Below are 60,948 nucleotides of genomic sequence, written 5' to 3' on the forward strand. Positions count from 1 at the left end.
TAAGATTAGCAGAAGTCGGGGGGAGGGGGGAAGAGAATGAAGGATGCCGGTTCTGATGAACAGTGCCCATGGAAGTATCTGTAAAAAAAAAATTAAAAAAAAAAGATGCAATAGAAACCATCTATTAGGCAGTGGCTGGAAAAGAATCTCAGTTATACGAATTAATATTCCAAGGATGGGCAGATTGAATATTTGTGCAGGAAAAGTAGCTGTATAAATGAAAAGCAAGTTGAATTACGAAAAGCTAGGGATTAGTGTCAATCCGAGAAGAGATATCTGGTCTTCACTATTAGGTTCAGAGGTAAGGAGAGAAGAAGTAATTCTGTGTGTGTGTGAGAGAGAGAGAGAGAGAGAGAAAGAGCACTCTCTACTATTACACGCAGCGAACGACCTGAGAGAAAGCTGGCGGTGATCTTCCAGTGAACTGAAGATAGACTACAAAATGGCATTTGTTGGGCAGCCACTCTATGACGACCCTATCAATTATCTTGGAAATATCAAGTGGATTTGGAGAAGCCCGTGGATGATCTTTGTAGAGGGCTTTTACATTTCTTTACAAAGTGCTGATGATGTGAGAAGGCAGGCATTTGGATAACTGATGAAAGTTTCAGAAAACAAAATATAGAAAGAAAAAGAAATTCATTAATAAATGTTAAATAACAACGGTTAGGTCCTTTCAAAATGTTCCTAATTAATTACGATAAATAATTCCAAATTATTTAAAATGTGTATTTTCCTCCCATAGCCGTCTCTTATAAATTTCCATGTCTACTAAATGGCAATTAGGCATTCTATGAAATAAAAATAGAACTGGACTATTTTTAGCACAAAAACATGTGGAAGAAGACTCTGGGAAGGGCGAAGATTGCAGTTCCGTCCGTTAAGGTCTTATCATAGAAAAAAAAAAAAAAAAAAGATGATGAAAGTTACCTAGAAGCGACAGTCTTTGTATTATTAGATTACCATGGACTGTCTTTTTTTTTTTTTTTTCAGTAAGAAGGACTCTTAAAACATTCTGAGGAAGGCTTATAAAGCAGCTTTGTCATCGGATATATCTCGAAAGTTGAACAGTTCTTATGGTTCCGATCGCTGCATGTTGTTTTGCATGCAGTCTCTTCAAATAGGATTCTTCTGAAAGGGGATGGAAACTGGGTGATTTTTTTTTTTTTTTTTCCCAACACAAACCTCATAGTTATTCGGAGTTCTGTTCGTATTTCCATCCGTGTTTACGAAGGGCTTTCTTTCGTTTTATAACCATAATTGGACCTTCTTTTAAAATCGCAAAAGGCTTCGTCAAAAATTCCATCCCGATGTGCATAGCAATTTCATTCATGATGGATCACCTTACCCAAAACTGTCGACTACGACTCTTTAACGACATCGCTGTGCTGTGACATCATCCTATGGCATTTATAGGAATAGATATTGGCAGCTCCCAGAAAGTGCGAGACTTCTTGGGAAAGTACCAATTTACTGCGCACTTCATCATTCATTTTCTTTCATAGAAGACCCCCCAACTTCTCCGTCCTCCAATAAAGAAGCTCGTTTCCAAATGTCTTTTGATTGCAACACCGAGCGCACTGTTTTTGTCACCGACTCACTTTCACTCCGCCGAAGTCACATATTTCCCCCCCTTCAATTTATTAACTTGCCAGTCTGCTGACAAGATCGCCATCTTTCCTTATCCATTGTCTACGTTTCCTTTTTTTCCCCTTGGCTGCACTCCGCTATTAGTCGTGATAGTTTTTCCTTTTCCTGCACGCAAGAACACGAGACGCCACGAACGATCAAAATACCACTTACCTCCCCCCTTCAAAATACCCCCCTTCACACACACGGTTGTTCTTCCATGTTGCATTACTTTCTGTTGCATTATTTCGTCTTTATCTTTCCTCTGCTTCCCTATCCCCTTCTCTCTCTCTCGCATGTGTTAAATTTTGCCTCATCCGGGGGAACTATGTGTAAGTATGGGTGGGGGGAGAAGAATAAATGTGCAGTAGCTGGAACGACACAAGCAGTTTCCAATTTTATGTAGATATACAAATTGAAATAGGGAGGAAATATTATCTCGAGGAGGGTGAATTCCCTGCTTATCTCCTGCCATTCCTATTGAATAATACTCTCTCTCTCCATTTCCAAATCGCATGCAAACATTCCTTCAGTCATTGCAGGAAGATAAATGCGACTGAAGATATTCCTATTATTGGAATAGTCGATTCAATGAGATTTTTTCGTCTTGCAATTAATAATCATAAAAAGTGGTTAATTTTTTGTCAGAAAAGAGTGTAAAAAAATCGATAACTATATACGTATAATTAAGAATTAAGACTATATAATTATGAAAATGGAATCCATCTCTGTGCGTTTATTATTATTTTTTTTTTGTTAATTTTTGTGTTTCTTAATAAGATTTTTCTGTGATTCTACTTTTTGCTATAGTTAAAATAAAGCCTTGACTAATTTGGACTCTCCCATTGCAATCAGATGTTAGGGTCGCAGAATGATCTACAATAAAAATGCTAGAAAGATAAAATACTAATTCGTGTTAGAGCATTAAAATAACACCGAATACAACCAAGTGAACGAAGCAGCTATAGCGAATTCAAGATACAGTTAGCATGACGTCATTAGCTATCACGCGCAAATTACATTCTCCTGCTCTTCCGTGGAAATGATCACTTGAACATTTTATGATTTACCGTGTTCTTATGCCAAATCCCACTGAAACACTGATTGAACTGTTGCTCTATACTTCACCTCCCACTAGATGAGACGTCATGCTCTGTTGGATGCCTAGCGAACGTCATAGCAAACATACCTTTCAAGGACGGCCTTGATTTCTAAAGAGAGATAAATTGTCTGAATAGTACAAATCATGTAATAAGCCAGCATGTAAAGAGAAGTATTGCTGAAATAATGATCTTTTCAAGTTGAGAGTCTCGTGGTGCCCTTGAAAGGAACGACCATGTCCCTTTATTCGGAAAGATTTGGTTTCGAATTCCACCTGAGACAACAGAAATATTCATAAGGAATTTTCTACTTAAGATTAGAGACGAAGACAGTCTGTAGGTCTTACGAACGTGGTAGGTTTTCCTCCCGAACTTAGGATCATCTTCCTTTCCTTCAAAATAGACAAATCAGCCAAAGAACATATGCACGTCATCAGTGGCGCACCCAGGATTTAATCTTGGATGGGGGGGTCGAGTACTGAAGATTTAATCTTGAGGGGGGGACGAGTTGAGTAGACGATTTGAGAATACACACTACGCATTACATACCTATGAGCATCTGCAGTGATCGCCAGTACATGATACCCGTGATCTCTGGTCCGGCTCGGGCAAAGTATCGCCCAAGCACTACCTCATTCGCCTTGCGTTCACAACGGCCGTGATTCCCGAGAGCCAGAGGGTATTCCCACCTTATGTGACCGCTAATTCATAAGTAGTATAGAAATAGATGTCACGACACAAACATAAATAAAATTAAAAAAAAAAAAAAAAGAATTTTAATTAGGAAAAGATTTTTGGAAATTTTTCTAGTCTTTTTTTCCTTTTTCTCTTTTTTTTTTTGGGGGGGGGGGGGAACAGTATTATGAAATGGAAGTGTAAGTCCACTTGTTTCGTTTTTTTCTCTCCAGTGTAAGAGTGTAATATTTTTCGAGTTTCTTGGTTTTATTTAATATTTATCTACTAATATTCTAATGTTGCTCATTACTGCGTCTTTGTAATATTTCTATCTTTTTTTTTTTTTTTAATTTCTTTTGACTTGTCTTGTATATTTTCCTTCGTTAACTTTATTATTCTTTATCCTTATCCGTTACCTTTCTATGTAGTCAGTTAATCTTAATTCCTTTTCTCTACTTTCAGTATATTAAACTTATACTTGAGATTTCTAGAAATTTATTTGATTATTCCAGAGACTGCGCCACTAAAAATCTCTAATTGGCATAAGAAATTAATTATACTTCCAGTAAAGCACCTCTATACAGTTAATTACAGTCGTGGCTAACTCGTAACTTAAATTTCGTACCAAGGTTTAATTTCTTTCCCGCGTGCAGTTGCTAAAAAGATCAGACGGCATTTCATATAAATAAAACAAACATATTTATTCACACTATGACAATAATACAACGTATACACTTAAATGATGTTACTATCATTTTCTCTCAAGGCTAAGCATCAAAATTAAAACATCACACAGAGCAACTTTCAGGCATGTTATAAGCATCAAAGACGTAAATCATCAAACAATTAATTCTGTATATCAAATAACTATCAGCCCATTTACAATCTAGGAATTATCATGCTTTGACAAATAAAAATCTCCAATTCTAACTTTCACAAAAATGAATGTAATACTCACTTAGCAATCAACCTTTCACACCATTACAATTCTAAATTCTATAATTTTCTTATCAGCTCTTTTAAACCATTTCAATGTAATACAACGTAAATTTAAACTTTCATTAACATCTTTTCAATTATTCTAAAAGCAGATTTACTTCATACGAATTAGTTTTCAATCTATTACATCTTTCAATCCTATGAATTCAGTCTATCCGAAACAGTCCTTCACATCATAAATTAAGAGAAAGTTTTCGACAAAAAAAATTCAACTCACATTAATTCTTTCATAAGCACAATTGCACCTTAATCGTACTTCTCTTCGGGCTTATTCTGGATCCCCTTCTTTTGTTACGGCTTGCTCTATTGCTTCAGACACATCATGGACACCGTGTTCTCCTCTGGAATTACTTACAGGGCTGGAGCGCGATCTCTCGGCTTAGTAGGCACTCGGACGTAGGGTCATCTTGGTCCTTGGCCGCTCTCCAAGGTTTCGCCTTCGATTACCCTCCATGACTTCATCCGGGATCGTACGTAGTCCATGGATCGACTCCCCTCTTTTCTCGTGGCGTCACATCTCTCCAAGTCGATCCACCTTAGTCCATTCCTGACCTTTTTATTTCGCCTCTCTGGACCATGCGTGAAGTTTCTTAGACCCCTAATATTTCCGCGCAAACTTTGAACTAAGGTCTGAGATCCCCATACCTATCATGTACTAACTTCTTTCCTTCTAGAAAGTTCTGACTTCTATCTCCCTGAAGTGTAGTTTAATCCCTTTTTCAGCATAGCATAACAGCTTCTGATGTATACCGCCCCCCCCCTCTGCTATCGACCTTGACGGCAGTGTCGGACTGCTTTGGTTACAATGCGTTTCCATTCTACCCTATACCAAGTGATACATCAAATATATTTCCTAATTCTAAGGTAATTTCCCCTAAACATCTATTTTTAGATACTTGTTTACTTTATTTTAGCATGTTTAATTCATCTGGGTCTCTACAGATGGGCATTTTGTATTACTTATGTAGGTAATTCTAACTTACTTCTAATCTCTGAGGGATTCTCTTTGAAATACACACTCATATATCTTTTATCTACAGAATCATGTAAATTTTTCTGGGCTAATTTTATATGGCCTGATATTATTGTTTACATCTGTTATATACAATTTTACAATTCTTTCAATTTCGGATGTGACTCCTGTAAAATCGATGCAATTAAACATTGTAAGAATTATGATGTTGCATCGAATTTTACAACAGGATTTTGCAATAACTGAAATGCACAGGATGGAAAAAGGAACAAGAAACGAAATCATCGTCACAATCATTAAAAATTAAAATAAAGAGAGAGAGAGAGATTTCATAATAGCATTCTTGTATAGTGACGTAATGGAATGTTCTATCAGTAGAATTTAGAGCAATCTTTGACTAATGCACTGTAGATAAACTGAAATTCCTCGACAAAATTTTGGAAAGATTCCAAATGCGAAATATCAATGAAATTGATTCACCTAAATTAACTAGAATTTAGAAATTACTGGCCTATGGAATGAAAAGAATGGAAAGAATCTATTACGTAGCGTAAATGTAATACACAAGAGCTACAAAAGGTACAAACCATAATATTTGGTTTTCCTTTTAAAAAAGTAACGATGTTAATAATAAAAATTAACCTAAGACTTAAAGTTTGCCCCTCTGTATTAATATTTACATTTGATATATATATATATATATATATATAGAAAGTTTTTTACCTTGGGTGTAAAATACGTTAAAGATACCAAGAAATTTTATATTTCGACCTTTATTGAGGTCTCATCAGTGGGGGCCACACCCGGGAAAGATACCAATGTTGAAATGCAGAAGTATCTCTCTCTCTCTCTCTCCCGGGTCTGGCTCCCACTGAAGAGACCTCAATAAAAGTCGAAACCGGTCCGGGTAGTGGCCCTTCCTATTATGCATTGCATTATACACGCCTGAAAGGGGGTGTGCTTTGCAATATGGGATACATACTAAGGCAAGCGATATGAAGTCAGTAGCCTCTATATACAAGTAGCTCAGACGTGAATATATTTCACGCGCAAAACTTTCTTTTGCTTACTTGGGGAAAAGGATTAAAACCAAGTATAAAATTCCCTGGTATCTTTAACACACACACACACACACATATATATATATATATATATATATATACTAAGGGGCTCTTCCCCCCCCCGGCACCTATGGTGCCCAACCCCCGCTTTCCGAGCTGGTAGGCTGGTTCTCCTTGAATTTTTGCTAGATAGACCTGGATTAGAACTCCGTTTAATATAAGAAGAAAAGTTATGAGGGCTTTCAACAGACGGCGAGTTTGTAAGACTCATATGGAATTGACAGGGTTTTTCCTACCAGAAAGTCTCGTTGTTCATCTTGCAGGGAAATCAGCCAAAACACACGAAATTAAGATACAGCAGACAACTTTAGTTGCTTTAGCCATAATTTCAACTAAATTAAGACCAAAACTACTAGACCTTTTTGTTTTCTTTAAAAAAAAAAAAAAAAAAGTGTATAATTGAATAAAATAAAAGAAATCCTCCCCGGCGGGGAATCGAACCCCGGTCTCCCGCGTGACAGGCGGGGATACTAACCACTATACTACCGAGGAATTTTCTTTTGACTTTTAATTATGGCTGTTGTTTCCAGTCTATTGCAAGCCAGAGGCAGGCAAAAACGTCTTCCAATTTTCTTCAGTGCACATCCAAAACATAAATTATATCAACCTGAAATCACATAAAAAAAAAACAAAAAAAATGTCACTTTCTGAAATGAGATGATCACTATGGTTAGACAGAAGGTCTTGCCCTCATTTGCTTCTGTCTAGTCTCCGATTAGAATCAAGTTCGAAATAGCTCTCAAGCCAGTGAAACCTAAATGCACTAATAAAACGGAATATTTGGGTTCGTGGACTGAGTCCAAGTGCAAACCAAGGCAACCGCCCATGCTGAAGGTTTTGTTCTCATAAGCACCCAGGAAAGTTTTAATCTGGCTATAGAATTATACAGGGATTATACAGGCTGATCATCTTCATAACAAACAAATCTCTGTCTAAATAACGAAAACAATAAAACACGATTAACAATTACAGACCGAAAAACCGCACTCAGGCCTCATATTAAAAATCTGCCCATCTATTGCTTCATAGATGGATGAAATGACTTTTCACAGATTCTAATTTCGTTTAGATAAGCTATATAATAATACTACTACAAAAAGTCAAAACGACGTATAGGGAAATAAATTAAAACACTATGTTTATTTTTGAAGTAAAACTTTAATTTCACATTCTAAAATGTTATGTTTCTTGCTTTTCTCTTAGCAAAATCGTCGATGACATTTGTGAAGTCGATTTCATAGTAATGTAGGTAATTGTTAATCAATTTGATTTAGAAAACTCCTCTCACAACTAGCAACACTTACAGCAATTGTGAGGAAAATTCGCAGTAGTATTACAATATTTGGAACTGAGTTCTGGAGACTGTATTTTAGAATTAACTACAAAAGTTCAAAAAGGTTCAAAGTGCCGCCAGGGGCGGACTCCTGCCCTCCTCCCCCTGCTAGCTACGCCTCTGATACTAATAAGAGATATTAGCAGACGGTGATTTTGCGGAACTGTAAGATGCGTTTCTAGAGCAAGGATTACCAAGACTTCTACTTAAGTTAGCAACTGGAATTGAATCCCGTTTAGAACAAGAGGAATTTTCTTTTTTTGGGGGGGGGGGGTTACAGATAAATTAGATTTTTTCTGGCTGTTCATCCCACAAAACAGGCAAACAGCTGTTAGAACGAGAAATAAGATCGGAACCCAAATGACGAAGGGAGGGATATTTTAATTCAAGTTCGTAGCTGCGATGGATATTTGGTATATTTGGCACAACAGAGCAATTCTAGACACGAATGCAGAGTTCTAAGAGCAGGAGGGAGGGAGGGAGGGTCGGCTTATATGTAATGTCTGCGTATAATAATAACCTAGTCCTAAATGTGTATTGACCTGCTGACAGTTCTCAATGTCACAGAAAGGAGAAAGTGCTAATGACAGTCGCCAGATGTCGCGCGTCACTGCTATTTACAGATGTTAAGCAGGGGTTAAGAAGGTACAAAAACCAAGGTTATAGTTACCGTGCGTGTGTTCTGGGGAAACTGACTCACACCCGACACCTCCGTAACCTCGCACTTCTTAAAAACCCCAGAGACGCTGTTTAATACCGGGTCCACGCCGCCGGCGGTAGACAGCAACGTAACAACAGTAACAACAGAATGTGTGCTGCGGGAGCGCGCCTCATGACGCCCATGCACTTGACAAACAGGTTTTCGAGATTCGGTGGTGGTGATGGTGGCGATTCACTCAAACAAATCTACCCCACCTTTGGCTTTCCCGTCGGCTGCTGCCGCCTTCCGATCACGGGACGATAGCATCTGGAGCATCACACAAAGTGGAGTGTGCTTGAAGGTCAATGTGACCTTCGTCCCGTCAGTGGGAAGTTAATGGACACACACACCGAATGCCTTCCACCTCCAAGAGGAGGAAAAATGGCCCACGGTGTTGATGAAATGTGTGTGTGGATGTGTCCGACACTAAGAGGTTCAATATCCTCTGACATCCCCACACTTCTTGTACAAACCTTCGGATGCTTTATCGTTGCTTCGGTAGTCATCACAGTGAGTCAGCTTACAGAATCCAGTTTCGAAACCTTATTAGGGCTATCACATAAAACTCCAGCCAACACTTCGTAGACTGTTGTATTATTGCGCATTCGTTGAAAGCTGCATAGCTATTTTGTTGTAGCAGTTTTTAGAGTGAACGTTTTGAAACAATGTATGGAATACGTACGTGGGAAAAAAAAAAAAAAATGACGGGAAGACCAAAGTGGTTTTTAACTAAATGCATCATTTAATGTTCTACGAAGACCATAAGTTGTCTTTTCCTCCCTCTATGAAATGTTAAGTCGGGTTTCAAGTTCCTAACAAAAGGAACGTTTTTAAATGTTCAGAATATTAGATTCACACTCCCGGAAGAGTCTGTAATACATTCCCAGGACTAAATCAGCTGCGTTTCTTGATGTGTACATTGGCACTCATAAAATTTCTGGAAGTGGTCGTATTTATATCAAGGATGAAGATGAGTTCAAATCATACAAATGTAAACTATTCGAATTGCTAAATAGCAATATGGTTTGGAGCAGCGTAGACATGTTAAACTGCGATTAACTGATAGAGTTAGAATGAAAGATAATAATTACAAATCAACATTTTTATTCAGAGAGAGAGAGAGAGAGAGAGAGAGAGAGATCGATGATTCAATAGTTAATTAGATTAGATTGGTAACAAGGCAGCGAAGGTGCGAAATATTCAGTGTTTATTTTGTCAGCTGCATGTGGGCAAAGGATAGTTTTTCTGTTTTATAGGAGTCGAAAACAAAAATTCATCTGAGTTTCCTGAGAGAAATCTGCCACCATTGCTTGAGATTTATTAACTCATCGTAAAGTTTAGGAGCTGCTCCTGTACAAGGAAGTTAAAACGTATAATTCACCGATTAAAGGTCATTTTCGTGTGCTTTATTTCCTCTATAAATTTTCTTTATTTCTCTAGAGAGAGAGCACCAATACAACGAATCATGACATCATTTTGCAAATGGCTGTTTAAAACCAGTTTCTAACTGTTTCGGACCAATTAAAATGCCTTACACTATTATAAAGTAAACAAAAATAAAATAAAATAAATAAACAAGGATGACGTCAGCATCTAGAAAAATTTTACTACGAAATCCCTTTCTCACTGATCCTCGCCCATTGGAGCTTGGTGGATAAACGAATTTTTGCTATAATTTCGTTCACGAGTTCAAATCTAAGTATCTATGCAAGGAACTAGTGCACTCTCTATATTTTCCCAGAAGTCTTTATGATTTGTAAGATAATCAGATTTTGTTTGGTTTGGTTTGAATTGTTGCTGAGGAAACAAAGCAACCACTAAAGCTACAAAGTTAGGGTATTGTGTCTATTAATTATGAGTGTTCTTTTATCCTCCTTGTCTGTTTTGACGGATGAAAAATCTTGCCACCACCACCACCGTATACCCCTGGCTAACTCACATGAACAATAATAAAAACCTTGCAACGTTCTAAGGATTCGAACACAGATTACTGAGCTCAGTTGCTATCGATGATGCCCTTGGCATCATCGATAGCAATTGAGGCTTAGTTCGTATTCTGATTCTGTCTGACGCTATTCATAGAAAAATTCTTGTATTAAAGAAGAAAAAAAGTCTTTCTGTTCCTTCTCATTTTATGTAGTTTGTTTGCTTCCACCAACAAACAAATTTCAACTCAAAATTCTCCACATATTCTCCAGATTTCTTTAACTGAACTATTGAAGAAGTTGAAGAAGAAGAAGAAGAGGAAAATCCTCTCTAAACTTAGCACCTTTTGGTCCTCATTTCTCCATTCAATGCAACATCCCGTTTCTTTGTCATCAAGATTTGAGTAAGTTGAAAACTGGAGACAGACAGCCTCAAGACAGGGTGGTAAAATGGTGTAGTTTAGAATAATATAATTAAAAAAATAGCTTTTTTTTTTCGTGTGCCACAAAGTATAACCCTAACGCTGGATATCGTCACAATAGTAAGACGAGATTAGATCAAACACATGACAAAGGCTGAACAGATAAAGAAATGCCGAAACTGCCATAGTCGCGGAGATATATGTCACGGTTATTACACTCCACACCTATATTTCTATGGCCATGTTGTGGATTTATTCAGTGATATTGCAATAAGCGCAGTGGTTATTTGACTGCATATTCATGATAAGACAAATATACTGTTAATATTAATTTAGAAACAAAACTAATGTTTCCATGGAAACATAACATCCAACACGAAAATACCTGAAGAAAAATTTTCTTAACTTTCTTGTTTCTTTATGTTTAGAAATAAGTTTATCTTAATCCAGTTCTGTCAAAAATACGATGGACATTTAACAGAATAATAATAAAAAAAATCAAACAATGAAGCACAAAAAGTAATTTTTGTGCTGTTTTAAAAGTGGATATTCTGCATGCTAAAAATATCCTTGAACTCATAACAATTTCATCTAAGTATCCTAATAATTATCAACATTAAATGACGTTCTCGTAAAAATAAAATAAAAATAGACATCCTGTGGCATAACATGCAAGCTGATAGAAGTGTCTGACGGATTTAATAACCATTATGTTCCAACGATTTGCGTTTCCTTTTACTGACCTTACGTAAATATTTGCACCTCCCATCTGTCAACATGCTGATAAACTATCGCATTCGGATAAGCAACAGAAGCTATGAGTTTGGACTAAGAACTGACGGATAATAGAACACCCACGAATCAAAACTTGCCTTTAACATCCGCCTTTCATGTTGTCTCACTCATCAAAACTGCATTAAAAAAAAAAAAAGTTTTTGTGGTTAATTTATGTAGCCAAAACGAGAGGGTTACAACGACGCATTTTTAGCATCCTGTTGCCAATGATTAACTTCACAACAAGAGGGTCAGAGCTTTGAGGCGTTTCTGGATTTAACCTCCTTCTGATAATATTTATCTATTTAGGATTCATCTGTTTCAGGTGATTCACTTTATCTGCGCTTGTCTCAGTGTACACAATGGCAGCTGCCATACGCATCGAAAAAAAAAAAAAAACTAAGAATAACATGGGGAAGAAGGAAGATTTCTATCTAAAGATATAATGCTTACTCTATACTTTCTTTCCCGAACTTTTAAAGAATATAATTCTTTAAAAGTCCAGGATAAAACAACTTATCTATTCTGTTTTCTCTCCAAATGTAGAGAATAAATCCTTCCTATCTGTAAGATTTAGTGATTTTTGTTGCCTGAGATAGTTCGTTAAAATGACTCATAAAAAAAAAAAAACGCCAGAGGTAAAAACATACAACTCTGTATTATGGAAGCAACCAACGTAGGCACACCTTCCACTTCTTGTAAATGATCTGCACCTCCTTTATTTTTCCAAAAAACTACGGTTCCAGGTATCCATAGGGTCGTTAATGTGTCAAATGTGTCCTTGAGCTATTGTTGCAGCACTCGACCAGCCATTATAAATTGAATGCGAACCTCCATAGTTGATATACTAAAATCTGTTAACATAAGGGAATATTTAGTATACCAAACTATTTAACGAATCCAAAGGTTGGTTAGTTATGGACAATCACAGCAAAATACTTCGATAAGCTTGTCGTGAGCTAATGAAACGGAGCATTGTGTTCCGAAAAGTAAAAGAATGTCCGGTGGCCCGAGGTCATAGTGAACTAAGCTGGGCGTATTTGCTTAGTGGTTTGGTTGAATTTTACTGCGCTAAATCGCCATGTACAACCATCAAATTATTCATCTTTTAAGAACAAAACCAAGTAACTGATTCATCCCAATCCAGCTGCCCACGGTTCACAGCTACAATTTCTTTAATCTTCCACAGAGATGCCACTCATCTTGAATTAAATTAAAATTGGGATAAATTTAGTTTCCAATTGTTTTGTGCGATGTCAAGTGTCCTCCTGCCGACGAGTCCTTGGAAATGTTTGCGTGATGATGATAATAATAATAATAAATACGGAGAATTAAGGTCATGAGGAAGTTTGTTAATCACATTTATTTTTAATCCTTTAATATAACTTCATTATTAAATTGCATTATACGTGAGAAGCAAGAATATCAGTTAAAGTGAAACTGCCGCGCAGACTGTCCAGCTATCTCACAATTTTATTGGCTATCGGACCACTTTTTATGACAGACGTTTGGTCACCGAATTCGCAGCAAACCTTTTTTTTTTTTTTTTTTTTTTTTTTGTACAACGTGCAAGCCGTTTCAACAAAATCCTATTACGCCACCTTACACGTGACATTAATAAACAATGACGTGATGTATCACCATTGTACAGCACTCGTAGACAACAATAGAGTGAGCTCTTCCGATTTGTACACTTTAATACCCGCAGCTACAAATCCCTTCTTTCATCTTCATGCCACCTTTTCCTATTTATCGGAACTTATTGAAAGTATATCCCTAAGGGGAGAAAGAGAGAGAGAGAGAGCGATAGAATAGATTGAACATAAACATCGTCTATGCGTATTTATCTTCTCAGTCAGCCATTGTGATAACTTGTATTGTTTTCATGTTTGACAACTCTAAAAGCAGAATGACAGCCGATAACATAACTCATTGTAAGAGATGCGTCACAATACAAACACACCATTGTTAGACACTGAAAATATTACATGGTGTATCCTAGCAAGTTACCCATAACTATAAACTTTGCAATAATCTTTGTTTGTGGGACATTCTACCTTTTGCATAATCTTCTCCAAAGCATTTACTGATCTTTTTTTTTTCTGGGTGACTCACTACATAAGAAACACATGACGGCAATTTTAGCAAGTGGTCGGCAGTAAACAAAGTGTGCCCTGTTGTAACCATTAACAGTCAAGGACAACTACATCACGTTCAAACCATAACCGTTAAACAGAACACTCGAACCTAATCTTACCTGTTATGGTAAGGACTGCAATCTGTCGATGAAGGAAAAATCACTCTGATGGTTCTTAAAATACGAATGGGATGGTCTTAAAGTTTCCATTATATCGATATGCAAAAGAACAACAATTCTTACGTGCTAACTTACTCATTACATCGCGCGAATGCTGACAGCAAACCGAACAATGCAGTTTTTAGTGTTGAGAGCATTAACAATACCGATGTCATGCAGTTTAGTGACGTCTACATAAACAGGCGTATTAAACCTATTTGTATTAAAAAATGTATTTGTTTAGAGAAAAGGTTATACAAATATATAGTAGATAAAGAAAATAAAAAAGCACTTCACAATATGAATAGTGTTTAGAAGGGTGAGTATATTTACATCATCTTTGACTACGTTTGCAATGCCAATAGAGGGCGTGGTCATGTTAGCAATCATACTGTGTGTGTGAGAGAGACCCAAATCACTGGAAAGGTCCATTTAAAGAGCGTATCTGAATGGTGTGGACCACCCGCGGGTAAGTGCTACCTATCCATCATATCAAGTTGCTTTCTCTTTCGGGCCCGGAGGTGCCATAGTAACGCAGCTGCACAGCGGATGTCTGTAGTTAGCCGTTCTTAGAAGGAACGTGTGTCTATAGCAAGCGCACTTTTTGTAGCAATTGCCGAAATCCTCGCGGCTGTATTACGATCAGGATGCGGCCTAACTACCGGAGGCGATAATGACAGTTCGCGAGCAGCGGTCCTGTGTGACATCAGTGGTCGATTACTAGGAAATACCGCTGGATCTCGTGACCGAGTAAACTGCCCTGGAAACTGAAGTCTGTAGGGCACGGGACTCACTCCTTCAATGGCTACAGTTGGACAAGCCGTAGGAGAATGCATTTGCTTTGCTGGGTTTTATGCATTGGTCTGTTTGAGTTCCAACGAATGCCTGGCCACGAAATGAAAAGGGAAGATGAAGATTATTATCATTATTTTTTTTTATTGTTGTTGTTTATTTCTACTTTACATCTGATTGGTTGCCTAATCATGAATTTTTTTTTTATTTCTATTTCTACCCGATTTTGGGTAAATCGGTCTTCTGTGTTAATAGATTTATTCTATTATTATTATCAACTTTGATTCAATTTAGCTTTTTATATTTTAGTCTTATTATTTCGTCCATTAAAATATTGAACAGTAGCGGACTTAATGAATCACCCTGTCTAATCGGTTTTCTTTTTCATTTCAATTTCTTTTGTTTCATTCTTACAGTACGTTATTACACATTTATTATCTGCATATAAATACAGATAATAAACGTGTAAATAGGCTTTACCATCTTGTGTTTTTATTTTTATTTGTCACTATTATATTGAAAACATCTCGTCAATTTTGTGCTATCCACTGCTTTTTGTAGATCTATAAAACACTTAAAAACTGGAATGTAACATTTTATTAATTTTTATTGGTTGTTTCACTGGAAATATTACGACTGTGCAAGAGCTTACAAATCGAAAACTTTGTCATTTAATATCAGAGATTCATTTATAATTTCTCGAATAAGTTGTGCACAGATTTTCAAGGTGATTGGTAATACGTTAATCCCTCTGTAATTATTTGGATATATTTTATCCGTCCCCTTTTATATAAAAATAGTAATATTTTTTCTCCATTGATCTGGTATTTTTTTAAACATACATTTGTAATAGTTTATTTAACTGAAATATTATTTCTCGTAATATTCTAACAATAAAAATAAAATAAAATTTCTGTAAGTAGTTTTCGGCATTGAGACCACATATTAATATAAAGAGTTTATTAAAAAAATAAATAAACAATTAAAAAACCCGACAAGTTTCGTGCGTCGTAAGACTTACATTATCAGGGGTAATGGTACATAAAAGTTTTACACAACAAAAGCTTATATTGATTGTAAAAGACGTCGAAAAAAGAAGGGAGCACAAATCAGGTTTAGCATTCCACGGAGCTACTACTGGCCATCAAGTACTCTGGCAATTCAAACATGCCATACATTGATAATAATTGTTTCACAAGAAAATTTAAAGAAGCGGCACAAATGCTTAGGGTCCCTACACAGTGCAATAAAAATCAAGGCTTGATTTTACATCAAGTGTGGTCTGCCTTCATCAAAAATTTAACTGCCACGGATATAGCACACGCGAAACACAGAACGTGACAACTAGCAATGTTCCAGCACGCATAAATAACAAATATATCATTTATATTCTGGTTTCTCAATTATTTAACAGTTGTGAAGTTATTAAAAACATCTAATATGAGTAATTAATTGTCAATAAGCTTTTGTTGTGTAAAACGTTTATGTACCATTACCCCTGAGGATGTAAGTCTTATGACGCACGAAACTTGTCGGGTTTTTTAATTATTTTTTTTTTTAGTAAACTCTTTATATTAATATGTGGTCTCAATACTGAAAACTACCCATGGAACTGCTTAACCATAGAAAACTACGTTTAAAAAAAAAAATTTCAATCAATAATGAAATGACTCCAGGCTTAACAAATTCATGAGATCTCGTGAGACATTACAGCTAAGTCTGTTGTCGAAGTTCAAAGCATCTTAAGTAAGAAACGTCGTTTGTCTCATCCAAATAAAATATCATAAAGATTCATCATTATTTTATAGCGGAATAAACCAACAAGGTTTGCCACTTTAAAACTTTTTGAAATTATTAAGACCCTTACTAACTCTCATAACCTTCGCCATGAGTTGCCTTGGTATTGCACTACCGAAAACAAACAAATATTTTTATGGAATATACAGGGTGTTCGGGATAAATTTGACATATTTATAATTAATTATATTTTTTCGTAAGTTACATGTATTAACACACACTTCTCTTCATTTAAAAGTTTGGACCCTTCTTCATTCATATACAAAATGTCAGAAAGGATGGATAGCTGGAACCCACCTGAATCATGGAAGAGAATAACTTGTATCATGATGATTCGTGCCCGCCATCAAAATAAGGATATTACGACTGCTGCCCAATGCTCCCTGAATACAGTAAAAACAATCAGGCACGAACTAGAGACTTGCAATGGTGACTACGAGGATGTAGCAAGAAGAAAGATCCCTAGCAGACGATCTGATTGCGATCGTACAGCAGAATTCCTCGCAAATCTGCAGGAACAGGTGTTGAAGAACCCTGGCATTGGAATTCGGGCTTTGTTCGTGGAGTTGCTAACTGTAGTCAAGCCCTGGATAACAAGGGTAGCCAATGGTAGGCCGTATGTATGGCAGCAGGATTCGGCCCCTTGCCACACCTCTGGGAAAAGTCAAAAATGGTTGTCTGAAAATTTCTACGACTTCACCAGTCCAAATGTTTGGCCTCCAAACTCCCCAGACCTTAACCCCATGGATTATTTTGTATGGGGCGCAGTTGAAAAAGACACCAATCGCACTTCCAGTAATACAAAAGCCCAGTTAATGGATAAAATTAAAACAGTTTTTGCGGCCCTTCCCAGGGAGACTGTAGCATCAGCTTGTTCGAGGTTCCGAAGCAGAATTGAAGCTGTGATCGATGCTAATGGTGGTTATTTTGAGTAAATCTTGTTGATAGTATTGTAATTAACTCTGCCTGTAATGTTTTTTTGTCAATTCATTAAATTTAATAGATACAAAGAAGATTTTCTTTTTCCTTACGAAACTGTCAAATTTATCCCGAACACCCTGTATAAATATTCGTATTCCGGTGCACCGGAATGTGCATATATATATGCTTTTTATTTTTCCCTTTAACTTGGGTTTTTCCTTCTTTATTGGACTGTAAGCTCACGTAAACGATGAGGATATCGGACAAAATGGGAATAACAGATAACATCCCGAGGAATTAGATAATCTCGACTAAATAAACGCCCAATGTTGATGTAGTTGTGACGTCATCGAAAACTCACGTGGTGATATCACTAATGATGTCACGTTGCCCATAGCGTAAGATTTCGAAATGTGGTCATCCATGAAAGATACCAATCTCATTTATTTTATTTTCCTCATTGGACTACTTTGAATTTATTTCTTTTGATTCCGGCGATGTTTTGCATTATAAACATTGGTTTATGATTGTGTATCTGAAATTAGTTTTCAGTTTTCTTACATCATAAAAGATTAACCCATCCGAATTTAAACTTAGTACATAATGGCTTTTCATTCTCTTTTTGTACTGAAACTCTTCCGCAGTCTACCCGCGGAGATAATCTATTTTCGTCGTAAACGATCTCGAATAGGGTCATATACTCAATAGGGAGCAATATACTGTACTGCCTGCTATACGAAAGTATACAAGCATATCCTTTTTTTTTTTCCATTAAACTTTTGAACGCCTTCTCTTCCTCCTCACCCATCCCAGTGCATGGACCAATAGAAAAAAAAAAAAAAAGTCACTACATTATAATTTTATCCCAGGATTTCAAACTTCGAAATAAAATTCAGTTGCCGTAATTCAAAAATATAAAGTGCAACATGCAAGGTTATTTATTTGTATATAGCACCGTGGGTGGAGTAAGGGATAGTCTGGAAATCCTGTTCTGAAGACACAACACGAAATTTTTTTCAAGCCACTTCAATCCTCCAATAAGCAAAGTAGCGATCTCCCAACGGGTAAGGAAATTCATCTACCACTTCCATTCACAAATAGTAATGTTCACAGCAGAATTCTAACTCCCCTACCCTATGCAGAGACACCACCACGTGGCCAACCAGTCTGGCTTGCTTGCTATTCCTTTATTTTGTCGAGAAATAGTTTTTTTGCGATATGATGGCGAGCTCAGCCCACGTGATTGCTGGAAATATTGGGTAGAAGTGGCTAGTATTTTAAACTCGGCAATTATAGCCGAATTTTTCATTTCTTTTTTTTTTTTTTTTTCCTTCAAATCCTTCCTTCAATCTTAACCTGATTTTTTTTTTTTTTTTTAATTGAGGGAAAGGGGAGGAGTAGCGGTAAAGGATTATGAGATCTGGGGATAAAAGACAGAGCGAAAGAACAGTCGTATTCCTTTAGGCCAAAGCAGAATGAATGGAATCATTGTGATGAAGAAATCAATCTCCGGTGTTACACTTCTTCGGTTCGTTTTTGTCGCACTTCTTGTCGTACACACGAACATCATCTGAATCTGAATAAAATTGTTGGATCGCAGTTTCACTGGAGAACGAATTTGCAACACAGAACTCTAATGAATATCAAAAAAAAAAAAAAAAAGTAAATGTAAATTACTGCTTTCTTTTTTCTTGTTTTGATTCTAATTTCAGTATAAGTGGTGTCAGCAAACGTCCCTTGTGAATCTATCAAATCCAATTGTACAAGTTATTTATTTATTTATTTATTTATTATTATTTTTTTACAGACTGGACATGTTTCAAAGAATCATCTTTTTCTTTCTTCCATTTACTAAGCAAAACTGTGCCACATAAAGGGAAGATGATGACGAAAAGGCAGAAAACTAATATTAACTCATAAGTGTCAATCCATTCCAGTAATCAACAATTATATGAGACTGTAAGATGTTCTTTTCATTGTCATTAATAACCAGAATAGCGCATCAAAGTGTCAATATCTTTCTAAACTCCTATACGAAATGAAAACATCGATCTACTTCTTATTCAAGAATCACATATCGAATCTGAAGACCAAGTTAAATCTAGAGCAACAATCCCTGGTTACGATATTCTTGGAATAACTTATAGTTATTGCTACGGCAACATAACATATGTCGAAATGATATTGAGAATGCTGTGCTGATGACCTCTTCTACTGATGACGAAATCCATAAGATCGCTGTTAGAATAGCGGATATCGTGATTGTGAATGTGTATAAACCGCCTGCAACCCCTTAGCCAAATGATGTTTTACAGATTACCCCCATGTAAAGGTGTATTCTGGAGACTTCAACAGTTACCATACTTCTTGGAAATATGACTGGAATGATCAAAATGGAGAAACATTAGCCGAATTGGCTGATCTACATCGTCTCCGTCTGGTTTTTGATGCCAAGGGAAAAGGCACTTTTAGATCAAGAGCTTGGAATAAGAAATATAACCTTGATTTGACATTTGTCTCCACCGATAGCAAAAATCAATCTTTACAAGTCTCCAGACGTATTCTCGATGTTTTTCCAAATAGTCAACACCATCCCATCTTAATGGAATTAAGCATCCAAATTCCAGTGATAACATCATTTACTAGACCAAGATGGAATTTCCAAAAATCTGGCTGGGAAAATTTTACTGCGGACTTAGAATGCACGTCTTAGAAGAATTCCCCCAACCCACAAAAATTACACACGGCTCATTGGAGTAGTCATAGCAGTGGCAAAAAGATACATCCCTCGAAGTTATCGAAACGAATATGTGCCCGGATGGACTAACGAAAGCGAATCCCTGTATTGGAAATTCCTTGAGAGTAAGGATCCTGAGATAGGAGAAGAACTACTTGACAGTCTCAATGCTGCTCCTAGGGGAAAGTGGATCCAATTAACTGAGAACATTGATTTTAAACACTCTAGCAGAAAAGCCTGGTCGCTACTCAAGAAGCTCAGCCCAAGCCCCTTTGTACCAAAGAAATCTTCACCCTGTCGACCCAAATCAGATAGCTGCTCGTATCGTTTCGCTTTCTAGAATCCCTATAGATAAAGAGCATACTAGAGAGATAAAACGTGAATTAAAGGCTATGAAGGCTGAGACTCAAAAGAATCGACTACAATTCTCCTTTCCTTTTTCTTGTGATCTTTGGCCCTTCAAAACATCAAAACAGCGAAGGCTCCTGGATTCGATAATATTCATAACGAATTCCTGATACATTGTGGACCTTGTGCTAGACTGTGATTGTCCAAATTCTTTAGCGACATACTTGAAAGTGGTTGCGTCCCCAGGGAATTTAAAAGAACAAAAATCATCGCTATATTAAAACCTGGTAAGCCAGCAGACAGAATTGAAAGCTATCATTCCATAGCCCTTTTAAGTGCAACCTACAAACTGCTGGAGAGACTGATTCTGAATAGGATCAGTGGGAAAATTTTGGAATGCATTTCAATAGAACAAGCGGGGTTCAGAAGAGATCGTAGCTGCAGAGATCAGGTTTAACAACTTACATTGCAGCAGGATTTCAAAGGTGTCTGAAGACTACCGCAGTCTTTTCTGACTTGACAACGGCCTACGATACTGTCTGGAGGGAGGGACTTATGTACAAATTCTTTAAGGTCATCCCATGTAAAATGCTGGGGCACATCGTAAACAAATTATTATGTGATCGATATTTCGAGGTAGTAAATGGGGGCGGTATCAGTAAACAGAGAGTGCTTAAAAATGGGTTACCACAGGGCTCGGTGCTTGCACCACTGCTTTTTTAGTCTTTGCATTGCAGACATCCGTGAAACACTTAGTAGGAAGTTTGCTTATGCAGATGATTTAGCTTTGGTGATCAGTGACAAATCTATAGAAAGAGCTGAAGAAATATTGATGAATGATATGTCGGTCTTATGGCAGTTCTATAAAAAATAGAGATTAACACCAAATCCTGGTAAAACTGAATGTTCCTGTTTTCATCTTAATAACAGACTTGCAAATCAGAAACCAGAGATATATGTTGTTGGGACATTAATCTCGTTTAATCCGACACCTAAATACTTGGGGATAACCTTGGATAGAACTCTGTCATATAAACAACATATGATCAATATCGCTGCTAAAGTACGTACTAGAAATAATATAGTCCGGAAGCTCTGCGGTACTACATGAGGCTCAAGCGCCACAACCCTACGGTACACCGCTTTGGGACTGGTTTTCAGTACAGCAGAGTATGGTGCCCCTGTCTGGCTTAATAGCCACCACGTCAACAAATTAGATGTTTAACTTAATCTCACTATGCACTCAATAACGGGCTGTATTAGAAGCACACTCTTACAATGGCTCTCCATGCTGAGCCATATTTCTCCTCCAGAATTGCGACGACAGGAAGCTCTGCTTCGTGAATATAAAAGAATTTTAAATAACCAAACCTCCCAATAAAATGAATTTATTCCAGATGCTTTATCTGATAGATTAAAATCCAGAAGACCTGCCATTACCGCCTGTAATCTTCTCCGTCAGAATGTCAGCTTGATGAATAAGCGGGATGCATTGTGGACTCAAGCAATATCACCTGAAGTCCGTAGCTACATAAATATTCTTCAAAAGCCATCTGGATTTGACCTGCCCAGGAATATATGGAAAACTGCTAATAGGATCCGTACAGGTCATGGTGTATGCGGAGACTTACTATCAAAGTGGGGAAAGATACCGAATCCGGTATCTGTATATGCCCTTGTGGAGTCGAGACCCAAACCATCCGTCATATAGTTCACGAATGCGAGCTAACGGCATATCCAGGTGAACTAAAGGACATATTTGACCTATCTCCAGAGGCGATCAATTCGATTAAAAATCTAATTGTAAAAACATGATTGAATTTTTGTTTGATGCTGTCATATATTTAATGCCTGTATTTTATTTGTTTGTACATGTTTTATTTTATATTATAATTTATATATTTGTATCTTATCCATATTTATAAGTATTTTATTCCCTTTTTTACCATGTGTATATGCCATTCGATAAATAAATAAATAATAACCAGAATATACACAATAAGTTACTCAGCTGCTCTCGAAGAGAAATAAAATAAATTTAAAAACTTCATGTTGGGAAATTTGTAAAAACAGGATAAAAACGCGAATGACGTAACTTGAATAACCGTGATAGCTATATAGGAGTGACACGAGTGATAAGCACTTTTACAAGCGCATTCCACTAACGCAATCAATCCACGAGTGAATTAATCACGTGGGTATTGTTCGCAACACGGAAGAAAACAAGAATGGATTATAAACTAGAACAATCAATTTTTTCACAACGAAATCTGCAAAAATAAAAAAATAATAAAAAAATGCAAACTACATCATACATTTCTATTCAGCAAAATATTCAACTGCTTTTTTTTAAAAACAAAGAAACTTCATTGTTGAAAATGTGAAAAAGCAACAATCTCACAATTATTATTTTAATAGGCGTTTGTTCTTCAAGACAAATATTACAAATTATATCACATTGTGTTATGTAATATTATTTTTTTGTTTATTACGTTTACATTAATTGTTGGAGCAGTAGAGCATTACTTTTCTTTACAAACCTTTATTTTATTTTTTTTTTATTTTATTTTTATTATTATTTTTTTATGTACAATATTTTCATACGAATTATGACCTACTGACGAATGAAGAAAACTTTTTCATGATAACATAATCTACAAAACAGGACGCAAAACAGGAAGATGAGTGAACGGGGAGATATATTACAGAAGTAATATATCTCCCCGTTCAAAAGCAAATATTACCTTGAAAATCATCCGAGGAAACTTCTCCAACTTACACGTGACTGTACAATAGTATTCACAAGAAAAAGAAAAAAAAAAAGATATATTATCTATAACTTATATTTGTCTCTCTATCAGCTCTATTTATTTAGGTTTTTTTAGCAGCTGTACTTTACTTCGAACTCCTAATCTTCAAATTACGATAACTTGTATGGTGTGTGGCAAAATCGCCTTAGAAAGGCAAAGGGTAATATCACATAAGTTCGTTGAGGCGGATGGAATAACAGTGAAAACCGATATGCCCAGAGAGTTTGGTTACTTACAGTAGTGGCTTTACTGACGAAATACAAAGCAGCAGCTAAGTTGGCAGTATTATTAGATCCCATTATGCAATTGAACTAATAGAAGTTGTATTTCATAACGAATCTTTCCAACGCTCTCACGATTATAATTTACGTCTTGGGTCTTTCTCTCTCTCTCTCTCTCTCTCTCTCACACACACACACACACACACACACACACACACACACACACACACACACACACACACACACACACACACACACACACAGAGAAGGAAGAAAAGGGAAACGGGACGCCATTCAACCAAACACTTGAAATGGACAATCATCATCATCCGAGCCCCTCATTTAGTGACCGGATTACTTTGAGTCGTGGATTTTTGTCAGCAGCTTCGCTCTCTGTCTGGGTTACTGTTGTACAATCACCGAGTTCATAGCGATACGTCGAAGTATTTTTATGGCGTTTCGGATCCATTACTACGTTATGGTCTATTTCCATAGACTGCAACACGCTATCGAAATGATATTTATGCAAATCGGATGCAGATTGAAGTCTCGCCTGCCATATAAACCAACTGCTCATGGGGTGATAATTCCAGATAAGCTGTCGTAAGAAGACTTTTTTATGTGTCGGCGGAAAGAGAGTAGGGGAGCAGTAAAGCACCCTTTTCCAGCCCATCTGCTAACATCTGCAACCGGGATCATTCGAGCCATCTGTCTTTTTTTTTTTTGTTATGTTTTGTTCACTTTTTTTTTTTTGTCATTTTTCCTTGTAAAGGAACGCTCTGCTTTACACCCTCTCAGTTGTCATGGTAACCCCCTCCACCTCCCCCAAAAACTCCCGTCTACCGTATATAATACTTAGCAAGAGGTAGCGGGAAGTCACCGTATTGTTCACCCAACTTCCCTCGCCATAGGCAGCCTTTTAACCGACGTACGGAGCAGACCTCTAGAGCCCCTCGCTCAGTGACGTGCGCACAAGATACAAGGGCGCGCAAGTCGCGTGCAATTAGGCGGACCTCACTTCTTCAGACGGGGAGAAACACGGGAACAGCTGTAGTAGTGCGAGCGTCAAAAAAAGTTAACTTGTGCGTGTGTGGTGTGTTTGTTGCAGTCCGCGAAGTTTAGTTTCCGTCGGCAGCGTCGTCATGCCGTATCTCGGCGCCTTAGTGATGTGACGGAACCATGGTCATCGGATGTGACGGAGTTCATGTAACGGTCAGTGTTCGCAGTTGATACGATACGAACGGGAAATCGAGTGAGTTAGCGGGGAGTCGAACCGCTAATCAGTGTGTCGGTCACCCACGGCAACCATCGTATGAAGCCAGAAAAAATCACCGGAGTGTGCAGCACCCCTGGGGTTTCGGGGATACGTGCAAGTTTCATCATTGTCCCGTTTCCAAGGCACCAGACATTCGTCCGAGAAGATAGCTTTACTGTTTCGTGTTGTCGTTTCTGATTCGTCATCGCTGCCGTAAATTCCCCATCATGTCGACTGATAAGCGAACCTGTACGGATGAAATATCAGTGAATCTCCAAGAAAAGTAAGCAATTTGTGCGAGATAATGAAAGTAATGCAATTAATGTGCGCGAGGCAGGTGAGGTCAACTGTTGTGTTTGCCTCCGAGTGAAAACGGTATAGTCGGAGGTGCAGTCTCGTGTTTGGAAGCGTGTGTGTGTATTTGAAAAGTGCCATGGGAGGAACAATGGGGAAAGGAAGTTCTTTTCTGGACAACCTGCCCCCTAACCAACCGCTACACGTCGTCATGCTCGGCTTGGACTCCGCAGGGAAGACGACGGCTCTGTACAGGCTCAAGTTCGATCAGTACATCAACACGGTGCCGACGATCGGCTTTAACTGCGAAAAAATTCGAGGGACGACGGGCAAAGTGAAAGGGGTTTGTTTTCTGATATGGGACGTCGGTGGCCAAGATAAGCTACGGCCGCTCTGGCGGTCGTACACTCGTTGTACAGACGGTATTGTGTTCGTGTTGGACAGCGTGGACGGCGAACGCATGGAGGAGGCCCGCATGGAGCTGCTGCGAACGGCCCGTAGCCCGGAGAATGCAGGTGTGCCCATTCTAGTTCTAGCTAACAAACAAGACCTCCCGGGGGCCAAGGACCCGAACGAGATTGAGCGGCTTCTGGCGTTGCACGAGCTGGGGCCGAGTCACCTGTGGCACGTTCAACCGGCTTGCGCGATAATCGGAGACGGACTAAGTGAAGGCCTCGAGGCTCTCTACGAGATGATCTTAAAGCGGAGAAGGTTAGCCAAGCAGGCGAAAAAGAAAACCAGGTAGTTGTAAAAGGTTCACTATGTACAGTGTTTGTATTATAGACAAATTCAGCTCAATTGTAGAAATAAACCCGCTATTGAACAACAACTTGATGTCTTCTTCGTTCCTTATTTGTGTTTCGAAAACATGGAAATTATCGAAGCAGTTCATTTCCAAACAATACAGTATTCATAAACAACAGTAACGAGTTGCTATTTGTTGTTTTTCGATATTTTAATTTCGATTTAACTTTAAATTAATATTAATAACCATTCAGTCGGTATCAGAAGTATCAGTTAAAAATCTTGTTTTCAATTACGATTTTCAATATCATGATTTAACATTTTTTGTGATGTGACAATGTAGACGATAGAGGGCGTTATTAAGGAAACATTTATAGTTTGTGTACAAACAGTTGCATTTAAATTGTATTAAGGACGCTGTTAAAGACCGTAAAGATATTTCTCCCTGTCTTTCAAAAATACGTTTTCGATCTTATATTCAACTTTTTTATAATTGTATATTTTTTATATTATAACTATAAAAGTTTATAACACGTTTAAGAATATTTGCTTACACTGTTTATAGCATTTCTATAGCAGGAAAAACTCCTCAGAACTGAAGACTTTTAAGTATGAACTTCGAACAGTCAATTTCTAACTGGAAAAGGGAAGTCGAATGCAGAGATAGAAAGAAATTGATGCTATTAAGAAATAACTAATGATACGAGTTTTGTCATTATCAGCAAGTTTTTAGTGATTTTTCCCTTTCACTGGCTTCATAAACCAGTAGTTCGCTATCTACTTTTACCTTCCAGGCAACAATTTCAAGATCCGTGATGCAAAGCTTTCTCACAAAGGGGGGGGGGGGGCTTCAAGGTTCTGTACTCTATCAGCAAATGCATCCATCGATTTCTTCGGAAGAGAAAAGCAAATAAAAAGTCTTATTGGACTTTTTATTTACTTTTCTGACTATTTATTGACTACAAAAATGTGTTTAGTTCATCGTGACCATTATTTAAAAAGAAGAAAGATTACTTTTCGTTTTAAATAATTGTCAAATTCATTGAGGATATCTGGAACTATTCCAAGTTTTATTTTCCAAGTAATTTCACTAGAGTTATGTTAAGAAAGCATCTTAAAATTACATTTCATATTGCATCTTACGAGAATATCGAAGTCAACGAAGAACGTGTTGTTGTATTGGATTTTTTTTTTTTTTTTACAATATTGTTTAACAGTGGTGAACGGTTTATCGCCAGAATTTTCTCTCATGAGTATATATAATGCAGTTTCGGATACATTGAGAGAGATGCCGTACAATCCTTGACTCTTCTTCTCACAGCCGTGTCGTATTCAGTGGCACGCTAAAAGGCACCTTTGCCTCTTCCCCCCCCCTCCTTCCCCTAGTGTAATTAAATTAAAATAGTTGTAGTCTGGTACTGTGTGGTCCGGGACCCACTAATTGGCATGCCCTCTCCCTTATCTCATGACCTCTCGCTGCAACTTGACTCTTAAGCTGACTTACCAGACACAATTGTATAATTTTCGGCAATTTATTCCCACGTTATGTCTATCGTTTCTTCCTCTTTGTCTTCTTTTTTGCACTTCTTGTGGATTCCATTGAGAAAGAAGAAGAAGAAGGAATTTGTTGTAAATAATCCTTATTTGATTTCTCCCTTTATTTCTTACTACGTGTGCATCCTTGTATAGTGTTCCTTATACGGTATTATATCTGTCAAATACCTATTTGTCCTCTCCCCTCCCCCCCCCTGTTAAATAGCAAACAGAAACGGTTATAATGACCAGTTTATATGAATACAAATTCTTGAGAAGACGTAAAACTTGGCCTTTGAATGCAGAATTTTCAACTCCTATTTGGGAGACTTTTAAAATGAAGAAGTCTTCTATTTTGTAGCAGATTTCCTCAAGTTTAGAATTTTGCAAATAAATGACGTAATAATTTCTTTATGATTCATTAATATATTCTTGATAGCCGAAAGGATTTCGCACGTTTTCATTTTATTATTTTTTACATCCTGTTTTATATATAATAAAATAATAATAATATATTAAAACAGATCTGCTTGTCCTTGTATCCACGACTCACTTATTTGATTCTTTTCAGTTATTTATATAAGACAGCGGAGACTTTGAATGTTTCTTTTATGGCTAAAATACTTCTGGATTTTGAAAATTTAAATTCCGGTATGTAATCACAGCTGCTTAAACGAACTGTAATGTAACCGATAAAATGAGTATCTTCACCCCCTCCATACCATTCTGATCATCGAAACTGTAACTTTGCATGCCATACATAAATGTGGTATCCGATCTCACCACAGTTTCGTATTTCCTTTTCCGTGTAATGTTAGCACACTTACAAAACTAGGTAGGAGCTGCGATAGTACTCCAGTTTCACTTTGCTCTAGGCTCCTTTAGAAAACATGAGATCAACTTCAAGATAAGAATCGCCTCTATTAAAAAATAGTCATGTAAGACATTGACTTCTGGGTCGAACTGCAAAAAGATTTTATTGAATTCTCTTGTGGATTATGGGTGTTGTAGGACGATTGTAAGCACAGCTGGCGGTTAATTGCCAAAGCAGAACAATCGATTGATTAATCCAACTTCACATTTTTACTAACCGATTGTCAACTTTTGCTTTTCATGACATCTCCAGCTGATCAAATATTTCTCGTCCATTTTTTCTTTGTGTCTGAGAAGATAAAAAGATCTAAGCCTTCCTCCTATGTACACAGTACACATGATTCTTAACCCGCAAACTATCGTGGAATAGCAACATATTTATGAGCATATTCTATTCTCTCGTTAGAAAATTAAAAACACCTACCAAATTATTTTGCCAATTATTGGGATTACAATCTTATTCTTTTTCTCACTTTTCAAGGCAAGCACGACAACAGCACTATTTTGGGTATAATCACCATTAGTATGGCGTAATAGATGAAAATAAAACAGGTCTCAATATCTCTGTTGATGCCACACACAGTCTAAACTAATTTTTAGCCAAATATCAAAATTTTCTGGGGTGGGGGGGGTCTCTCTCTCTCTCTCTAGTGGGATATTTAAATTTTATCTAAAGAATGTCAGATATCATATGTCAAATTCTAGTATGGATCGACCTAATATGGAAAAAAAAAAATTATTTTTTTTAATGCTTGGAACTTAATGAATAATATCCCATTAAACGATGACCTGCACTTTAAAGGGTAAAATACTCTTACAAGAGCTTAAAGTGTAATAGTGTGTTAATAATCTTTAATGAGGTAAATTACTGGGATGTGGTGGTACCGAGTTCGTCGTGTTTGTGTTTGCCTTTGTTCTTTCATCATTTAGAGACAGAGAAAACTGCTGATCTAATATATTTTCATATCCAAGAACGGCTTTCAGGTGTTGGGCAATGGGGTCGCAAGACTTCAATTAACATCGTACACCCAAGGCTTCTTAATAAATATAGTAACTAGGCTAATGGCCTCTTGCACGACGAGGTGCAACAAACGACTGTTTTGGCAATCCCCCCCCCCAATGAATCTCCCCTCCTTTAAGAAACAACATTAACTTGTTTCCGTTTTGCGTTCTACTTCCGAAGTTCCTTATGTCAACAAAACAAGAAAAAAGGGGGTTCTGTTTTTTTGGCATCGACTGTGATTACACAGTCTTTAAGATGTGTTTTCTTATTTTTACTACGTCTTGATAGCTGAAGAAGTCAGGAGATTGTGTTCAAGGTAAGGAGGCAACATCCCGGTATGAAAGCACCATTTCTTTTGCATCTGTTAGGGAAAGTAAATGCTTCAAACTTTATCTTAACTTGTAAGGTGACACACTTTATCTTGACTTGTAAGATGATCAAATCCCAGTGCAGTTTGCATAAAAAAAAACGAATAAAAACTCATTTAAAGCATCGTTATAAAAGACAAGAGTACATTAGGTATTACTTCCCTCCCTGCAAAAAATAAAAATAAAATAAACAAAATCATTATAAAGTATATATATATTATGTTAAATCTTATAATTCTATTCAAACTTTTAAATGATTACATTATTCAGATTAAAATTCTAATTATTTTTACATAAATCATCTTTGACTTCAAACGTCAATTATGGGGATTAAAAAACTATTTCTTCACTTTATTTATTCATTTTTTTTTATCATTCTTGAAAGCCTTTGTGTATGTGAAAATAAACAAAATGGACAAAAATTGTCAAAGACACAGGAACACGGGAGCCTGTGTTCCTGTGAAGAACACAGGTTTCTTCACTAACAAGTAAAGAAGCCTGGGATCAACAATAGTCTACGTCAGTGCTTCCCAAACTTCTGGATGTCAGGGTCCCCTTTGGAAAAATTAAAATATTTCAGGGTCCCCCCCCCTCGAAAAAAAATAATATAGACATATATTATTATAATATTTATTGTATTTATTTTCAATACAAAACATAAGCAGCGAATATTGCAAAAATCAAATGCAAATATTACAATTTTAGCATCTTACATGCACATTTGACATGCCACATATTATCTCATATTTTTATGTAGATAGATATATTGTTATTGTAAATTGCAGTACTAGCACATGAAACGTAAAACGATTAGTAATAAAGAAAGAATTAAAACATAAAAGAAGTTTAATAACAATTTAATGTGATGGATGTGTTTCAATACTGCTACACCAATATCAGGTGAAATATTTGCAACTGCAATTCTTAGATTTGTGCTTTGAAATGAAACGTGAATAAGCAATATTTACTAACATTCATTAAGGGCCGAAATACGCAGGAAACAAAATTTGTGAACTAACACCAATGTGCGATTTTTTCCATTAAAATATAAAAAATCACAAAAAAGAAATAAGAAATAAAAATTAAATACGTTTCTTTTAAGATAAAAAAATCTACTTAGTCTTAAAACATTTTCAATTTGTTTTCATTATTTCCCGGCTCCCCTCAAGAAAACCTACGGTCCCGAGGGGGCCGCGGCCCACAGTTTGGGAAGCGCTGGTCTACGTAATAAGTAACTGTAATCATGGGATTCGGAGACGGGATTCGAACCTCCTGGTTTTTTTCATCCGAAAGAAAGATGCGACATTCTCGCGTGTGCTCCACGAAGACACTTCTTTTAAGGGTTTTCAACTGACGGCAAATCTCACAGGAAGGTGGAACGGTTTTTCCTACTATAGAACAAACATGCTGGCCAAAGAATCTTGATACACAGAACAGATGGGAATTAGCCGCCCTGTTATTAGCAGAATTATGTTTTTAAGAAGCACAATGGCCGTCACAGACCATTAAACCCAATGTGTAAAGGAAAAGCTACAACAGAGGAAGGGAGAGATAAAGGAAGATTTATAATCCGAATCCTCTGCAGCGTTCTAAAAAAAAAAAAAAAAAAAACTTCAAGTTTTCAATCGGCTTCTTTTTTTTTCCTCTTTATTATTTTTTAAGAAAAAGACAACATTTAAATAAATTTTAATTGAGAAGTTGATTCCCGTTTACTTGTAGAGATCTTTTAGCATTATTATAATAATGATGATCAGAGCACTGCTGAATTTTAAGTCAATTTTCTCAATGCGGTTTTTTATTGATTTTTTTTTTCGGTCGATTCTAGAGTTAGTCGTACTCGTACGCGCAAGAAGTATGATTTTAATCTCATAACTCGGTAAAAATGATTGGAGAACACAGACACAAGTTCACAACAGATGAATAATGGGTAGAAATAAAAAAAAAACATTGCCTCTTATGTAGCACACCATAGGAATGCATACAACTTCGACGATGGTGAGGTGAAGACAGAACTAAAAGATCTCCATGTATTCCTTTTTTTGGGGGGGGGGGACGAAAATTTGGTGGATTTATTTATGGATTTATTTATATTATTTATACTCAGGAATTACTTGGTGGTTATGGTTTTATATATAGAAAGGAATGAGTTAGGTTTTTTAAAAAGAATACAACTAAAAAAAAATTCTGAATTGAAATTGTTTATAAATTTTTGTAGTTTTATAAAAAAAAATTAGAAAAATATTTTTTAACTGTTTGTCCAATTGCAAATCTTTTAATTTCGTGTGGGAATGGATTTTTGTAAACTCAACTAATTAACAATGGCATTAAATTTTTAAAAAATATCCACAAATGAATTAAAAACCATATTTTGCCATCAAGATTTGTTTCTATTCTTAACAACGAAATCGTGGAACGTGTTCTTCTATTTCTTATGATTTTACACGTGAGTAACATAAAATATTTCGTATTTGCATCCCGATCATCGGTGACCAAATGAATGTGGTTTCCTCCGTGATTTTTAATCACGCAGATATTATTTAAACTTCATTAGACACGTAATTATCGTAGCATGCGCTGGGAAGAGAAACTTGTCCGTTTTTAATAACCTCCGATATGCATCGAGTCAACAACGCACCAACTCAGATCTTTGATTACAGGACGGAATAATTACTAAATGACTTGAGCCAGAAAGCCCTCGAGCTAATCTGTTTACGCTTTGTAAACAGACAGTCCCCCTTAACTCTATATTACTACTCTTGAGGACGAAAATGAACGCCTGGTCTTGGAAAGTGCTTGTGGCCGCTACCTATTTGTAATTAATATGGCTGCAGAGGTGGATGGCTGTTTGATTTCGTCTCGGAATGAATATGATAAGACTTTTAAGCTGGTTGATTTTCAGAACAATACACACTTGCTTCTTTCGTAATAGAAGAGATTACCATTATACATTATATATATAGTCATGGACATAAATATTCATACACTGTAGCTGAAAGGGAAAAACTACAATGTTACTGCTATTAGGAAAAGATAAGACCGTCTCAATATTTTCATTTTAGGCTGGACCAATGAATTCCTACAGAAATATAAAGGTACACTTTTAAGAAACGAAAGAACAAAATACTGAATATAATTGAATCTTACTTCAATACTTAGTATGCATTCCCCTTTTATGGATAACTTCCCTTGATCTCTTTGTAATGGAACAAACAGTGGCTTGGTTATTTCAGACATAATTTTGTCCCACTCTTGCAAAATGATCTCTTTCAGTCTATTCTTGCTAGTTGTTTCGTGTGTTCTTATTCTAGTTCATTTAAAAGATGCTCTATTGGGTTTAAGTCTGAAAACTAAGCTGGAGTTTTCAGGGTGTGAGAAGAGTATGATAGAGCAACCAGAGACGGACAATCTCTGCTGTATGTTTTGGATCATTGTCCTGCTGGACGTAGTAATCATTCCCAACATCCAATCATCAACATTCTGCTGCAAGTTTCTCTTCAGGATGTCTAAATAAGCACACCCACCCATGGTTCCCTCAATGATTGCTAGATAGCAATCATTGAGGAAAAAAATAGTTCTTTGGAAAAGAACAATTTTTTTTTTTAGAATTTTTTTTTTATCTTCAGGTCGATTTATTATACCCTGCACAGTCTCACGACTTCTTTTAACTATGTCTGCAATTTGGGAATACGATTTATTATTGTAATATAATGCGACAATAATCTGTCATTCTTCTGCATTGGTTTTAATCCTTGCCTTTGCGTCTCATTTTGACTGTCTGCAGCACTCCATCACTCGTTCAGCATGCAGTAAACAACTGAAAGTAGCTGTATGACATAAAGGGTTGTTTCATATATTATTATTTTATTCACATAATTGATACACAGTCAAAACAAGATATCATATAAACAAAAATTTGACTGGTGATTCAGAACAATTCAGATTCTACCCAAGAATCTAAGAATAGTCCGTCAGGTAGCGTCGTAAAATATGGACTGTTCCAAGTAATGCTGTTTTTTATAGGACATATGGGGGTCACTTCGTTGATGTTTAATTGCTGTAAATAGTTGGATAGCTTCTTTGAAGTTGCACCAAGTGCACCGATAACTATTGGGATGACTTTGGTGTGTTGAAGCTACAGTCGGCCAACTTCGATTGCCAGATCTCGATATTTAGTAATTTTTTCCAGTTCTATTGTGTTCCAAATGCCGATCAGTTTGTATTCGAAAGTCCCAGAGAATTTTTGCTGTTTCGCTTTCCAATACTGTCTCTATTTTATGCTGCCGCCAGAAATTAGTAAGACTAAAAAACTCTCTTATTTTTAAGGAGTATTTTAATCGCATGTAATCGTTGCGTTTTGTTTATATTCTTGAGATCATAATGGAGCATACTTGCTATAGACATGATTCGAATTCACAGTTTAAGTTTGAATATAAAATGCTTAATTCTAAGAACGGTTCTGCATGTGAATCCAGCTGCAATATAGTCCGTTATTTGGACCATATTGTACTATGGGCGTAGAATTAAAAGATGTATTCAGATTTTTGTACAATTGAGCTGGAGTTCGTTTTTGGACAAAACAAACAAAAAATGATACTAAGTTGATGTTGAACGACTAAAGGTGAACGATCCCCATTCACTTATAAAAGTGCATAAACTTGGTTTCTTGTAATTAAAGATGTTAATGCTGATACTCGGTTCAATAAAAACTACAGAAAATTCATTTTTTTTTAAATAAAAATCTTATTTTGAGTTGTGAAAGTACAATTAAAGTGAGGAAAAGAATGTAATGATTGAAATTTGAAACCGGAAGTTGCAGATGTAATCCATTCATTGGACTGGAACGAACAAAAACTGCTGTGCGGAAATTAAAATGGACACACACACACACACACAGTGTATGATATTTATGACATTTATCAAAGAGTACAACATCCTAACAGAAGTGTCTTATCCTGAACCGGATCTTTCTGCTTTGTTGAATTCTTCCAACAAAAGCTGTAAATGCATCCCTAAATGAGCTACAGTCTTTAATTAGAGAGAGAGAGAGAGATTCAAAAGAGGGAAACACAGACGACAGACGAAACCAAACAGATTTCGTCCCACTTAAGTACACTTACTAAGGAAAGCAAATAATAGCCGTGAGAATGCCCGAGGAAAGGCCAAATGCCGCCTTTACATACTCCGTCATTGTATTCTCGTTGAAAAGTACGTGGAGGATTTAAATCAACAGCGGACTGCACGCATGTCCAATAATTGGGTTAAAGACAAAGCGAATAGGGGAAACTACTTGAACCCCCTTTTCTGTTTTCAGGAAAGTGAATTGCCGACACGTTTCCAAACATTCTCCTTTGGGATACTCCTTTAGTCTTTCGGAAGACTGCACTTACAATAAAAGTCGGAACTACAAATGGTGGTGTTTAAGACCACGACAGGAATGGGACCTTGTCTGGAGTATGCCAGAAAAGTCGACTTACTTCGGATGTTATAAGAATAAGTTATAAATCAGGGTGAGATATAAAGTGACTAAAAGACAAAGGAAACGCTTAAAGAACAAGGTGAAATATTAAATTAATTTGTCGTTAAACTACACTCGGTTTGAATAAGTAAAATAGGCCACATAATTTTCAGAACAATTAACAGTTAGCTACATAATTTAATTATAACTAAATTAAATAGTAGTAGGCGACATAATTTTCATAATTCATATTATTTACATTAATTCGGGTTCAAAAACTTGAACCGCATTTTCCCGTAGCCAAATATTAGCCAACTACCTGACGTTGTTAGCTCCAGCGAAAGAGTTGAAGCGTCAAAGTTTGCCTTTCTCTTCCTGGTTGGTGTCGATTTGCTAGTGAAAAACAGATTGCCATTTTCGTCTTCCAGCAAAAGTAAATATTATCTCTTAACTTCGTCTTTCTTCTTAGCGGGTGTCATCCGTCTTCGTAAAAAGCCGACAAGTATGCCGAAGATATAAGACGACAGTATATCATAATAAGATGGATCTTATTATGGCTCTAAAAGTTTCAACGTGATTACAGGATAAATATACTCAGTTTATGCATTATTTGCTTTAAATACGATTGTACATACACAGTAATGATTGTTTTGTTCTAACAGTTATACCACGAGACTCATTGTTATAATGTTTAATACAGTAGCAAGCTCAGAACAGCAACCTGTCTTGTCGATGCTGATTTATTATGTCTATCAGCCTTATGATTTTATAATTTGTTGGTTATTTAAAGTGCAGTGAAGATACTGACTGAACCGCCATAAAACATGTAAATACATTGTAGAATTCTGCCACACCATCATTTTATTATTACCCACCGATTATACGATTCATCTATCTAACATAATTGGCGGTTTTGTTCAGTCTCATACGTCAGTAGAGTTGAAAACAAAGACGTAACGAAATCAGCGAGTGAGGATTAAATCACGCACTTCAAGAGACCATAGCGAACAGGCATAAAAGCAGTCATTAGCAGCCATCATCCTTTGTGCTCGCATCTAAGAATAGTAGGGTTTCTTTTCCCTCCCTCAAGTCCCCTCGTTATAAACACACTAGCAGAAAGGGGAGAAGAAAGTTCTTAACGAGGTCGGTTTAAATCTTGGTAACATAAACACACTTGAAATGATTGATGGAAGGCGCCCTTGCTTTGCCTCTGTGTACGGGTGGAGGGTGAGTGTCTGGCGATTGTTCAGCAGTCCCGTACACAATGTGAATGACGTAGTAATGGCTGCACACTCAATGAACCTATTCCGGGTTGTTGTGTTGTCTTCCGCAGTTTTCTTTTTTCTTTTTTTTTTTTTTAAGTTTCATTATTACTTGCCTAAGGTTCTTCAAGATAACGTGACGTGGGGTTTCCTGTTGCATTTGTGACTATAATGGAATGCAGTCGTATATTACATTGCTGAAGAATAACATGGAATTCTAGAGAGGAACGCAGCCTTCTTGTGTCCAGACGTAGTTCCAAGCCTCAGGTCACAAATCTTCATTTTATGCTTCCCCTTTCAGTCAGGAATAAAGAATTTTGCAAATGCATAAAGGATCTTGTTTAAAAAAAAAAAAATACGCGAAGATGTGATTGTAAATTTCACTTACAATCACATGAACGCCTTCTCGAGGTTTTCTAGCTATTCCTCGTATGAAAACGGATATACGGTAACAGTGATATCCATTCATGGAACGATGAATAGTATATAGCGGGTGTCGTCATGGCAACACATCCAAGTGTGATTTAAGCTCGAATTTTTTTATCCTTCCACTTGGAAAATTATTTCGTATCTCTACCACAGCTCTTTTGTGGAGCTCACACTTGCATAGGCCACATTTGTGTACAACTGGTTTGAAGTTACTACTCGGAGAGTTTCTTGATAGTTTGAAAATTTAGAGGACAGACAGGTAATGAGAGATTATTGTACTAAACTCACCGAAATTGTCTTTAAATACGATTTCAGTGAGTTTGGGAACAATGGAACTAATCATAAGTTTCATAAGATGAAAACGTTGATTTTTAAACATTTTAGATGATCACATGACTTAAGGCCAAAAAAAAAAAAAAGTGTGCACAAAGCTGAAAATTGATAAACAAGATTTCAACACTTGAGAAGAAAGTTTAGGTGCAAAGTACAGTACAAAAAAAAACATTCTGTCTAGGAAGAGACCATTGTTTCTATGCAAGCTATCAACGACCTTCCAAAAAAAAAAAAAGCAATTTTACAAATATTATTAGATATTTCACTAACGAACAATCGCTGTTTTTAAATGATGTATTATACGATGCATCACTTGTGAAAGTAATGTTAGATCTATCTGTATGAGAAACAAGACAAACAAATGTTCAGATGTCTTACGATATCAGCTGTTTGCTGTGTGTTCTGAAAAATTTAAAAAAAAAACAAAAAAAATATCTTTTTTTGTTTTGTTTTGAAAGTGAGTTAGCCTGTCTTATAAGGTGGGGGATTGGCAGAGTTTATTGAGTCTAATAATAACGAAAAAGCAGATTTGATTCAATAATATAACGATTAATTATGTAAATAAATAATTAAAAGTCACAGACATTATCCACTGTGAGAACAATGAGAGTCCAAAATGACAAATTGAGGCAGGAAAGAGGGGAAGACAGAGAGAGAGAGAGAGAGAGAGAGAGAGAGAGAGAGAGAGAGAAAGGCGAAATTAACCAGTCTTCAGCAACCCGATCATACTGCAACTGGATCCACTGCTATCAAATAAACTATTTCAACTTGGAATTATCGTACTTTGTTGACAGCAGGTGTCAGAGAAGGAACAAAAAAGAAAGGTGCTTTGCAAATACCAACGGGGCGCACCTAAGAAAACTGTTCTTGTGGGTAGTGGAGAAAGGAGGAGGAACTTTAGATAAAGGCCAACGACTGAGTGAAATGTGTGGTATTGTTTTGCAAGGAAGGATTCGTAGTTAAAAGCTTTTATGTTGTTGAAACAGAATGATGAAACTGCGGCTGTAAACGTTGAAAAGTAAATGACTACAAGACCGTTTCTAAGAAGCAAGACTGGTTCTAATATGTAGTCATGAACTGTAAATAGACTAAATTTTGCCAATAAAAGGCAAACAACAGCTGAAAAAATAGTACAGTCCCCTAGTGCCGTAACTACGGAAATATCCAAGATTTTATTTTTGCTCTCCCCCTTTTTTTTTGAAAAAAAAAAAAAAAACACGATAGAAATAGAAATTTTGTTTAAAAATATTATAATATATGGTTATGAATCGGTCCCTATGGCGGCAAAATTTAAAATTTGAAAATGAAAATATAATACTGATTATTTTTCGATACCACATTTCAGGGGCCCTCTTCGTCCTAGGCCATGTGCATTTACACCGGTTGCACCTGCCTAGGCATGGCACTGCATCCTCCTCCTTATAGAGGCCCGTCCACTCTAGAGTCTTAATCTAAACCATATCAAGATTCAAGTCTCCAACTTTTCAGGTGATTCAAGGCCGTTATTATTTGTACTTTGTGCTGATGTTCAGAGAATTAAATATAATCTTTCTGATTTCGCTAATTACAGAAAAATGTTCCGATATTTCTGGGAAAATACTTATGATGAACTCAAAGAATGTGTTTCTAAAATCCAGGACTTACTTGGTAATTTATAAATTTCAACTCTCACCTAAATCATAAATTTATATTCAAATACAAAAAGGACCTTTTTTCTCTCTCTCTCTCTCTCTCTCTCTCTCTCTCTCTCTCTCTCTCTCTCTCTCTCTCTCTCTCTCTTTGTGCATGTCCTATGGTATATCCATACGCTTCTATTTATCTATATGTGTGATTAATATGAGACTAGTTACCTTACTTTCAATTGCAAATACAGTTATGAAGATTCGTCTCGTCCTATCAAATCCTACAAACCAAATGCACTTCCTGATATTGATGAAAAAAGTGCTAACGACGAGAGAAATGAGTGAAATACAAATACACTTGCAATAAAGCACACTTTCATTATCGAACTTTCGTCTTCTTTCAAGCGATAAGTTTAAATAAGAAGGAAATGTCTCCATTGCCTCCTCGTCGTCCTCACAGACGAAACAGACTGTGACCTGCATTGTGTCTCCGAGAGATCTTTTGTTTCGCAGTCCATCCTCGTTACTATGCATCCAACAAAAGACACTCCGTTTTGTTTCATTTAGCACGTGAGGGAGGGGGGGGGGTTACGCCTTCTCTCTTTCTTTCTTCTTTTGCAAGAACAGCACTCATCGGCCAACCCCACTGATGGGGAACTTGCACGCAACATTCGTTCAGACGCGAATCCCATGCGATAAAGCTCCACACTGGTGACTCGCCCTTCTCAAAAGACAGGCTTAGTTCTCTTATGTATATTCATTAAAGAAGAACAAGCGAAGAAAAAAAAAAAAATCTCATTTTAAAGGCAATAAATCTTCACACTGCAAATAGTCTAATAATTATCCGAATTAGCGAAGCGTTCACTTTTGAAACATGTCAATTATTCTTTCCACGGCAAGTGAAATTAAATTATGAATTGCGTGGGAATAAAGAAGAGAATTAATTCAGCAGCTCGTACAAATAAGAAAGAGCGCATGTGACCTGGTCGGGATTCGGCAAAGTGAAGACTTGAGTTACATTTCAATAATGGAACGCAAACTTTGGAAGCATCTTGCGCAGAATAAGTCAATACCATTATAAAGAACAGATAACACGCTTTTGTTCCAAGCATTGCAAATTTGAAAGACCCCCATATGAGTATCTCTATTAACATGTAAAATAGCCATCTCGTATTCAAACTCCTGTCAGGTCCTACGTAATCCACGGAGCAGCTGGAAGGATAATCGCAGCTGTACTCCAGAAAATTCTCTCTCTCTCTCTCTGATGTATGTTTCGGTATTTGATTTATTACTACTTCTACTTGCAAAGCAACATCAGGGATAGATGCTCTTGCAATTGATCAGGTGTTTATGAAACGTTTTACCTTATTAAAAGCTGATATAAATTGTTTCGTTGTGCTTTTTTTTTTGTAGGGATTGCTTATGGGAGTTTTTTTTTTATGAGTGAACAAAAGTAATACCTCTTGTCCCCCCCCCACAAAAAATAGCGCGGATTCTTCTTCTTATTATTATTTTCAATAGTAATAGGATCAACTCCTTTGATCTATTAGAACCATACTTCGACGTCCAATGCGGCATGTGACATTGTAATGCACATCCTATTTGATTTTCAGAATCGTTAATGGCACATGTGATCTTTGGTTGATCCATGGTTCTAATTGGAATGTGTTAAAGATGGTATTCAAGATTTGTAATTTTAAGAGTATGGTTAAAAAAGTTAGCATCTTTCATTCTAATATTTTTAATAATATGATTCTAAGATATCATCTTTCAGTGATATAATACATTACTTTTCTCTCCGTATCCAAATTATATCACTTTTTTTTTTTTAAATGAAAAGTTAGTGAATCGGAACTTGTAACTTCAGTAAGTAAAACACAATACTTCCATAGTTTGAAATTAAAAATAAAAAAAAATTATTAATAATTGGAGTTTGCTACGAACATATTAAACTGTATTCAGCAATTTTTTTTTTTTTTTTTTTTTTGATTATTTTAACAATTTTTAAACATATTATGATGCTGAGTTACCAATCAGGAAAATTTAAATTTTAAATAATTTTTTTAAAAATTTATTTATTATTATTTTATTTTATTTATTTACTTTTTGAAGAAAACGGTTAGACTTTCTTTTTGCACATGATTATCGTTTTAGGTATACTTCCAATCCATTTCTCAATTTTTTTAAAAAAAGTATCATTTAGGATTAGCCCTCAAGAATACTTGAGAGAGATCAAAGTCGAACTTTGAGACTCATTGCGAACAGTAGGTTTAACTATTATTCATTTAATTAAAAGTTTTTAATTATATTTTCATATAAAGTACGCCTTTTTTTATTGCAGTATTGAAATGATTTTTTAAATAGAACAGTTATGAATGTACGCCTCCGTGGCGCAATAAGATCAAGAAATGTAAATCAAAATGCCAATTAGAATAAGCATTCTATGTACAAATGTATATATATATTTATTTGGATTGTATGTAGATGCTTTATGTTAAATAATATGTGGCCTCCGTGGCGCAATGGGCTAGCGCGTTCGGCTGTTAACCGGAAGGCTGGTGGTTCGAGCCCACCCGGGGGCGAAAAAGAGTTTTTTTCTTTAAAATGTGTTCTATAATTAATATTGTTATTATTATTTTCATTTCTCTCTGTTTTTAATATTTATAACTGAATACTATAAATAACATAGCATTAAATTTGACAAAAGTCTACTTTATCGAAAGAGATTTGGATGGAAGAACCGTGGCGAGTTTCACAAAAGGTCTCGTGCTGCTGCTTGCTAACATTGGAAACCAAACATCACACGATTGCTCGTTTTCAATGTACGTGTTCACATGAAGACGTATTTTCTGTTTTCGGTTAGTTTAATTAAATTTACGCTACACCCCCGAGAAGAAAGAAATAAGGTAATGAACACGACCATAGAAATAATAATAAAATAAATAAAAATAAAATGATTGGTAAACTTTAAGCTGTTATTTTATTTTATTTTTATCTTATTTATTTATTTTTTGCTTAGGTATACTTGAGATAACATTATTTGCTTATTTTTTCACTAAAAATAGGCCAACTGAAATCAAAAACTGAATGAAATAGACAAGTTTTGCTTCAGATTTCAAATATAAAGATAAAGATGCGTGCATATTTTGCAAAAGAAGAGAGAAAAAAAAAAGGGAAAAAAAAGAAAGAAAAAAAAAAGAAACAGCAGAAATGAGTCTATTTGTGAATGATGGAACAAATATGCAAATACTTGTTCTTCACAGAAACAAATGAATCCTAATCCTAATGAAACTTGAAAAAATACCCTTTGTGTCTTACAGATATTATTCAGAGCAGCTTTTCTAAGTTTTGGGCTAAAACGGTAATAGTGCATAGATGTTTATATCATGAATACACTTCCAGTAATACTGCTATAAAATTTACTAGCTGCAAACAACTGATAGCGAATTAGCACACCAGAAATACTGTTGATTTAAAAAACAGAAAAAGAAAAAAAAAGGACAAAAAGAAAAGAAAACAAAGAAAGAAAAAGAAAGTTATTATTTTTAGCCTGTATTGCTCTACTAACATATTGACTTCCGTATGATAAAAGACTTCAACCTTTAAACAATAGTGTATTACATTAGGCTCTAAACGGCCGTTTAGTTTTTCGTTTTTTGCTTCCTCCATCCTCTAAGCATTGTCCCCATAGTAATATAAAGCTACTGTTTTTATATACTGTAAGGGAAAATGTCCCATTTTCAATGTAATGACCTGTAATGATCATTTATGCTTCGCAATTTGAATCCTGCGATCTGAATCTTTTGTATTCCACTTTATGGAGTCCTAGAATTTTTATTTCGGGGCGTTTAACTTCAGACATCAATTTCATGTATTGATACGCCATATGGTTTGGAAACAACACTTTAACCTTCATTCTTTCTATGATCAGCTTGGCCTCGAATGTGAACACCCAATCTGGGCGTTGCTGAATGTTTCCCCTTGTAAAGGTTAAAGACTTGTAGAGCCTCTCTCTCTCTCTTTCTTTCTGCCTTATCGAATAGCAAGTAGTTACCAAGAAATACTTTTTTACTATTTTGGTTTTGCTACTACTTACTGTAAAAAGCAGTATTTAAAATAATTAATACACTTAAAAATGTCACTGCTATATTACAGTTTTAATCAATGGATATAATCATTTCTTTTTTTTTTTTAAGTTGAAATCTGTTAACACACTTAATCCTAAAGAAATTTAGAATCCTCCGCATAAATCAGCAGTCTCAGAATGTTAAAAACACTCCTGAGAAAACATTAATTAAAAAAAAAAGTATGTTATTAATACAAGAATAAATAAGTTTTAAAATATCCTAAATCGTTCAGAGCATGATTTATCATTATTGTTTTTATTTGTATCCATATATTGTTGTCTTTGCAACTTAATGAAGTCATTTATGTTGATTACAAAATCAACATTAAACAAAATCAAAATCAACAGGATTGCTCCTACATTTTGATTAATCAACTAGATTCTATATAAAAGCTGAAACTAATTAAACCGACATTCGATATGTTTAAATGTCCGTGTTCTTTAGAAAACTTGATACGTTCGTAAACTGATAAAGTGGAACATCATGGGAAAAACATCTCCAGGTATAGGAAATGCCAATGTCGCTTTTGAACCCATGAGCACACCTTACAGCCTCTGGGAATATTTCCAAACAACTTACGAGTACTTATTTATTCCGTATTTCCCAACTGGGAAATTCGTTATTCAAATGAATAAATAAAGTTAAATTATTTTATCAATTTAAACGGGGGAAAGAAATAGGCTTAGTCCGGTACAAGCTAAAAAAAAGAAAAAAAAAGAAATGAAATGGAATGTGACAAATCATTCCTTATTCTTGGATCAAGCACATAACTATCTAAGTAGAAAAACTATATTAGTGTGGGAGAAGAAAAATATATAAGCCGAATTGAAAATAAGGCAAAACTGAAAGCAGAAAATAAATTCTTTCTGAATAAAGATTCAGAAAGAGATAGCGAGGCAAGCGATTTGATAAATGAGAAGTTTGGATAACAACAGATACCATGACTACTGCTTGAAAAAATAGAGTAGGATGCATTCATGTGAATATGTTTAGACTTAAAAGTAAACACACTGCAACTTATCAAAAGTTAATTACAAGTTGCACTGAAAAGACATTGTTTTGACAGGACTGTCAAAACATACGCATAAACACATCCACTGATGTTAACCATCGTCGGTATTTATGACTAGGAAACGGTCATGATTTGAGCAACCATCGGGATGAATCCTTTCAGTTTACGGTTTTGATTAAATGCAGGTGTAGATTCAAAATGACTCCTTTAACTCCTTTTTTCCCTTGTAAGAGAACAATAGACTTCTTTCTATTAAACTTCTAGCACTTCGAAGTTTAAGTGTTCCTCGTTATAATTCTTTTTCCTCCCTTCACTTCCGCTAGCAGGCGGGGGGGGGGGGTTGTTTACGGTATATACGGATTGTTTAAGTCTTCTACCATTTCGACTTTTTTGCATGGATTTACTCTACGGTCTACCGACAGATGGCGGTGACCGACACTTCCTGTTACAGTTCTGGCGTATTCCTTGTATTACGGTTCACCAGCTGCTTATTCACTTCCTAAAGTTGGGAAGTTGATCGGTGGATTTAGTCATGCATTCCTTCTAGAGAGTTTTTGTTAGCGCAGGAAGAGCAGGACTTCATGTGGTTGGTGGATCACTTTCCAGTCGGTCCGGAACTAGAAATGAAATCTTTGAAACCAATTTGTATTGTATTTGGTGGGCTAACTGGACTGTAATGATTACGCTTTTCATATGCATGGATGAAAAAAAAAAGAAGAAAAAAAAAGTCATCCCCACGTACGTGAATACGTAATAATAACAAAAATCAGAAAATAAAGTAGAGAATTCGATAAACCGGATATCGTACAAAAACCGGAAGTGAAGAACTTAAGTGAGCTATATTTTTCTGCAACATATTGAATGCTTAAAGATTATTAAACATAGCAATAAGATTAGCACAATTCAGAATTGGTTCTAAAATTATAATTGCCAACTTTCTGAAAAATACAGACTGTTGATTTTGCGTGCATCAGAAATAATGGTATTTAGTACTACCGAAGTTGAATTATTTGAAGAAATTATACCTTTCTACTTATGAAGGCTGGAAAAAAATAATTCTTTGATAGGATTATATATTGTTTAAAATATATACAACGATAGTCGATAATCCAGAGAAATACAACTCGGTATTTCTCTCCTGTTTCACTCGAAAAACCATTAAACACTGTGGTAGTTTAGTAATGCTAATTAACAATATGATATCACATCACGAGTTTCGGTTAGATAGCTTTGGAAACCAAGAACCATTCTTCATCTAAATTCATACACAAAATCGTACAGATCGTGTCCACAGGAATATGGTCTTCTTAAGTCATCACTTACTGTAGCGATACTGATAAATCTATCTTCCAATTGATTTCAAAAATGGTTCACCCAATTGAGATCTTGTGACGGACAAGGGCCTCGAATCCAATGTTTCAAATTCTGATTGGTTTCATCAAATTCCTCTGTTCTTATCTTTGTTAGCTCACCGTTTATTATGTGAGTAGAGTCAACTTAATTTGGTTTGCAAATGGCGTAGGATCTTTGTCTTTTAAAGTGAACAAATTTGATTATATTCTTTTTTATTGTGTGTAGAGTAGGCTACGATAGCATGTCTTTTCCAGTTCTGCATATTTACGCGAGTGTCAGGTAATACTCAGTATAATGTATAAAGTAAAGGAGAAAGAAAAACACTGTTTTATCATCGACAAATCATCACCTAATCTTATTCTGAGCCAGAGTTTAAAAATATCTGCAGCATTCAAAGATTGCTCTAAAATGGAACAAACTGAATTTTCTAGTACTTAACGAAACGTTAGTAACGAACATTTATTTCTATTTGCAATTATAAAACTAATTATGTTGTATTCCTCCTTTTCTTCTATCTACCCCCCCCCCCCACAACTATTCATTTGTAGAAAATTATATTTCGCTTTTCACATTCGGATAATAGCTTGGGTGGATTTTAAGAAATTCTTCTTAGAAAAGTTGTTAGACGTGCTGTACTGGTTCTTCCTAAAACACATCGCGAGACGATCCCGTATTCATAAAATAAATTATATCGTGTGTCATAAAATAGCTTCGAAAACTTGATCAAAGCACTACGCGTGAGGTCACGTGAAGAAAGGTATCCAGTTTTTTTTTTTTTTTAATGCGATTATTATGCCGTGTATTACACAATTTCCTTACATAGAAGATTGCAGGAAAAGTTAATTCGAGACTGTTGTTAAAACAGTGGGATTTGAACATAACGGACACTAGGAGGCGCCAAACTAAATGTCTTCGTTTACAGGGGAAAAAATTAATAAATATTTATTTTTTTATTTAGTCCAAGCTGTTAAAATGCTTATTATTATTATTATTATTATTATTATTATTATTATTATTATTAGATATATGGTATAAATAAAAATAGTTTATTCATGAATAAATAATTTCAAGCATTAAAAAATTAAAATGTTTCATTACATACAAATTGCTGTTGACCATCTTAAATCACCTTGAACGTTCCTCGCTAAGAGATTACTAATAACCTTGGACTCTGTGACAATCGCCCAGAACCAACTATCATTCACATCTGACTGAGGGTAAAGATAGTGTCCAATATCGCTTTGACAACAGTTATTTTAGCACCATCGCTTGCGGCAGTGCTAATTTAAGTACTATATGCAAATGCCCCATTGTTGAAAGGTTTGACAGGTATTTCCTTTCTGTCTCTACTATGATTACTTTATAAAAAGTAAATTAAAAAAAAAAGGTGATAAACTCACTTCCTGTGCATTTAATGAACTTCAAGTACACACACACACACACACACACACACACACACACACAGACTTTCCCTTTGATCAAGCTTAAGGCGCTTCATCCTCTGTGGAAAAAAAAAAAAAAAACACTACCCAAACAAAAATATAATACACGACATAACTGAGACGCTTGGCGATAAATAACTACGGTCCAAGTGCTGGAAATAACCAAGAAGTCTGTAGTAAAACCTTCATCATTAGAGAACGTGTCGTGGTTCGTCCATATAAATCACCCTTCCCGTAGTTCCACCAGTGGTATAGCATTACATACCATTAGCAAGACACGTGTACAAAGAATGTTGTTTACTTGAAAAAATTAAGAAAACCACACTTTAAATCACAAGGCACAGATGTAGAAAGAAATCAGAATTAGTCAAATACATGCCCTTTGTCTCTAAGATCATTCACTCAGTTTTTTTTTTTTTTGTTTGTTTGTTTTTTGTTTTTGTTTTTTTTTGATTTATGGAAAGTGATTCTGCCTTGGATTATAGACCATAGTTTGATAAAGGATCCTGAAAACAGACGTCCAATATTACAAAAGCTCCTGTAACAACTGAAGACTATTTCATTTTAACATTATTATATAAATAATGTTAAATACTATTTTGTTTTTTAACTCGGCGTAAGCAGATGATTTATTTGTCATTTTTAACAGGCTACAATACTAAAATTATACTGAGCTACCTGGTATTTTCCAAAAAGTTTAATACCATTGATCCAGCTTTTTGAATTCGATGAATCACAGATGCTATTCTAATCGTTACACTTTTCACATGTTGATAAATAGATTACGGGCATTTTCGGCCCCTTCCTTCATCAAACTGGCACTCAGTTCTTTAGTAATGCTGAACATTCAAATCTTCTCAAAAGTGTGGGATTCAGAGAGGATGGACTAGCCATTTCCCATCTCGAATCCTCAAATCATGTCGCCTTAACTCTTGCAGTATCTCATGATTCATTATTTTATGGTCATAATCCAGAATGATTATGACCAAGTCCAGTGGCGTAGCTAGGGGGACGGAGGGGGAAGTCCGTCCAGGGCGACACTTTGCGTTTAAAAAATCTTGCCATACTTTCAATACAACAGCAACTGAGTGATGAAATAGACTTCGCCAATGTCATCGACGATTTTGCTTTTCTGTTAGCAAAATTCAACATTATAGAATGTTGAAATGAAAGTTTTACTTCAAAAATAAACACAGTGTTTTAATTTATTTCCTTTACGTCGTTTTCATTTTTTTTTGTAGTATTTTTGGTGTGTATTGAGAGAGAGAGAGAGAGGGGGGGGGGGGCAAACTCAGGGATCGCCCCAGATGGCAAAACTCTAGCAACACCACTGACCAAGGCTCGACATGTTTGCCCACTCACCCGTGGCGAACAGATTTTGCAGCTGCAGAATGAACAAAATAGACACTTTTTTAAATTTAATAAAAATAGTTATTTAAACGAAGTCTTTTTTATTTAGGAAAACACCAAAAATATGCATAATATAAAAAGCCATTCTAGCAACAAAAATTAATATAATTAATTATATATATATATTTTTAAAAAATCAATGTTATTTTTACTGTTCGTCTTATTCTTATTGACTTCTTGCAATGGTTCTCACACAAAGGAAATGATCTTCAGACAACTACAGCCCTACTCGCTTGATGGAACTCCATTAACTTGCTAGGAGATATTAAAATAATGGAGAGGAGGCCTTGGACAGTACATTTTTTTCCATGATGAGTAGAATATAGCAATATATAGAGCCCTGGATATGACGTTTCATTTTTATGAGGACTACAACAAGAGATGCTTGTTGTAGTGTTCGGAACCAGGAGAAGCGTTTCCACACCTAATACCGCACTTCTCTAAATCACCACACACAGAAAACAACCATCTGATCTAAACAGTGTACACGTATGATCTTGATCGTCTCCATAGCACAGCATTCCAAAATTTATTCCATTCATGGTGGATTTTGTTTTTTGTATTTTTTACGTAGTCCAGAAGCCCTGTTCTAGAGACCAAGTATGGAACTTTTGCCCATTCAGGCCCTCAGTAAGGGGAAGGTGACATCACAAAGGGCGATGAAATTCATCTCCCACCTAAAGACAATCACAAACATCCATGTCCACGGTGGAATTTGACCACGCGACCTATTGGTAAGAGAGTGGATACGATGACCACTCAGTCAACAATATCGTACATATCCCCAAAGCTCTGGGCGCTGGTTGGGAGAATCCAAGGTGTACCTTCCTGCATTTACTCGTATACCTTATTATGTCGCACAGTTTGTTATTAGTATCCATCATTCTAGAAAAAATAAAGATGGTGTAATTTTTGCAACACATGTGTGGACGAGTGTGCTATATGCCAGTAAAGGTTAATCGATTGATAGAGCCTCTGCAACTAATGGCTCACGCAAAAAGTTAAGCAAGTTTGAGCGCGGTTAGTAGTTGGAAGGAGTTTAATCGTTCGATGCTGTTGCCACACTCTCCCTCGATGAGTCTTTGGACTCCCTGGAGGTGTCACATAATAATAATAATAATAATAATAATAATAATAATAATAATATATGACATAATTTTCATTGCTCGATGTCGCAGCACCATCCTACTTATGAAAAGGTTTTTTTCTAGAGATGAACAATGCATTATGCGCAATACCAGTTGTTTTATACTCTCTTTAGTGGGAAGATTTCCAACTTGCTATGTGAGTAAAGCCTAAAATAAAATAAAGAAATTGTACATTAGTTCTGGAAGGAGCCAAGAGTAACTTGTTTTTCGGATAGTAAATGATTTTTGGTCAGTGTTGTAGCTACTGTATCAAACATCGCGCATTGAAAGAGACTCGAAAGCTTTTGGTGGTAAGTTCTGAAGGCGGACCACAATGAATATTCTTGAGGTCTGAGGAGACCCAAAGAAAGCGTCTAGCTAGGGAGGAAAGGCTTAAAATCTATTCGCGCTACACTTTGGGGAAAAAAAAAAGTATGCTAATATGATTATCGTTAATGAGCAACAGGCAGTGACCGAATAATGCTTTGGGTAAACAAACACAGTCATTAATTAAGATAGGTGTGAATTATATGTGGCATGGTAATGTATTCTCTTTGTGCAAGACCAGACCACTTTCAAGAACAGTAATATGTTTGTGTGTGTGTGAAATTGCGTATTTACTAATGAGTAACAAGAACAAAGGGGAGGGGGGAAGCTATGGTGGATAAAACAAGACATGTAAGTTTGGTCTGAAATGAGAATACTCCCTACAGGGTAGAGATGCACGTTCACCACAAAGCCAGTGGGTGGATCAAGGCCCAGGCAATCAACCTCAATAACACCTCAAGGTAAAAATCTGACGCTCCGCCAAACATAAAATTTCCGCCCATCACAACCCAGAAGAAAATCTCTATGGTGGAAACTAGGTGGCAGCGGGGTCGTTGTTTGCAGTGAAAATAAGGAAATACATTTCTTGAGATATCTGTCAAACCAGTCTTTGTGTTAAAACCTCCGAGTGTAACACTTAATTCGTGTCACTCCAATGATGACCATGCATTTTATAAAAAAAAGTGCTTTAAAATAAGCACACGTGATCACAGACAGAAAAAGAACAAACGAATACCGTTAAAGAACAAATGGTAGCATAAGTTAGAATGCAATCACGTTGAACATATAATTCTTAAAAATGACTTACCCTGAAGTGTGAAATCCCCAAATTAGTGATTTAACTATTCCTTGTTTACCATAATGAAAAAGTAAATATTAACAAAGGAAATCATGAATCACATGCAACACAAAACTCTTTGTCTATCATCTCAGCTACGTATGGGAAGCAGAGATTCGCTGACAAGATCATATAAATGCAATTAGGGATTTCAGGTATGTCTTTGTTTATATCAACTGTGTTGATGAGCTTATCGTGACTTCAATTACTGTATCAATTCAAGTACACAGAATACCTCCTCTATTTTTCTGTAATTTGGTATTTGTATCTTAAATTACTTTTCCAGGACCCGCACTGTTTATTTTCGCCGTAAATGCGACACCAATGAAATCGTACTTTTACTGCATGTAGGGGTTATAACGCAAAATCTGATTACTAACTGTTTTAACGATTTCAGAAGAGACAATTGCCCAGTGGCCATTACCTCTTTGCATCGCCGAATGAAAATGAACAATTTAAAGACAACCGCAAGTATCCATGCCCATGGCAGGATTCGAATCCGCAGCCTGTCGGTTGAAGAGCGGGTACACTAACCACTCGGCCAACCAGGCCGGCTTAAATATTCGACTACCGAATGTAACGCGGCTTCGCCGCGATTCGCTTGGTTTCAACTGCTTCGCAGTTGTGTTTTTTTGTCTCGCGGAGCACCACGGTATGATATATGTTTTCGATACTTAATTATCCGAAACGAGGAGCCCACCCAAATGTGTCAGTTGGGTCCCTCATTTGCTACGGCTGTCACTGAAGGAGATCAATATTCAAGACTTGGATGAAAGTTTAAGATTTTAAGGTTTATTAAATGAAGAAGAAGAATCGAGTGTACTCTCATCTGCAGATTCATAGATAGAATTTGAAATCAATGAGGGAAGATTATTTTTATGTGGGAGTGAAAATGCCGGGTGCTAGGATATTGTGGCATTAGTCTTAAAATCTGAAAATAGGAAACGATATTTACCACCCGGCCAAAGAAGAAATTGACAAATTAATTTCAGAGGATGGAAGACGATCATAAGATGTTAATTTCTATGTAGACCGCCATGCGCTAGATCTGATTAAAGATTTTGGAAGCATCAAGAACAATTATACATAAAGAACAATAAAACATCAAGAACAATTATACAAGTCTCAAAACCTTTCATTGGATTGTGAAATCCAATCCAATGAAAGGTTTGGAGACTCTGTAGATAGATAGAGAGAGAGAGAGAGAGAGAATTGTAAAATCTATACTGGCATTATTTGAATAGGCTTTAACTGGTAAAGAAGCGGATGATCATTATTTCCTGGACAAATGAATCGAGGACGATGCCTTGACAGTTTTATACCTAACATTTGAATTCTTCTTCTTCTTCCTGTTTTTAATTTTTTATTTTTTGGAATGGATTGAATATAGGCTTGCTTTCTTCTTTACATTACATGCCAGACGGAATGATAGATTATAAAAACAATATAAAATCTGTGTTCATTCTGAAGCGTAAGTTTTAAGAAAAATTGGGTGGAACACATCAGTATGAAGACTTGCATTCAGGCTGTGATAAAAACCAGAACCATGCACCGAGATGTTAATTTTTGTGAGGAAAGTGATTTGTCTTAGCCATCTGTACAGGAAACAAATGATTTCAGGAGGCCACCTTCATCTCTAGATGACGATGGTACCATTCGGATATGTGTGCGTGCGCGCGCGCGCGTGTGTGTATGTGTGTAAGAGAGACAGAGAGAGAGAGAGAGGGAAATTTTTTCTGTCTTCCCCTTTCAAAATCTGATTTGAATTTATTCATGGCTTTATTTTTTGTGGCCATTGCGATTCTCGGTATACGGTGAGTATGAAGCTAAAGTTTTTGTCTCGAGCCATTTTGGTGTGCTGAATTTTTTTGTTTGAACATTCTTGAAACTTATCAGAGAAGCAAGGTTTGGAATAATGTTTTTAGTGGAGTGAGAAAAAGTCATAACGCTTGGCCCAAACAAACGAAAAACCCTTCTAAGTTCACAGTCGAAAATCCAAGAAAGAAAGAAAGTAATTACAAACGACAACTGCTATTTCATGATCACTAGCTCCTAACACTCTAACACTATATATATTCCACGAGAGAACTTCTTGAGTTGTAGAATTAAAAACACGAGTTTCCAGAAAGAAACCCTACTTGTTCGTGCCAAAGATCATGAAATAGCAGTTGTCGTTTGTAATTACTTTCTTTCTTGGATGCTGTTGGATCACTGATAGTCTTGAACCATACCTATATATGGTACTAACGTACTGCAGGTTGACCAGCCAACCTTTCGTATATGGGCCCAATATAATAAATAAATAAATAAATAAATAAAAAGATATCAGTGATTACTAAGGGCGAGAAGACTGACTGACTATAGAACTAAAAAGTTACAGCTAAAAAGACTTCTCAGCCGTTAAGATTTATTTATTTTACGTTTTGTGTGAAGGCCTTCTTTTCGAGAAACACATAAGTTCTTATTTGTTAATCAAATAACAAATAAGAAGATGACTCAAACTAGCTTCTAAAAATTACCTAAAAAAAAGTCAGTATTTTAAAATAGACCACTACACAATCGAAAATCACACAAGAAGGATATTCGCAATAATATGTAAAACAACCAATGTTAATTTTTTTTTTTTTTTTGGAACACACGTAGATAGTCGCACACCCAGAGGAGGGGCAAGGAGCCCTGTTCCCCCAAAGAAAAAGGGAAAACACACTAGAAAAATTTCCAAAAATCTTTTCCTGCTGTCTGACCACAGATCCAAGACCCTCAGTTGGCTCGGTGCCAAGAAGAGTCAGTTCATATTGAAGGGGAAAAAGGAATAAGGCAATGGAAGAATTCCATACCATCATGCGAAATCACGTGCATAAATAAAATTTTCTACTGTTACAAAACCAAATAGTTGCCACTTTAAAAACTTCCATGTTCATAAAAGAAAAGTTAATTTTCTGACGTGTAATAATAAACAAACTCATCCCACAAGACGGATTGATTAACTTATCGGAATGGCTTCTCTTTCTTCTGACATGCGCAGAAGTGTAGGGGTCTCGCATCTGTGGGCGTACAGTAATTAAAATTCATTTTTTAAATTTATGTTGTGTGGTGTTTTCTATTTCTATATTGTTTATGAATTAGTGATCATTGCAGATGCTCAGTCATAGCTCGTATGCGATGCGTAGTGTATATTCTCAAATCGTCTACTCAACTCCCCCCCCCCCCAAGATTAAATCCCGAGCGCGCCACTGCACGTACCGGGTGATTATAAAATAGCGTCAAGTGTTCAGAGCCCTCTAGCGAGCAATGTATTGGACGAAACACACCAATATTCGGTAGACGTGCACAGTGGAACATGGGGATTCGATTTAACGGGAAAAAAAAGTCCCCAAAATCGCCAACAGGGAAATTTTGGAGCCTCCAAATTAATTTTAGTAGGTGGGACTAATGAATGATTAAATGGCAAACGAGAGACAGCACACATCAATTTCATGACGTTTATTGTTAATTACAAATGCGGTTCAATATGACCACCATTCTGATCTTCCAGGAACTGCATTCGGTGCACGACATTTTCCACAGTGACTCGCAACATATCGGAATTGATTTGACTCACGTGTAACGTTATTCGATCTTCCAAAGTTGGAATATCGGGTACATGTCCTTGATACACAATGCTTTTAAGAAATCCCCACAGCCAAAAGTCACAAGGATTGAGATCAGGCGATCTCGGTGGCCATGGCGTGGGAAATACATGACTAATGATTCTTCTGTCAGAGAAATGTTCTCGCAAAACACGCTGCACCCGAAGTCCGATGTGGGATGGTGCACCATCCTGCATGAAGATGGAGGAATCGAGACATCCTCTTTGCTGCAGTTGTGGCAATATGCTACAGAACTGTAGTTCTGTAGAATATTGTCATACCTGTTAGCATTGACGGAACAGGTAACTGGTCCATTTTGGCGATTTTCCTCGTAAAAGTATGGACCGATGATAAAAGATGCCGTAAATCCACACCACACTGTGACTTTGGGCGAGTGGACAGTAATTTGCAGACACACGTGCGGATTAGTTGCAGCCCAAATGAGAGAGCTGCGTGTGTTAATATCGCCGTTCAAATAAAAGTGCGCTTCGTCACTCCATTAAATCTGCCACGGCCATGCATTATCCACTTCCATGAGCGCTAAGAATCTCAAAGATAAGTCGATTCGTGTGGGTTGCATCACCCGGGCGCAATTCTTGAACATGACTGATTTTATAGGGGTAAAACTTCAACATCTGACGTAGGATTTTCCACACCATTCCATGTTGCCACCTATTGGTGAGAGTGATCATAAGATCTTGAAATGGGAGGTGGCTAAAGGTGTGGAATTTTCGATTAAGACAGGGTATATGTGGAATTACCGTGCTGGCAAGTATGGCAAGCTTAGGAGATTGCTTGGATCAGTGCCATAACATGTACAACTGCAAGGGCTGGACGTCGATAGAGCATGGGAAGTGGTCAAGGAGCATTTACAGGAGGTTATGGCTGATTGTATACCTAGGGTCCGAATAGTAAAACAAGTAGGGGTTAAATGGATGAATAACACCATTAAGCTTGAGCTGCAAAAAAAGAAACAGCCGTGGAGGGAATTTAAAGAAAGGGGTGACCTGCAGGCACACGAACGGTATAAAGTGCAGGCCAGAAAGGTAACGAGTGTGGTAAAAAAAGCAAAAGCGGATTATGAAAGGAAACTAGCTATGCAAGCAAAAGAGAATCCCAAACAGTTCTTTCAATATGCTGCAAGCAAGAAAAAAACTGTACACGGCAAAATGATTTTAAGGAATGACGATGGTAAGGAAGTCACTGAATCAGTCGATATAGTGGAGTTACTGAGCGCGCACTTTGCAAAAGCATATCATCCAGGTGGTGACATTGAAAAAATGAAGGAACCATTAGTTTATACGGGAATAGTGATGAATGAAGTGGAGGTGACTAGTCTATTATAGAACCTTAATGTGAACACATCTGTGGGAGTGGATGGTATACCGGCACGGGTCTTGCGTGAAGCGGCTAAGGAATTATCACTGCCCTTGACCATGTTGTTTAATCTGAGTCTCAGGTCTGGTTTAGTCCCGAAGGAGTGGAAAGAGGGAAAAATAGTTTCACTGCATAAAGGAGGATCCAAGACTACGGTTGCAAATTACTGACCGATCAGCATATCAGGAGTCGTTGTCAAGGTCTTGGAGAAAGTAGTCAAGGGAAAAATACAGGAATGGATTGATGAAAATGAGATACTGTACAGGGGACAGCATGGCTTTGTGAAGGGTAGATCATGCTTCAGTAACTTGCTCAAGTTTTATAACACAGTGACGGCTGAACTGGATAAGGGAAATGGGTTTACAGTGATACTGCTGGACCTGGCAAAGGCGTTTGACAGGATACCACATGGAATACTAATCCGTAAACTACAACATATGGGAATGGATATAGGGTTGGTGAGATGGATAGGTAGTTGGTTAATGAAGAGATATCAAAGAGTAGTTTATTCAGGAGTAGAGTCCAAAAGACGGCCTGTGACTAGTGGTGCCGCAGGGTTCTATTCTTGGACCACTGCTGTTTAATCTGTTCATTAACGATGTAGGGAAGGATCTAAGAGGAACAGTTCATTTGTTCGCTGATGATGCAAAGTTGGGTAGGGCAATAGTGAATGCAAAAGATGTCAAAGATATCTAAGTCTTGCAGGATGACTTAGATAGATTGGAGTTCTGGGCTAAGGAGAATGGATGTCAATTTAATGTGACAAAATGTAAGATTATGCATTTTGGGGTGAAAAGATTAGAAAAGAATAATAATTGTGTATGTGATATCCCGCCAAACGGATATCACATACACAATTATTATTTATTATTATTATTATTATTATTATTATTATTATTATTATTATTATTATTATTATTATTATTTCGGGCGACTCCAGGAGTCCTTAGACTCATCGAGGGAGGCCCTAAACATCATGTCCACACAACTATGCGATTACATTCTCACAGTATCTATCATACCTTGCCTTGAACTCGTTCACCGTCATAGCACCCACAACAGACTCTGGCAGCTTATTTCACTCATTTACCACTCTAAAAGTAAAGAACCCAGCTCTAACACCCCTGCTAACCACATTCTTGCCTAGCTTCCATAGGTGTCCCCTAGTTCTCCCACCACCAGTCCTGATCTCAAAAATATCCTCTGAATTAATCCTATAGAATCCCTTTAGCAATTTGAATGTCTCAATCATATCTCCCCTTTTCCGCCTATCAACTAGTTTTTGCAACCCACAATTCTTCAACCTGTTCTCATATGGTTCATTCCATAGACCTGTTATCATCTTAGTCACTCGCCTCTGGATCCTCTCCACCTCCTCCCCATCAAAAAGGAATCGAGGTGACCAAATCTGGGCACAGTAGTCGAGATGAGGTCTTATCAAGGCTCGGTACAGAGGTACAATAACTTGCCTGTCTCTGCTCGTCAAGGTATTTTTGAACAACCAAGTGAGTTGATGAGCTGATTTAGCTACTTTTGCAATGTGCCCCCTAAACTTCATCTCTCTATCCACCAACACTCCCAAGTCCCTGGCCTCATCAATCTCTTGGAGTACAGTTCCACCAATGTAGTATACATGATCGCTCACAAGAAACGCGATAATGCAAATTAATGCATTTTACTCGGTAAACAGAGCCAAAATTTCCCCTGTTGGCACTTTTGGTACTTTTTTTTTTTTTTTTTTAATCGAATCCTCATGTTCCACTGTGTACGTCTACACTAATATTGGTGTGTTTCGTCCAATACATTACTCGCTAGAGGGCTCTGAACACTTGACGTTATTTTATAATCACCGAGTAGATAATCTGTCAAGAAACGAAGATTCTCTTTCTTAGTAATGGTCATCACATAATTTGCAATAGAGTTCTCCAGAAATTACAAACCCCGTATTTATATGTTACAAGAAAATATTAACTGAAGCCTCCTCTAAAACTAATTCAATGGATGTATGCAGTGCTTATTTATTTATTTTAGAAAACAATAGGCGCAAGTGCGCATTCTTTGCTAGCAGAAAATGTTGATTAAAATGATACTGCAGCAGTATGTCATGTGGTGCTATTAATAAAGGTGCCGGTATAACATACCGTCTCCAAAAAAAAAAAAAAAAACTTGGATGTATGTATGAAAAGTAAAATCTTATCTGTCATAAATGTCCCTACTCCAAGAGTATTGGATAGGCCATGAAAAAGAATTTTCGATCTAAATGAAATTGTGCTTACCATCCACACAAAAAATCAGAAATATGTAAGCAATATTCTTTGCCCTGAGGACTGTATAGAAATAATAAATAGGTGAGAGCAGTTACATGAATCCGAATATTTTAAGGCGAAAAGTAAAAAAAAAAAAAACCCAACAACAAAAAATCCAACAAATAAACTCAACAGAAATTTTTGGGAGTTTTTTTTTCTTTTTCTTTCTTTCCTTTTTTGTTTTTGTTTCCTGAGGTGTGTGTGTGTGGGGGGGTGAACACGTATTTTCTAACTTGATGCTAAGCAGGATGTCTTTAATCACTCAAACGGAAGCTTCTCTAGTACCATAATGAGAGATACGATACTGATTACCAGTATACTGAATTAACGAGGATGATCTGACTGCAGCATTGCCCGACTAAGCACATACCCCCCACTGCATGGCAAGGAACCAGGGCGAACATTAATAAGTCAGTTACTGTAACAAACTGAAACTCACCATCAGCAGAATTCAAGATAGGAACCCTCAACGTGAAAAATAACAATAAAAGAAGTTAGCAGAAGAATTAGAGAAGTATCATGTTCATGACAACAAGATCACCATTTTGTCTTGAGCGTGGTTAAAAATGAATATTATGTAAGACATATGTAAGATAGTTTTTGAAAAAGAATCAAAGCTGAGCAGCTTTCGGTGGTGAACAGCAGGCTCGAACACAAATATTACTATTAGTAGTATCGTTATTAAGTCAGCATATTCTCTGAGAGAATACATAAACATGCAATAAAGCGAAGTGATGTATAAAAGTGGTTGAAGATATATTCTTCTATATTATTCTTACTTTAGTAAGAATATAAAAGATAAATGTCAAGAAGATGGCAAGACATTCTGGAAGCTATTGAAAAAAAAAGCTTAGAAATGGAGGAAAGATTATTGTAAAAGGAATCAAAAATGATAAATGTGACAACAACAACAACATTGAAGACAAAGATATTCTACATGTTGTCTGGGGTAACAGTTTTGAAATATTGTTAAATGAAAGAAGATGTCATATAAAGGTGCTATAAATATTCAAAACGAAGGAAATCAGAAATATATATCGCTGCTTGAGGAAGAAAAAAGTTATCAAAAACCTGGAACGTAGAAAGGCAGCTGGAGTAGATGATATTCGAACAGAAATATTCACATATGGAAGTCTAAAGGTTTTACTGTGGTTACGTTGAATGATTTAGATGGCATGGTAGAAGGCCTAATTCCTGATTATTGGAGTTGGGCTCTCAGTGTGTTCATCTGTAAAAAGGGAAATAAAACTAAATTTGAGAATTACAACAGATTCTACCTGTTTAGTGTTTTCAGATAACATTTATGTAAGTATAATTGAAAAATAGCCAAAAAAAAAAAAAATTGTGAAAGAGAAATTTTGTAGAAGAATAGCTGGGTTAGTGCCAAATATGGGTTTCCAGGAACATAATTTCACTTTAAGTCAAATCATTAAGAGATCATGGAAATATAGCAAGTGTCTGAATTTAAATTTTGTAGATCTGGGAGGGGGGGGGGGAGCATAATAACAAGATGCAAAAAGAAAAGCTTCTCAACCGCTATGATTTTATTGTGTAAATCGGATATTATGTCCAGCAATACATAGTCCATATTTGAGTTTAAGTACAGGAATATTTAATGTTAAAGTACGTGTGAGACAATATATATATATATTTGTTGGGGGATAGAAAAACTTGGGTTTCAATCCCCTCTAAGAATAAAAGAATCTTTTTAGGGTTTTTCAAATGAAAGTGAGTAAATTGGTCTCATCTGGGGGTGGGGAGTTTTTCCTCCTGGAAACTCGGGTTTTTCATTCACGACAGATAATGCCTGTGGGATTCGATACCACTGCTTAAACCTCCTCTCAAAGACAGAAACTTTTCCGCAAGGATTTTAAATTCAGTTACAGCAATTCGTGATGCGAAAGAACTGGATCCATAATTGAATCCTGAATCTGTCATATGATCCCTCATATGGTAGAATCTCTGTATAGCTCGTTAGAATAAACTTTCATATGGTGTGCGAGTGCTAGGGTCTGGCTGAACATCGTTGCTAAAAAGTACATCCATTTATAGTCTTCTTTTTTTTTTATAGGAGTGAGGAAAAGCCGAAAAATACCATTTGCACAAATGCATCTGAATTATAAATCACGGCGTGCACAATATTACAAGGTAAATAGTCACACATCACTTGCGATATCTGTCTTGTGAATTCAATGCCTTACTAAAAAATCTCATCCAGACTGATCAAATAATCGTTCCCAGAGGGCGCGATCAGATATTGGTATACCTTGTCTAATTTCGTAATGATATATATATATATATATATTAAGACCGAACTTTTATGGTTAAATATTTGAAGTGATGCAAATATGAATTTTGTGCCTTTCTCAGTTAGAAAAAAAAAGTAAATCAAAAACTCCGTGTGTTCCAAGAGCTTTTGTTGGGGACCTGAAATTATTCATTGAGCAGTTAGAATACTTTTTCCCGCAAAATTCTGACTTCGCGATCAACTGATTACTTGTTATGTTTTTAATCTTGATTTTCAGATACTGTGTGTCTTCTCATAGTCTTGATTCCGGTTCGTATTTAATTTGAACTGATATTATGAGTGTTAGCGCCATCTATTGTGATGTTACAGAAGTATATAGCATAATAAATTCTGTAAATACTAATATGCAAGTGAATTTAAGTAAAATTAGTTTTCCATAGAATAAAGAAGGCCATTTGCTACAAAAAATAAAATAAAGTAAAGTAAATGTAAAAATGAGACGATGTGGATTTTAAATACATTAAAGCCTCTCCAAAATCTTTAGTGGCATGAGTTTTATGGAATTGTAAGATGTCATTGAAGATCTTAGATTAATTTCAGATGAGATCACTTTCGATTGTTTTTTTCAATGAATATAAAAACAAAATTTATATAGAAATATAAATTTTGTTTTTATATTCATTTTATAGAGATTTCTGAATACGCTGGTTCTCATGTTTATCTTTTTTCATTTAAAATAAAGATTTAGCGAATATTCTCGTAAATGTAAATTAGGCGTGCTCATTTTTTCGATTTCTGGCTGATGAATCGTTACACCTATTTCAAAGAAACAGGCGTACCGTGGAGAATTTCTGCCAAAACCGATTTTAGGAAAATTTTCGAACTATAAATCCCCCTCCCCCCACACACACCTTGGGGGGCTAGTTCAGTTCATACAAATAATGAATAATGTTATAAGAAATATTTTTTCTTTTAACCATTTCAGAATTCAAAATACTGTAAAAAGGA

General features: G+C 36.3%; 1 protein-coding gene and 2 non-coding genes across 3 annotated transcripts; 2 read left to right on the forward strand and 1 right to left on the reverse strand.

Annotated features, from left to right (window-relative positions):
* Positions 1-6,917: 6,917 nt before the first annotated feature.
* Positions 6,918-6,989, reverse strand: TRNAD-GUC (transfer RNA aspartic acid (anticodon GUC)). Its single transcript has one exon. It is a non-coding gene; the product is annotated as a tRNA-Asp (tRNA).
* Positions 6,990-24,356: 17,367 nt separating this feature from the next.
* Positions 24,357-25,951, forward strand: LOC150109115 (ADP-ribosylation factor-like protein 4C). Its single transcript, XM_090405660.1, has one exon. It carries the CDS (start codon positions 25,262-25,264, stop codon positions 25,865-25,867), a length of 606 nt encoding a protein of 201 aa, XP_090261786.1. The 5' UTR covers positions 24,357-25,261; the 3' UTR covers positions 25,868-25,951.
* Positions 25,952-41,252: 15,301 nt separating this feature from the next.
* TRNAN-GUU (transfer RNA asparagine (anticodon GUU)) lies at positions 41,253-41,326 on the forward strand. The gene has a single exon. It is a non-coding gene; the product is annotated as a tRNA-Asn (tRNA).
* The last annotated feature ends 19,622 nt before the right edge of the window (positions 41,327-60,948 follow it).

This window comes from Typopeltis vanoorti, chromosome 2, assembly GCF_054136105.1.
Source record: "Typopeltis vanoorti isolate ZY-2024b chromosome 2, IOZ_Tvanoo_1.0, whole genome shotgun sequence".
Classification (NCBI taxonomy): domain Eukaryota; kingdom Metazoa; phylum Arthropoda; class Arachnida; order Uropygi; family Thelyphonidae; genus Typopeltis; species Typopeltis vanoorti.

Coding starts and splice junctions, on each gene's coding strand:
- LOC150109115 (XM_090405660.1), top strand. CDS start 25,262: ATGGGAGGAACAATGGGGAAAGGAAGTTCTTTTCTGGACAACCTGCCC.